This window comes from Oncorhynchus mykiss, chromosome 3, assembly GCF_057628025.1.
Source record: "Oncorhynchus mykiss isolate SJ-2025 chromosome 3, ASM5762802v1, whole genome shotgun sequence".
NCBI lineage: Eukaryota > Metazoa > Chordata > Actinopteri > Salmoniformes > Salmonidae > Oncorhynchus > Oncorhynchus mykiss.
The window spans coordinates 31,903,262-31,975,350 of record NC_143024.1 but is presented as its reverse complement, the minus strand read 5'-3'; the positions used below and the strand labels follow the sequence as shown (position 1 = coordinate 31,975,350).

Here is a 72,089-nt window from a genome sequence, read left to right as displayed (position 1 = left end):
ATCCCGGAACATATTCCAGTCGTATTCCAACATATTCCTGTATTTTAGCATCGGCTTCATCTGACCACTTTCCTTTATTTTTTTAATAGACAGAGTCACTGGTGCTTCCTGCTTTAATTTTTGCATGTAAGCAGGAATCAGGAGGATAGAGTTATTGTCAGTTTTGCCAAATGGAGGGCGAGGGAGGGCTTTGTACACGTCTCTGTGTGTGAAGTAAAGGTGGTCTACAGTTTTTTTCCTCTTGTTGCACATTTAACACGCTGATAGAAATTAGTCTTATCCGTAGAGCTCCGAGACAGGATTGTGTTGAGGCACAGATCTGGGGAAGGGTACCAAAAAAAAACATCTGTAGCATTGAAGGTTCCCAAGTAAACAGTGGCTTCCATCATTCTTGAATGGAAGAGGTTTGTAACCACCAAGAGACTCTTCCTAAAGCTGGCCACCTGACCAAACTGAGCAATTGGGGGAGAAGGGCCTTGTTCAGGCAGGTGACCAAGAACCAGATGGTTACTCTGACAGAGCTCCAGAGTTCCTCTGTGGAGATGGGAGAACCTTCCAGAAGGACAACCATCTCTGCAGCACTCCACCAATCAGGCCTTTATGGTAGAGTGGCCAGATGGAAGCCACTCCTTAGTAAAAATGGACATGACAGCACGCTTGGAGTTTGCCAAAAGGCACCTAACGGACGATCAGACCATGAGAAACATGATTCTCTGGTCTGATGAAACCAAGATGGAACTCAATGGCCTGAATTCCAAATGTCACGTCTGGAGGAAACTTGGCACCATCCCTGGGACACTAGTCAGGATCCCAGGAAAGTTTAACGCAAAGTACAGAGAGAGATCCATGATAAAAATCTGCTCCAGAACGCTCAGGACCTCAGACTGGGGAGAAAGTTAATCTTCCAACCGGACACTGACCCTAAGTACACAGCCAAGACAAAGCAGGAGTAGTTTTGGGACAAGTCTCTGAATGTCCTTATGTGGCCCAGCCATAGCCTGGACTTGAACCCGATCTAACATCTATGGAGACACCTGAAAATAGCTGTGCAGCGACGTTCCCCCATCCAACCTGACAGAGCTTGAGAGAATCTGCAGAGAAGAATCGGAGAAACTCCCCAAATACACGTGCCAAACTTGTAGCGTCATACCCAAACCTCGAGGCTCTAATCACTACCAAAGGTACTTCAACAAAGTACCGAGTACAGTGTCTGAATACTTATGTAAATGTGATATTTCAGTTTATTTTTTATAAATTAGCAACAATTTCTAAAAATCTATTTTTGCTTTGTTATTATGGGGTATTGTGTGTAGATTGATGAGGTAAAAACATTTTAATCCATTTTAGAATAAAGCTGTAACATAACAAAATGTGGAAAAAGTCCAGGGGTCTGAATACTTTCAGAATGCCCTGTACGTGTGCCATTCAAAGGGTAAATGGGCAAGAGAAAACATTTCAGTGCCAGTTGCACCGGTTTCTGTGTCAAGAACTGCAACGCTGCTGGGTTTTTCACACAACAGTTTCCCGTGTGTATCAAGAATGGTCCACCACCCAAAGGACATCCAGCCAACTTGACAACTGTGGGAAGCATTAGAGTCAACCTTGGCCAGCATCCCTGTGGAACACTTTTGACACCTTGTCGAGTCCATGCCCTGACGATTTGAGGCTGTTCTGAGGGCAAAAGGGGAGGGTGCAACTCAATATGAAGAAGGTGTCCTTAATGTTTTGTATACTCAGCTTATACAGCAGTTTTTAAAAAGGACAATAGAGTATAGTTGGTTTTGTGTTTTCTTTTTGCCATGGAAAAGAGATTTGTGTTATACTGACAACCCTATTAGCCACACAAAGACCTTGTCGTTCTCATAGTCTGTTAATCAGAGAAGGATAAAGAACCATTTTACTTTGTCAGGGTGATGAGTTAATTTGCTGAAATGGAAACACTGAGACGAGCATATCTCACACAGCCCATTCCCTATGTAACAACTCTGATGCACATGCTAAGGGGATGTGCTATGAATCACACCTAGACATCTACAGTGAATGGAAGTCAATTCCCTTTTAACTTCAGAAGACTGCTGTACTGTGCGTGTGTTACTTTGAGGCTATGAGCTTCAAGCAGTGTAATGCAGTAATGCTGTGTCCATCCCAGTCTACCTGATCTCCCCCAGGAAAGAGGCTTGTTCTGGTGATTACACCCAAGAGTGTCTGGCCTGGGCTGGAGAGTATGCTGTGGTTAGGGTTTGTGTGTATGCGATAGACAGTTACTGTTATAATGACTGCCAGAACGTCTCTTTCAGTCCACCTGCATCACTCCCTCTCTCCTCATCATCCCTCCATACCTCTACAAGGATAAAGCCAGCCAGTTTGAGATGCCGTCTCATCATGGTGAATCGTCCCAGCAGATCTTTACTCCTGGAGCCATAGTTAGGAAACTCCCAGGTCAAGAACGCTAACCTGCAAAGAGGAGGACTGTCAGAACACATGCACACACACACACACACACACCCCCTTCTTCCCTCACCTGCATGCACCCTCAGGTAGGGGATTGGTTCCACCTCCTCCAGGCAGGTGAGGGGCTGTCAGGGTCACCAGGTCCATTGGCTTATTTTCACTGTCCACCACCAGCTCTCCATCTGATAGGACACAACAAGTCAATCACCTGTTGTTTCAGCCTTACAGTGTTTGTGTGTGCGCGTGTATTCACCTATGGTCCAGCCGTATATAGTGTTGACCCCGGTACGTAGGGCCTCTGCTTTCCCCCCCACCAGATTATCCAGGGCCCCCTTCAGCCCAGTCTGTAGAGGGGAGAGGGGGGAGTCCCGGCCCAGGGTGGAGGGAATCAACATGGCCTCTGTAGGCAGGGTGGAGGACAGAGACTCTGGGTGTTCTAACTGGAGGGTAGCAATGATGTGGAGGAGCTTCAGGCGATAGTTCTCCACTCGAGACAGACTGCCTTCTGTGAAACAACAATATAGCAACGCAACATCAAATCAGCAGAATCACCCAAGTCTGTACAGCTGAGAATGCACAGGGCTATGAGCACAGACCACATGAACATCAGTGGATCGGTCCTCTGCTGTCATCTCCTGGGGTGGACCAGTACTAGAGTGTGTGTTTACCTGAGAGTTTGGCAACATGTGTGTGTTGGTTGAGGGCTGTGATGTGCTGGGGCTTGGCCTGCTGTAACACACACAGAGACCACACCACGTCTATCTGCAGGAACGCCTCCAGGCTAGGGAGAACACCCTCCAGGGCAGAGTGGACCTACATACACACAGGAGGAGACAGTTGACAAACACGGACTACATTCTGGGAAGGTACTCTAGCCAAATGCCTCTTCCCCTCATCAACCAAAGTTGATAGAACTGTCATGTGCAGCACTGACATGAATCTACATGACTGAGAACCCAGTCGTTCTACACAATATTTATCCAAGAGTATCCAGGCTGCATCACATCCGGCCGTGATTGGGAGTCCCAGACAATTGGCCCAGCGCCGTCCGGGTCTGGCCGGGGTAGGCAGTCCTTAAATAAGAATTTGTTCTTAACTGACTTACCTGACTAGTTAAATAAAGGTTAAACAAAATTTAAATAAACAGCATAAGGTAAATAAAGAAACAAATTGCTACTCTCATTGTTTACCTTCTTGTAGAACTCCTCCCCCTTGCTGGGCTGGAAGTTGAGCCTGGCCAGTGACATGAGCAGGTTACAAAGCTGCAGTGTGCTGTACTTCTGACTGTTCACGCTGTAGTGCTGAATAGTTTTTTTTTAAATCAAAGGAAGAAAATAAGAGGATGAGTTAAAGCAATATTTGTTACTCAAGAGGGCTAGGGGATGATCCAACCAGTTGAAGATGTGTTTAGAAGTGTCTGAGTGTGTGCGGACCTCAGCGAATGCCTCAAACAATGGGAGATGGAGCCACTTGAGGAAGGCTAGTGATTTGGCGCAGCGAGTGACATCGGCAGAACTAATATCTGGCATTCTGGGTAACAACTCGGCTGCCAATCGCTGGAAGACCTGGGAATGGTGGAAATTCAACTTCCCTGAAAGAAAGAAAGAAAAATAGAGAGAGAGCGAGAGAGAATTTAAAGCCCCCATGCAGTCTTTGTAATTTTATTTTGAAATGATCACAGTATGTCTAATAAATCACTGTGTTCAATTACAGAGAATATTTTTTGTAATTTATTTCCCTAAACCTCCTTTGGCCCCTGAAATGATGTCTGATTGTGTGGACATTTAAGATATTTACATACACAGCCCTGATTGGCTGATAGGATGGTCTAGAGTCCACCACTTACCCAAATGAACAGTCATTGGTCTATTATATTAAGATCATGATGTGGGCCAAATGTTCCATCCCACCTGAACAGGCTGAAATTCCAGAGGCCTCATTCATCAACCGCGCAAACATTTCTTACTCAATTCTGGCATACTTGGAGATTCTAGCATTTGAATGCACCTCAAATGATTGGTATTTATAAAACCGTCACAGGCAAGCAACATATACACGTTTTCATTCATATATATATATATATATATATATATATATATATATATATATATATATATATATATATATGAATGAAAATGTGTGCAATAAATGCAATAAAACTAACAAAATAGCAGTTGGTTAGGAGCCCGTAAAATGGCAGGCATCCCCCTATATATATATATATATATATATATATATATATAAATAAATAAATAAATCATTGAACACTTATATAATGGTTCCGGAGGGGATGGCTGCCATTTTTCGGGCTCCTAACGAACTGTGCTATTTTGTTGGTTTTATTGCATTGTTAGTAACTTATTTTTTACATAAAGTTGCTGCTACCATCTCTTATGACCAAAAAGAGCTTATGGACAGCAGAACAGCAATTACTCTCCTTAAACTGGACAAAGATTTTTCCTTTAATGAGTCCAACAGCTTCCCCGAGACCAGGCCCAAATCCCCATAATTCACGTGAAGACGGAAATACAGGAGGCTTTTTTTGCGCACGCACCTATAATTGAAGGCACAGGCATTTTTTTCAAACAGCTCTTACACAAAAAGGGCATATCATCATTATCACAATTACAGTGTGCTATTTCGACCTCAGGGGGGGGGGGGGGGGGGGGAGATCACATTAACTGCACTGCCCCTATAAATCTGTTGGAATAAAGAAAAATTCCCAGCTGAAATATCAGTTGACCGCAGGTAGTTTGTTGTTAGGTGTATTGTTAACAAAGATGGAGAATAACAATGGTACCAGCATTCAACCCTGTGGCACATCCTTTTACATCTCCAGTTTATGTGTGTGTATATATATATATATATTATTGCTGAGCAATTAACAGACACTTCGGTTATTGTTCGGTTTTTAAACAACTTATTGACCTACAGTGATTAAATTATTTGAATTCCATTTTGTTCAGTTTTTTTCTTTGAGCTCAATGCGCACATTTTCTCTAGAAAAAAAAAAACAGTATACCTTATCTACTTTGAATAACTAAACATTATTGATTTTGGCAGACAGCATAGGCAGCACCTATATGGAGATTAAATGAAATAATAAATTCTAAATAAAACAAATTTAATATACACAACAAGTTAAATATTTTAGTCAAGTGTGTGTACCATATGCGTAGGCGAGGTCCAACAGTAGCGGTGTGGAAAGGTCTGTTGAGGGTTTCTGTAGGAGGTAGTAGGACAGAGCTCTGAGCAGAGGCACTGAACGGCGTCCCTGAGACGCCAGAGACACAGACACCCTGCGGATATCCTCCGCCCCAAACCCTTCAGCTAGCTCTAACGCCTGGGGTGGGAACAGAGAGAGGGGGGAGACAGAGAAAAGAAAAGGAAAATCAAAAGAAAAGGAGTGTTGGGTTGAGACAGATTTGTTGATGGTGGCAATTACAGTTCCACTCCGCTATACATGTACAGTTGAAGTCGGAAGTTTACATACACTTAGGTTGGAGTCATTAAAACTTGTTTTTCAACCAGTCCACACATTTCTCGTTAACAAACTATAGTTTTGGCAAAGTCGGTTAGGACATCTACTTTGTGCATGACACAAGTAGGCCTTGAAATACATCCACAGGTACACCTCCAATTGACTCAAATTATGTCAATTAGCCTATGAGAAGCTTCTAAAGCCATGACATCATTTTCTGGAATTTTCCAAGAGGTTTAAAGGCACTGTCAACTTAGTGTATGTAAACTTCTGACCCGCTGGAATTGTGATACAATGAAATAATCTGTCTATAAACAATTGTTGTAAAAATTGCTTATGTCATGCACAAACTAGATGTCCCAACCGACTTGTTAACAAGAAATTGGAATGGTTAAAAAACAAGTTTTAATGACTCCAACCTAAGTGTATGTAAACTTCCGACTTCAACTGTATGTATGTATGTATGCATGCATGTACACACACACCATAATGACAAAGCGAAAAACGATAGGCATTTTGCAAATGTATCAAAAATAAAAAAACAGATATCTTATGTAAATAATTATTCAGTCCCTTTGCTAAGACTCGAAAATGAGCTCAGGTGCATCCTTGAGATGTTTCTACAACTTGATTCGAGTCCACCTGTGGTAAATTCAATTCATTGGACATGATTTGGAAAGGCACACACCTGTCTATATAAGGTCCCACAGTTGACAGTGCATGTCAGAGCAAAAAACAAGCCATGAGGTCTAAGGAATTGTCCATAGAGCTCCGAGACAGGATTGTGTCGAGGCACAGATCTGGAGAAGGGTACCAAAAAATGTCTGCAGCATTGAAGGTCTCCAAGAACACAGTGGCCTCTATCATTCTTAAATGGAAGAAGTTTGGAACCACCAAGACACTTCCTAGAGATGGCTGCCCGGCCAAACTGAGCAATCGAGGGAATGAGGGCCTTGATCAGGGAGGTGACCAAGAACCCAATGGTCACTCTGACAGAGCCCCAGACGTCCTCTGTGGAGATGGGAGAACCTTCCAGAAGGACAACCATCTGTGCTGCACTCCACCAATCAGGCCTTTATGGTAGACAGAAACCACTCCTCAGTAGAAGGCACATGACAGCCCACTTAGAGTTGCCAAAAGGCACCTAAAGACTCTCAGACCATGAGAAAAAATATTGATGAAACTCTTTCACCTGAATGCCAAGCATCCCGTCTGGTGAAGCATGGTTGTGGCAGCATCACGATGTGGTGATGTTTTTCTGCGGCAGGGATAAGCAGACTAGTCAGGATCTAGGCAAAGATGAACGGAGCAAAGTACAGAGAGATCCTTAATGAAAACCTGCTCCTGAGGACCTCAGACTGGGGCAAAGGTTCACATTCCAACAGGACAACGACCCTAAGCACACAGCCAAGACAACGCAGGAGTGGCTTCGGGATAATTCTCTGAATGTCCTTGAGTGGCCCAGCCAGAAACCGGACATGAACCCAATTGAACATCTCTGGAGACCTGAAAATAGCTGTGCAGCAATGCTCCCCATCCAACTTGACAGAGCTTGACAGGATCTGCAGAGAAGAATCGGAGAAACTCCCCAAATACACGTGCCAAGCTTGTAGCGTCATACCCAAGAAGAATCGAGGCTGTAATCGCTGCCAATGGTGCTTAAACAAAGTGCTAAGTGTCTGAATACCAATGTAAATGTGATATTAAGGGCTTGTAAGTAAGCATTTCACGGTAAGGTCTACCTATACATGTTGTATTCGGCACATATGACAAATAACATTTTATTTGATATTTCAGTTTATTTTTTATTAATTATCAAAAATGTCTAAATCTGTTTTTGCTTTGTTATTGTGTGTAGATTGATGAGGGGGGAAAACAATGTAATACATTTTAGAATAAAGCAGTAAAGTAACAAAATGTGGAAAAAGGGGTCTGAATACTTTGTTCAATTTTATTGTTATATTACATCATGTTTTTTTTACTATAACATAGGTGTCTTGACTGTGATAAGGGCTCGGGAAATAAGAGTGTCTTGTCTGCTAAATTAACAAGCAAGCCTATGCCATTGCACAGCCATATGTTTCTACAAGCAAGCGTCACTGATGAGGTTACTGCCATTCTGAAGATCATGTTCCACGATATAATATTACCAGTTGATATTAAGGTTTCAATAAATTAATCTTAAATGGCACTTGCTTTTTTATTGACTGAATACTGTGTATATGGGGCAATTTAGCAATTAGGATGTGTTATCTGTAATGGTTATGATACATTTGGCGTTGTCGAGCACTGTTGGCATAGGCCTATAGATAAATGCGCACATTTGTTTCCAGTGCGGTTCGTGTGTTCTAAAAATATATATTTTAAAATTCCTTTGAGTACTCACAAAATAAATATAGGGTATTTGAACAGTCAAAAAATGGCAAATGCCCATCCCTAATCATTGCGTGCAAGGAATATGGTGACAAATAGTTTATTAAACTAGTCAAGTTTAGTACTAAGTCAATTTGTCCAAATACTTATGACTTTTTAAATTAGAGGGACTAGATACATAAGGTGCATTTCTAAACAGTAAAATAGATATGTATGAAAATACCCTAAAATAAAAGCTAACATTCTTTCCTGTCGCCTAATCTGAAACATTCTGTCTCAAATCTAAAATGCTGGAGTATAGCGACAATTTAAATGTATTTTTATTCACTGTCCAAATACATTTTTGATAACTTAGTGTGTGTAGTGTGGTGGTAGTAGTATAGGTGCTTGTTACCTTATCCTCCAGTCTGTCCATCAGTGCAGGACTGAGGTGTCCAGCCCTAGCCATCAGGGTACTGACTGTTCTAGAGTCAGCGATCTCAGTCCAGCGGAGCTCCAGCTGTTTTAGCGCTGCACTCACCAGCGACACCTCCATCTGACCCTTACGCCCTGCTCCCCAGTCTGCCAAGAAAGCCAGCTGTTTGTAGGAGAGCCTGCGTACACGCCACAGCACCTCTGTCTGGATGGAGCGTTGTACTGCAGCTGTAGGAGGAACACCCAGAGCAGAGAGGGAGCGCAGCAGAGAGACCAGCGTACCATTCCAGACCGACGCTACCTGGGGGAAGAGATACACCCACACACAGTCAATTTACACACACGCAAAGAAACTCAGAGAGCACCGAAAGGTTTAATGAATATTTAGAGCTGCCTTCTGCCTTAACTGTAACCTGCCCCATGTCTCTTGCTTTCATCACTCCTTACCCATCTTCATCCCCTCTCAACCCTCCACTTATCTACCCTCACCTTTCCTCATCCTACCTATCCCCTGACCCTTCTTACAACACCCTCTCCTACCTGTGCAGTAACCGTGTCCAGTATGTCTAGCAGTCTAGGATCATTCAGCAGCTCAAATTGGTCCATTTTAGCCCCACCTTTCTCTCTCCCAGCCAATCTGACAAGCTGAACCAGAGCCTTAGCTGCCTGATTGGCCTTTCCTCCTTGTGCCGCCCATGCCTGCAGGACATCCTGTGGAGATTGGGCCCTCTCTAAGAGCTCATCCAGCTGGGTGCGTTTGGGCTCGATGGGATACTCCTCATTGACCAAACTCCTGCCCTCACATAGCCCCCTTAACACAGGCTGCCGCCAGGCCTGGGCCCATTGTGGCTCTGCTGGCCCAGCTGCAGGGGTTGGCAGGAGGGCAGCGGCGGCTGAGGCCTGGGGGGGCCTGGGGAGGAGACGGGCACATCGGCCCAGCAGACGGCTGGTCATGGAGAAACAGAGAGCAGCACGAGACCAGAGAGAGCAGCACAAGGCCAGAGAGAAGCGAGACACGTATTCACAACACAGCAGCCACAGTCACCATGCCAACACCTGAGAGCGAGCAATAGAGAGAAAGAGAGAGAGAGTTAATTCAAGAGAGTGAATATCACTCAGTGGTTCTCATTCTTTTTTTTGTTGTTCCTGAACCTACAATCACATGTTGCTATGCCCAACTAACCTCTTCATGTGCAACTTTATGATAAGGACTATATGTTCTTATTCTCCGTAGTCTGCCGGTCATGGACTGCTGTCAACAAGCTTACCCTAGCTATCTTGAGACGCTTTAGCAATTAGTAACAGTAACGTGGGGATTGTGTTGTGTAACATAACATTGTGTCAACAATCGTGTAGCCTGTACTACTAAAAACAAAATATTTGCAGGAAATCAATGAATAGACATGGTTGTGGCAAGTAGTCATAGTGGACTGAGCTGAATTAACGTCACTAGCAACATTTCAGTCTCAAAAGCTGAGCTGCCATCAAGCGTATTCTGACCTTGCCGACTAGGGTTTCTGCCGTTCTAGCGATTACAATTATGAAACTCAAACTGGAAACATTCTCTGCATTCACAACTGCACCTGTGACAGGTCTTAGGTAGACATATAAATACATGTAGTTGCCATTTATATCTTTAAAGGACTGTTCTTACCTTGATAAATAAGATAGAAAGCTAGTGGTAGAAGACGAAGGCGACATTCACATGGAGCTGTCAGCTATAGTCGCAAGAAAATGACCTCAAAGCTACCAGTGTCACATGATTGTCGGACGAAGCTGCGATTGGTCCACTTGTTTCAAGGCACTTTAGATTGTCTTTTTTTTTATTGCAGAACCTGGTCTTGATGTTTATGCGCAGAACCCATAGAATTAGATACACACAGTGGTGTAAAGTTATTTTGCCCTTGAATTGCGTTCCCATGCAAAATTAGACAGATAGTTAACAACCAAGTCTTCAATAAAACTCCCAAGGCGTAACTTTTCTTGAATTAATATATTGAAAACGTTTATGTTGTAAAACTGCAAAATACGGAAAAGAATATACTTTAGTATTCAATTCACAGTTGCATAAATACAAAGCACGTGCCAAAGTACCATGCATCTGGCATGATGCCAAACCATATCGCTAATTGTTACTCATATGGTAATTGTCTAACTCCTTTATTACTCTAATAATGTGCAACCACCTCTGTACAATAACAAAGCATATTACACTAGAAAAAGTAACAAAACTACAGTATTGTATGTTTTACAATTCGTTTACATGACGCACGAGCAAAGTAATACAGCTGACGTCATACATGAAAGGAAATGCCATTTGTGTGAGTAAATGCAACCAACATTTATAAGTAAGCAATTATATCAATAACAAGATTATCATCACTAGCAATATGCTTGAATCTAACTTACAAACAAATATTTTCCGAGGCTGAAGCGTGACAAGAAATAACTGCACTGAAAGACCAGCACCGTAGCGTTGTTTCTAGCTGCTTCTCTGCGTGCAGAACGACTACTCTACTTCCTGTTTCCGTACAGTCTTTCTAAGTACCAGAAAGCTCCACTAGGGAGCAATAAACATCATGGAACACACTGAAAATCCATCTTAACCACTGTAATAAAATCATCTGTTATCTTCTAACAGGACGCCAGCACAAAAGTACTTAAAAGTAAAAATACTTTAAAGTACTACTTAAGTAGATTTTTGGGGTATCTGTACTTTACTATTTATATTTTTGACAACGTTTGCTTTTACTTCACTACATTCATAAAGAAAATAATGTATTTTTTACTCCATACATTTTCCATGACACCCAAAAGAACTCGTTACATTTTTGAATGCTTAGCAGGACAGGCAAATGGTCCAATACATGCATTTATCAAGAAAACATCCCCGGTCATCCCTACTGCCTCTGGTTTGGCGGACACATTAAACACACATGCTTTGTTTGTAAATTATGTCTGACTGTTGGAGATCCGTAAATTTAAAAAACAAAAAATAAAGCCGTCTGGTTTGCTTAATATAAGAAATTTGAAATGATTTATACTTTTACTTTTGATTCTTAAGTATATTTAAAACCAAATACTTTTTTACTTTTACTCTAGTACTATTTTACTGGGTGACATTCACTTTTACTTGAGTCATTTTCTATTGAGGTATCTTTACTTGCACTGAAGTATGACAATACGGTATTTTTTCCACCACTGAATACACAGTTAACAGCCCATTAAGAAGTGTTCGTTAAGTCTCTCAATTGAAATTTAGTAAATGTTTTGAAACACATTTCATAGTCTCAAAACTGTAAAACGTCTCACTATTTTCCATCAAATTGCAAAACCTCTAAAAATAAATGTTATCCTTTCATGTGAGATTTCCTATAAGCCACATTTACAAATATAAAATCTGTTGATGAGTCAGAAATGTAAAACAATTACTATGTTAAAACACCCCTTTGGGAAGATTTATATACAGTGGGGCAAAAAAGTATTTAGTCAGCCACCAATTGTGCAAGTTCTCCCACTTAAAAAGATGAGAGAGGCCTGTAATTGTCATCACAGGTACACGTCAACTATGACAGACAAAATGAGAAAACAAATCCAGAAAATCACATTGTAGGATTTTTAATGAATTTATTTGCAAATTATGGTGGAAAATAAGTATTTGGTCACATACAAACAAGCAAGATTTCTGTCTCTCACAGACCTGTAACTTCTTCTTTAAGAGGCTCCTCTGTCCTCCACTCGTTACCTGTATTAATGGCACCTGTTTGAACTTGTTATCAGTATAAAAGACACCTGGCCACAACCTCAAACAGTCACACTCCAAACTCCACTATGGCCAAGACCAAAGAGCTGTCAAAGGACACCAGAAACAAAATTGTAGACCTGCACCAGGCTGGGAAGACTGAATCTGCAATAGGTAAGCAGCTTGGTTTGAAGAAATCAACTGTGGGAGCAAATATTAGGAAATTGAAGACATACAAGACCACTGATAATCTCCCTCGATCTGGGGCTCCACGCAAGATCTCACACCGTGGGGTCAAAATGATCACAAGGACGGTGAGAAAAAAATCCCAGAACCGCACGGGGGGACCTAGTGAATGACCTGCAGAGAGCTGGGACCAAAGTAACAAAGCCTACCATCAGTAACACACTACGCCGCCAGGGACTCAAATCCTGCAGTGCCAGATGTGTCCCCCTGCTTAAGCCAGTACATGTCCAGGCCCGTCTGAAGTTTGCTAGAGAGCATTTGGATGATCCAGAAGAAGATTGGGAGAATGTCATATGGTCAGATGAAACCAAAATATAACTTTTTGGTAAAAACTCAATTCTGAGTTGCATCCAAAGAACACCATACCTACTGTGAAGCATGGGGGTGGAAACATCATGCTTTGGGGCTGTTTTTCTGCAAAGGGACCAGGACGACTGATCCGTGTAAAGGAAAGAATGAATGGGGCCATGCATCGTGAGATTTTGAGTGAAAACCTCCTTTCATCAGCAAGGGCATTGAGGATGAAACGTGGCTGGGTCTTTCAGCATGACAATGATCCCAAACACACCGCCCGGGCAATGAAGGAGTGGCTTCGTAAGAAGCATTTCAAGGTCCTGGAGTGGCCTAGCCAGTCTCCAGATCTCAACCCCATAGAAAATCTTTGGAGGGAGTTGAAAGTCTGTGTTGCCCAGCAACAGCCCCAAAACATCACTGCTCTAGAGGAGATCTGCATGGAGGAATGGGCCAAAATACCAGCAACAGTGTGTGAAAACCTTGTGAAGACTTACAGAAAACGTTTGACCTCTGTCATTGCCAACAAAGGGTATTTAACAAAGTATTGAGATAAACTTTTGTTATTGACCAAATACTTATTTTCCACCATAATTTGCAAATAAATTCATTAAACATCCTACAATGTGATTTTCAGGATTTTTTTTCCTCATTTTGTCTGTCATAGTTGAAGTGTACCTATGATGAAAATTACAGGCCTCTCTCATCTTTTTAAGTGGGAGAACTTGCACAATTGGTGGCTGACTAAATACTTTTTTGCCCCACTGTATATATTTCTACATTTGACATTTCAGTAATTTAGCAATGCTCTTCTCCAGAGCGACTTACAGTAGTGAGTGCATACATTTTTCATACTTTTTTTGCACTTTTTCAAAGATTGTTTAAGCCAATCATCCATCCCATGACATCCCATGATAATAAAAGCAAGAAACAAACAACAAACAAACAAAGTTTGGACACACCTACCCATTCAAAGGTTATTCTTTATTTTGACTATTTTCTACATTGTAGACATCCAAGCTATGAAATAACACATATGGAATCATGCAGTAACCAAAAGAGTGTTAATGAGGAAGTCACATGGAATGCATTTCAATTGTCATGTGTGCCTGGTTTAAAACTTCTTAGGGCTGCAATCTCGTTAATGGGGTCGATATGACAACAGCCAGTGAAAGTGCAGGGCGCCAAATTCAAAACAACAAATCTCAAAATTAAAATTCCTCAAACATACATATATTTTATACCGTTTTAAAGGTAATCTTGTTGTTAATCCCACCACAGTGTCCAATTTCAAATAGGCTTTACAGCGAAAGCACCACAAACTATTATGTTTGGTCACCACCAACTCACAGAAAAACACAGCCATTTTTCCAGCCAGAGAGGAGTCACAAAAAGCACAAATAGAGATAAAATGAATCACTAACCTTTGATAATCTTCATCAGATGACACTCATAGGACTTCATGTTACACAATACATGTATGTTTTGTTTGATAAATTTCATATTTATATTTAAAAAATCTCAGTATACATTGCCACATCATTTTACAGAAATACTTATTATAAATGTCGATGAAAATACAATTGTTAGATATGGAAATATAGATATACCTCTCCTTAATGCAACCGCTGTGCCAGATTTTTAAAAACTTTACCGAAAAAGCAAACCATGCAATAATCTGAGACCGGAGCTCAGAAAGAAAAAAATAATTATCCGCCATTTGGAGTCAACAGAAATCAGAAATAACATTATAAATATTCCCTTACCTTTGATGATCTTCATCAGAATGCACTCCCAGGAATCGCAGTTCCACAATAAATGCTTGATTTGTTCGATAATGTTGATTATTTATGTCCAAGTAGCTACTTTTGTTAGGGGGTTTAGTACACAAATCCAAACGCTCGTGCAGGTCCAGCCGAACGTCGGACGAAAACTTTAAAAAGTTATATTACAGGTCTTAGAAACATTTCAAACTAAGTATAGAATCAATCTTAAGGATGTTGTTATCATAAATCTTAAATAACGTTCCAACCGGAGAATTCCATTGTCTGTAGAAAAGCCATGGAACGCAGGTCGCTATCATGTGAAATGCGCGTGACCAGGACCTGGCTCTTTGCCAGACCACTGACTCAAAGAGCTCTCATCCTGCTCCACATCACAGTAGAAGCCTCATTTCTAAAGACGGTTGACATCTAGTGGAAGCCTTAGGAAGTGCAAAATAACCAATATCCCACTGTGTATTCAATAGGGGCTGGGTTGAAAATCGACCAACCTCAGATTTCCCACTTCCTGTTTGGATTTCTTCTCAGGTTTTTGCCTGCCATATGAGTTCTGTTATACTCACAGACATCATTCAAACAGTTGTAGAAACTTCAGAGTGGTTTCTATCCAATACTAATAATAATATGCATATATTATATGCATATACCCCAAGCATACTTCCAAAGTTGTGGCAAAATGGCTTAAGGACAACAAAGTGGCCATCACAAAGCCCTGACCTCAATCCCATAGAAATTTGTGGGCATAATTTAGAAAGCGTGCGAGCAAGGAGGCCTACATACCTGACTCAGTTACACCAACTCTGGCAGGAGGAATGGGCCAAAATTCACCCAACGTATTGTTTGAAGCTTGTGGAAGGCTACCCGAAGCTTTTGCCCCAAGTTAAACAATTTAAAGCAATGCTTCCAAATACTAATTGAGTGTATGTAAACTTCTGACCCACTGGGAATGTGATGAAAAAAATCAAAGCTGAAATAAATCATTCTCGCTATTATTATTCTGACATTTCTCATTCATAAATTAAAGTGATGATCCTAATTGACCTAAGACAGGGAAATTTACTAGGATTAAATGTCAGGAATTGTGAAATACTGAGTTTAAATGTATAGTATTTGGCTAAGGTGTATGTAAACTTCCGACTTCAACTGTGTATATATATATAGGACAAAACACACATCACGACAAGAGAGACAACGCAACACTACATAAAGAGAGACCTAAGACAACAGCATAGCATGGCAGCAACACAACATGACAACAATATGGTAGCAACACAACATGGCAGCAGCACAACATGGTAGCAGGACAAAACATGGTACAAACATTATTGAGCACAGACAACAGCACAAAGGGCAAGAAGGTAGAGACAACAATAAATCACGCAAAGCAGCCACAACTGTCAGTAAGAGTCTCCATGATTAAGTCTTTGAATGAAGAGATGTAGATAAAACTGCCCAGTTTGAGTGTTTGTTGCAGCTCGTTCCAGTCACTATCTGCAGTGAATAGAAAAGACGAGTGGCCAAGGAATGTGTGTGCTTTGGGGACCTTTGACAGAATGTGACTGGCAGAACAGGTGTTGTATGTGGAGGATGAGGGCTCCAGTAAATATTGCAGATAAGGGGGAGTGAGGCCTAAGAGTTTTATAAGTAAGCATCAACAAGTGTGTCTTGCGACGGGTATACAGAGATGACCAGTTTACAGAGGATTATAGAGTGCAGTGATGTGTCCTATAAGGAGCATTGGTGGCAAATCTGATGGCCGAATGGTAAAGGACATCTAGACGCTGAGAGAAGGACAGTGTACCGTCTAGCCATACTCCCAAGTACTTGTATGAGGTGACTACCTCAAGCTCTAAACCCTCAGAGGTAGTAATCAGACCTGTGGGGAGAGGGGCATTCTTCTTACCAAACCTTATGATGTTTGTTTTGGAGGTGTTCCGAACAAGGTTAAGGGCAGAGAAAGCTTGTTGGATACTAAGAAAGCTTTGTTGTAGAGCGTTTAACACAAATCTGGGGATTGGCCAGCTGAGTATAAGACTGTATCATCTGCATACAAAGGGGTGAGAGAGCTTCCTACAGCCTGAACTATGTTGTTGGTGTAAATTGAGAAGAGCGTGGGGATTAGGATCGAGCCTTGGGGTACTCCCTTGATGACAGGCAGTGGCTGAGACAGCACATGTTCTGACTTCTCTTCTTTGAGAGAGGTAGTTAGCAAACCAGGCCAAAGACCCCTCAGAGACACCAATGCTCCTTAGCCGGCCCACAAGAATGGAATGGTCTACCGTATCAAATGCTTTGACCAAGTCAATAAAAATAGCAGCACAACATTGCTTAGAATCAAGGGCAATGGTGACATCATTGAAGACCTTTAAGGTTGCAGTGACACATCCATAACCTGAGTGGAAACCAGATTGCATACCGGAGAGAATACTATAGACATCAAGAAAGCCAGGCTGTTGATTATTGACAAGTTTTTCCAACACTTTTGATAAACAGGGCAAAATAGAAATAAGCATTTAACAGTTAGGATCAGCTTGATCTCCCCCTTTAAATAAAGGAGTAACCGTGGCTGCCTTCCAAGCAATGGGAACCTCCCCAGAGAGGAGAGACGGGTTAAAAAGTTCAGAGATAGGCTTGGCGATGATAGGGACAGCAACCTTAAAGAAGAATGAGTCTTAACTATCTGTTTTTTTAATTATTTTTTATTTTACCCCTTTTTCTCCCCAATTTCGTGGTATCCAATTGTTGTAGTAGCTACTATCTTGTCTCATTGCTACAACTCCCGTACGGGCTCGGGAGAGACGAAGGCTGAATGTCATGCGTCCTCCGATACACAACCCAACCAGCCGTACTGCTTCTTAACACAGCGCGCATCCAACCCGGAAGCCAGCCGCACCAATGTGTCGGAGGCTACATCGTGCACCTGGCAACCTTGACTAGCGCGCACTGCGCCCGGCCCGCCACAGGAGTCGCTGGTGCGCGATGAGACAAGGAGATCCCTACCGACCAATCCCTCCCTCGCGGCCGGTTACGACAGAACCCAGGGACTCTGATGGCACAGCTGGCGCTGCAGTACAGCGCCCTTAACCACTGCGCCACCCAGGAGGCCGAGTCTTAACTATCTGACCCAGATGGTTCAACCATGATCTTGCAGAGTTACTCCTTCTCAAAAAACATGTTGAAAAATGTGAGAGCTCACATGCAGCTGTGTCTCTCTCTCTCTCCCTCTCTTTTTAAGTGCGTAGCGCATAAAAATATCTGTCCTCGGTTGCAACACTCACTACCGAGTTCCAAACTGCCTCTGGAAGCAAATCAACACAATAACTGTTCGTTGTGTGGTTCATGAAATGGGTTTCCATGGCCGAGCAGCCTCACACAAGCCTAAAATCACCATGGGCAATGCCAAACGTCTGCTGGAGATGGCGCTGGAGAAGGCTGACGTTTTACATGTCCCAAACCGATTGTGTTTTTTTGTTTGTTTATTTGCGTTGTTTGTAACTTATTTTTTTACTTATTTTGTACATAATGTTGTCACTATCTTATGTGTCTTATGACCGAAAATAACTTCTGGATATCTGGACAGAGATTACTCACCACGGACTTTCATTCCATAACGAGTCTGATGAGCCCCACGTGAATGATATACTGCTTTCTCGGGGACAGGCCTGAGAAAGCCAGGACAACAACCTTTCCTTCAATTTGATGAAAACAAAGGAGATTAACTCCAGGAAAAAGAGGACCAAGCACGCCCCCATTCTCATCGACGGAGCTGCAGTGGAGCAGGTTGAGAGCTTCAAGTTCCTTGGTGTCCACATCACCAACAAACTAACATGGTTCAAGCACACCAAGAAAGTTGTGAAGAGGGCACGACCAAACCTATTCCCCCTCAGGAGACTGAAAAGATTTAGCATGGGTCCTCAGATCCTCAAAAAGGTTCTACAGCTGCACCATCGAGAGCATCCTGATTGGTTGCATGACTGCCTGGTATGGCAACTGCTCGGCCTCCGACCGCAAGGCATTACAGAGGGTAGTGCGAACAGCCCGGTACATCACTGGGGCCAAGCTTCCTGCAATCCAGGACCTCTATACCAGGCGGTGTCAGAGGAAGAAGACTCCAAAGACTCCAGCCACCCTAGTCATAGACCACATATGTCAGAGTCAAGGCCCGCGGGCCACATCCGGCCCGCAAGAAGGTTTTTTACGGCCCCTGGGATGATCTTGATTTATTATTAGAACCGGCCCGCAGCAAGCCGGCAGCCCGCAGATCTTTTACACGCACCAATACTACATTTCCCACAATGCAAAGGTGACGCACCGAGCAGTAGGCTGCTTCATTTCAATATTTATTGGCACAGCAGTCGTCAGCATCACAGTAAAATTAACTTTCAGATACCCATCAAAAATGGCAAAACGGAAGGTGGATACTGAGAACCGGGGGTTTCAAACAAGGTGGGAGTCGGAGTATATGTTCACGAAGGTAGCTGGAAAACCTGTGTGTCTTCTGTGTGGAGAAAGTGTGGCGGTACTGAAAGAGTATAATCTGAGACGACATTATGAAACGAAACACGCGGACAAAAACAAGAATATGGACATGGAACAAAGGCTACAAAAGGCAGAGGAATTAAAACGAGGCCTCAAATCTCGACAGGCTCTGTTCAAAAAAGCCAAATCACAAGGCCAGGCTGCTGTCAAGGCCAGTTTTATTTTGGCAGAAGAGATCGCTAAATCAGCCCGGCCATTTACGGAGGGGGATTTCATCAAAAACTGCATGATTAAAGTTTGTGACGAAGTTTGCCCAGAAAAAAGGCAACTCTTTTTAAATGTGAGTCTGAGCAGAAACACCATTGCCGAGAGAGTAGACCAGTTGTCCATCAATCTAAAAGAGCAGCTTGTGAAAAAGGGAAAAGATTTTATTGCATATTCCTTGGCTGTGGATGAGAGCACCGACATTTCTGACATTGCCCAGTTGTCAATTTTCATCCGCGGAGTGGACTCCAACCTAAGCGTGACAGAGGAGTTTTTGGCTTTACGTCCTATGCATGGCACAACTACGGGGCATGATTTGTATGAAGAGGTGTCAAGATGTGTAAATGAGATGGAGCTGCCTTGGGAAAAACTCGTGGGTTTGACAACCGACGGAGCACCTGCGATGTGTGGACACAGGAGCGGACTGGTGGCGAAGATACGGGAAAAGATGCAAGAGGAAAACGCGACAGGTGAGCTGACAGCTTATCATTGTATCATACACCAGGAAGCGTTGTGCGGTAAAGCCTTGAAAATGGAGCATGTAATGAGCATCATCACGCGCACAGTTAACTTTATCAGAGCCAAAGGTTTGAATCACCGCCAGTTCAAGGCATTTCTGACGGAGTTAGAAACGGAGCATGGTGATTTGCCTTATCACACAGAGGTGCGATGGCTAAGCCAGGGAAAGGTGCTTCAAAGATGTTTCGAGCTTCGTGAGGAGATTTGTCTGTTCTTGGACAGCAAAGGGAAAGACACAACACAACTCCGAGACGAAATGTTTCTGTGTGAAATGGCTTTTCTGTGTGACATTACGAGTCATCTGAATGCAATAAACTTGCAGCTGCAGGGTCGGGATCGTGTCATCTCTGATATGTACAGTACAGTGAAGGCATTTAAAACCAAACTGACTCTGTGGGAGACGCAGATGCGGAAAGAAAATTTGAGCCACTTTCCCAGCTGCCAGACCATGAAAGAGAAGCTCTCTACCAGTGCGTTCCCGAGCACACAGTTGGCTGATAAAATAGGTATGCTTGCCGCTGACTTTCGACGCCGATTTGCTGACTTTGAAGCACAAAAAAGCAGGTTGGAACTGCTCGGTAACCCATTTGCTGTTGACGTGGAAAGCTCACCACCAAACCTCCAAATGGAGTTGATTGACCTCCAATGCAATGATGCACTGAGGGCAAAATATGCGGCAGTGGGTGCTGCGGAGTTCGCCCGTTTCCTCCCCGGCACAATGCCCCAGCTGCGCATCCAGGCTGCTCAAACGTTGTCTATGTTTGGCAGCACATACCTGTGTGAACAACTGTTTTCTTTGATGAACCTGAACAAAACATCACACAGAAGTCGACTTACTGCTGAACACCTCCACTCAATTCTGAAGATTTCTTCAGCTCAGAGCCTTACCCCGAACATTGATAGAAAATATAGTCTACTGATGGTGCCTTGAATACCGGTTTCTTTCATTTAATGTTCATGTTATGGGGATATTTATATAAAGGAAATTTGTCTTTTGTGTCTGTTGAAAATTAAAGATTACTGACAGAGCCATAAGAAAATATTGCTTTATTTATCTGATCATATTGTAATATATTTGTTAGGTTTTCAGTAGGTTCAATTAGGTTCACTAGACTATATGCGTCATTTAAAAATGTTTCAATGAACATTCGAACAGTCCGGCCCTCGTCTTGTAGCTGATTTTTTTATTTGGCCCTCCGTCCATTTGACTTTGACACCCCTGTCATAGACTGTTCATAGACTGTTCTCTCTGCAAGGCAAGCGGTACCGGACCGCCAAGTCTAGGTCCAAGAGGCTTCTAAACAGCTTCTAACCCCCAAGCCATAAGACTCCTGAACATCTAACCAAATGGCTGCCCAGACTATTTGCATTACCCCCCCTCTTTTACACCGCTGCTACTCTCTTATCATCTATGCGTAATCACTTTAATAACTCTACCTACATGTACATATTACCTCAACTAACCGGTTCCCTAACACATTGACTCTGTACCGGTACCCCCCTGTATATAGTCTCGCTATTGTTATTTTATTATTATTTATTTATTTATTTATTTTTACCCCTTTTTATCCCCTTTTTATCCAATTGTTTTAGTAGCTACTATCTTGTTTCATCGCTACAACTCCCGTACGGGCTCGGGAGAGACGAAGGTTGAAAGTCATGCCTCCTCCGATACACAACCCAACCAAGCCGCACTGCTTCTTAACACAGCGCGCATCCAACCCGGAAGCCAGCCGCACCAACCTGGCAACCTTGGTTAGCGCGCACTGCGCCCGGCCCGCCACAGGAGTCGCTGGTGAGTAGAGAGCCCTTAACCACTGCGCCACCCAAAGGAGACCTCGCTATTGTTATTTTACGTCTGCTTTTTAATTACTTGTTACTTTTATTTCTTATTCTTATCCGTGTTTTTTTAAACTGCATTGTTGGTTAGGGGCTTGTAAGTAAGCATTTCACTGTAAGGACTAAACCTGTTGTATTTGGCATATGTGACTAATAAAATGTGATTTGATTTGTAGAGCTCTCCGCCATTGGACTCTGGAGCAGTGGAAATGCGTTCTCTGGAATGATGAACCACACTTCACCATCTGGCAGTGACCAATGACATTCTAGACGATTCTGTTCCAACTTTGTGGCAACAGTTTGGGGAAGGCCCTTTCCTGTTTCAGTATGACATTGCCCTCATGCACAAAGTGATTCATACAGAAATGGTTTGTCGAGGTCGGTGTGGAAGAACTTGACTGGCCTGCACAGAGCCCTGACCTCAACCCCATTAAACACCTTTGGGATGAATTGGAACTTTGACTGAGGGCCTAATCGCCCAACATCAGTGCTCTTGTAGCTGAATAGAAGCAGGTCAGCGCAGCAATGTTCCAACATCTAGTGGAAAGCCTTTGCAGAAGAGTGGAGGCTGTTATAGCAGCAAACGGAGGACCAACTCCATATTAATGCCCATAATTGTGTAATGAGATGTTCCACGAGTTGGTGTCCACACACTTTTGGTAATGTAGTGTATATACGCAGGCCAGGATAGGGTTTAGAATGGAATAAATAACTGTAGATAAATATGCCCAGTTTGTTGCTTTCTCTGATAGTAAACATTAGCTGATCACGCGTTTTTCAGATTTACAAAGTCAACACATTCTACAATATTTTCCATCTATGTTGAAAATTGGTTCACATGATGACATCAATATTTCAGGTATGATCCTTCAACGTTGACGTCAGTCTCTGAGTGGTTGGAATACCGTTGTTTTTGCACGTTGCCTCTCTGGAAATGGCAGATAGAATTTTCTATGGCGCACTGATATTAGAAACATGCCTCTAGAACACCTACTTAAAAAATGGAGTAACAGCCGCCACATTTTATTTTGTGTGTAGGCCTAGTGTGTACATGGATATTTGCATAATGTATGCATACAGAGCAGGCTCTATTTCTTTCAACCATCTCCAGGTGTATGTAGACAATTTGCGGTGATGGGGTGCCTCGAGTGTTGACTGGCGTTTAACTATTCTGATGGTAGCGCATTTAGGATATTGTAATCTATCGAGAAATACGAGTTAGCAGCTACCAGAATCACACCTTGAAAGTTTTATAGTTGCTTGCGAAAGGTAAGCTTGAGTTGCTCTGGTTTAATAAAAGGCCTAATGTTATAGCTACTGCTGTTGAAAAAGTCAAAGTTAACTACGTTATGGCCATGCATTCCCACCAGACAGCCGAAGTATCTACTTTAGAGATATCGATATTCATGTCGACATCTCTAACGCGCAGATACTGGGGCACCTTCAGACTAGCTACACACGTTCGCTACACTTCTGTGTGAGTAGTTAGCTATAACTTGTTGCTTACCACATGTAATTACCACCATTTTATTCAGTGCTGTTGTAATTTAAAGTGCAACCTATTTATATGAAAACTGTTTCACTCCCCTCCATTTTGGAGTCAGTCAGTTTGTCTACTTTGAACTTTGTCTTCTAATATATAGATTCGTCTGGGAAAACATGATTGTTGTATTTGACCATGTTTTGTCATATCCAAAATTGTAGAAATGTGTTGTCAAACGTGTGAAATTAATAAAATGTTCATCTGTTGTCAACAGACTTGCCTTTCTGGCTCGGTGGAACAGCGTTTATCAGTCCCCTGCGCACCCCCAAGTCTTATTTGCTGTGGATGGACCCCCATCTGGCGGACAACATGAGTACTGCACAAGCGGACGTGAAAAAAGACTTTAAAAAAATCAAAGATGGCGACTTGATTGTAGCACAAATGTCTTTAGTTCATAACCCTCTTGTTGGTAAGAGTTTCTGCTGTTTACATATGTGAAAGAGTTCAAGACACACACACTAAGCCTGACCTGTCATAGCTCTATGTAAAAGCTGCCTCTAGATAAAGATTTAAGATAAGTTTAGTTTCTACTAGCCTAGCAAATAGAGTTATGGGGGAAGGGAGGGGGGTATATAAAAGCCTGGTTTTTGTCTAACGACACCAATCACAGGCCCAGCACAGCCCACTACTCTACATAACCCCCAGCCTGCTCTCCGGCTCGGTAAAAGGCAACTGTTAGAATCTTTTAGATAGTACCTCCAAAAGTGCTGTGTGTGTATAGCGGATGATTGACTTGTGTTTTAAGTAATTGTGAGTATCAGGGTGCTTCCAGATATGAACTGTCAATGAGACTGCTAGTCTGGTCCTGTAGGTAGAGTCTGTAAAAATGGACTATTTGTGCTTGGAATGATAGAGAAGATTAGGATGACATGCGGTGTGTGGAGAAAGCAGGCACTCCTGTGGATGTTTGGTACCCTCTAGTGGTCATGTTGGGTAAGTGCAACAGGACAGCTGAACTAAACCCAGACCAATTTAGACAGTAAATCACTGATACCCAGACTAAACAACACCAAGGAGGCCGCGAGTTAATACATTTGTGACTCCCATCGGCTCTAACGTGTACCGGATCGAGTCCCCGATACACTCCTCTCCTTGGGTGGAGATCAAATGCAAGGGCATTCTCCAGGCAATTCGATAGATATTTCCCCAGTCATGCCACCGGGCATAGTGGGTTCCCTGGCTGCTCAAACATGAATCCTCTCTTGGACGTTATATGCGAGAGTGGTGTATCTGAGAGAATGCGTTGTTATAATATTGTAGTAGCCTAATTACGAGTGCAACTTAGAAATAACACAAACAGGCTATGAACAACATACCTTACACTGTTCTCGTCTGTTTTTTACGAGGAATGAGTTGGGCTTTAGTTGTCTGTTCCCCTCTTTTCCTATTCGACCAATATGTAACTGGAGGTCAAACCACACTTTCTGGACCAGACCCCTTGGTGTACTGGGATTCAGAGCTTGGAAGTTTTGGAGCTGGGCCATGTCCTTATCAGTGATGGGAGGGTGGCTGTTTGTGATATTTTCCTTGAATTAGCTGTTTGATGTTGGCCATAAATGCATGAATCGTGGTGGTAAATTTAGTGTCCTTCATAAGGCACCAGCTGTGACCGATGGGTGGGTCATTTAGAAACTGGTAGTGCCAGATAACTACTTATGCTGTACTGCTCCCCCTTCACGTTTCCTAAATTTCCATAAAACTGTCGGAGAAACTAATTAAACTTCCTTAGTGACAGTTTAAGTAAACTTTTTTCTTCTCTGTTAGCCAGCCCTCGAAGCAACGCACAGCCTAGTTTGTATTCTTAACTGTTTTTATTCGTTGCGGCTTTTCTCTCAATGCAGTATCCCCCAAATCTGCGTGCCTGGGCAGTATTGCCATCTGATTTTCCCAATCATCCATAGTCATGCCGCCAGAAGATCAAAATAAATGTTCCACTCATCCATTTTAGTTTTTGCAACAAAGTATTGATTTAGCCAGCCGACTGAAAAATATTTAGCATGTTGCTACTGTATGATATCCAGCTCAATTTGCTGTCTGTCTCGTTCGGACACATTCACTTTATATGGGACGGTGGAGACGGTGAGAACTTGTTCTCAACTAGCCTACCTGGTTAAATAAATAAAAAGATAAATTCAATATTGGAAAGGTCGGAGAGACAGACCGGTTTATACAAATCTCTGCTGTTGAGAACTAAATGCTAGTCTAAAAAAAAATGGGAGATAATGTCTAGATGCTTTTTGTAGTGGAGATTAAGTTTATACATTGACGCTCCCCCTATGGACCCCCCCCCCCCCATCTCAACTTACATTTAACCTGCACCCACCCAATGGACATTTATCATGTTACAGTTGTAAATATGTAATTATTAATTGTTGCTATTGTTTCATTCACTTCCCTTTGACTTGCACTGTAAGGACTTAAGATATTCACTGTACCCTGCATTTATATCTGCAACCCTGCTCATGTGACTAATAAACTCTCTGTGGCTCTGCTAGTACTCGCCACTAGAGTGCAGCAACAGACGATAGATAATATGCGGAGATGTTCTGTCAATGGCAATGCATTTTATGGTCTGTTGCTGCTCTCTAGTGGCAAGTCGTGGCAGTGCCACATGAGGTGAGTGCATTTTATTGCACAGGTCCAGTTGGCATGTAAGAATGTGTATTATGTTTCTCTGGTCTAAATCTCATGTAGATCATGATGTAATGGAAAGACTGAAAACCAGCAGACACTCAAGCCTAGAGTAGTTGACTTTGCTTCATATGCTAACAGCCTGTTTAGCTGGTTGGGCCAGACTGCACTAACAGCTGAGTGTGGTAGAGTGAGTGGCATGAGGTGTGGCCTTCTGTCTGTGAATTGGCAAGATCTGTTGTGATATGTAAATGACCTGTTGTCTCAAGGTGTGAGTAGGTAAGGCTCCATAGCTCAGTGGTTAGAGCACTGGTCTTGTAAACCAGGGGTCGTGAGTTCAATTCTCGCTGGGGCCTTGACTAAAGGGTCACATTTTTTAATCCAGGTCAGTACAATCCCGATTTGTGTTAAATTCTGCTCATGTATACATACCTTGTGAAGAATTATGTTGTTGTAGTAGTTTGTCTCATGTCAATAGAACAACCAGCACAGAAATTAAGTTTCTATCAGGTTAACATGTTACCATTTAACATTATCAATGCAAGCTCTCACAAACACCCAGAAAAACATTTAGACTTATTGTTAAATTTTTTATAGCGAGTTACTGAGTTTTATGGCTTCAGTCATGGCTCAATGGTTAGTGCACTGGTCTTGTAAACCAGGGGTTGTGAATTCAGATCATGCTGGTGGGGCCTTCCATGAAGGGTCATATGTTTCGGCCTGGCTGACGTGTGCTCTGGCAGCACTACATTGCCTAACATGCAGCCTTGTCTACACATTGCATTGGGGCAAAACAATGTGCGTATTAACCAAAAATAACATACAACTGTTATTTTGCTTCTCAATGATCATTCAATGCCACAAGATTTGATGGACAGACAGCACATCATTGAAATTCGCCAGAGTAGCCTACTGTTCCACCTGTGGGCAGATGACAAACAGATATTTTATTAATATCTTCAATGCCTGGATTGGGAGCTGGGGTGGGGCGTGTGTGGAGCTTTATCCCCAGGGGGAAGGGCCTCGCTTGAGAGACCAATGCAATCAATGTTGACATATGAGATGAATGTGTGAAATCTGTGGATGTCATTGTATTTGATCATGTCACCACTACAGATTTGTTTTGTTTCTGCATTTTATTTTCATTTATCTTTTTCTGGCAGAGATCAATGTATATGGCAGTAGGAAAGCAGTCCTACTTGAGCATTTGTTTCACTCCCCTTGTCAGTACGTCCAACCGACCTCACAACCGCAGACCACGTGTAACCACGCCAGCACAAGACCTCCACATCTGGCATCTTCACCTGTGGGATCGTCTGAGACCAGCCACCCGGACAGCTGATGGAAATGTGGGTTTGCAGAACCAAATAATTTCTACACAAACTGTCATCATCCTCACCAGGGTCTTAACCTGACTGCAGTTTGGCGTCGTAACTGACTTCAGTGGGCAAATGCTCACCTTTGATAGCCACTGGCACACTGGTATCTGTGACCAACAGATGCATATCTTTATTCCCAGTCATGTGAAATCCATAGATTAGGTCCAAATGAATTTATTTCAATTGATTTTATTCAATTGATTTCCTTATATGAACTGTAAAACTCAGTAACATTTTTGAAATTGTTGCATTTTATATTTTTTTGGTGTGGGTGTCAGTATAAACGCAGCCACTCTGTTTTATTTAGAGATTCAGCATGATTAATGCAAATGTAATGTCCCCTAACCCCCTGTCAGTAGGGTGCAAACTGTGATTAATGAAATGCCAAAGGAAATATGGAGCTGTGAGGAGAGCAGAGCAATGCAGTATGTTGAAATGTTTTCTAATATAAACATTCTCTATGCAATTTGTTATATGTGTATATAGCTTGTCCTGAAAAACAAAGTAGTTTGCACATGAGTGAATTGTAACTAGTGGTCTATGCAAGATAAACATAATACTAGAGAAAATTATAAATGTTCCATACTTTGGTCTCCATAAAATATACAATCAAATCGTTGTGCAAATTCCTGAACCTTGCATTATGTGGAATTATATATATATTTTAAACATTTTATGTCCTCTTACATTGTAATTATGGTCACATCAAGGAGTGTGGAGAAAGCGCCGATAACATCTCGCGAGTTTTGGATGTGGGATTTGACTTTGCAGTGGGTGGAGACAGGATAGCAAGTAGAATCGAAATCGCCTTTTTGACAGCTAACATAAAAAATACTGTTTAACTTAAACTTGATGAATGAATGCGTTGATATTTCGTACTGTTGCACCTACATCGAGGCATATCGTTAAGGAGGTTCGTTCTATCACGTCAATCCTCTGGAACGTTTCTGCGGAGAGTATGCTCTGGAGCTTGTAATGCTGCCTTAGCTGAAACGTTTCAGCTACAGTGAAGAAAATACCTTTTCAGTTTAATCGAAACTCCCCGGTAAGAATAAAAAAAAACGTTTTATCGGTGCATGTCATGGTTTCAATGTGATGTTTGAAAACTTAGTTTCAAGACAAAGTTTCGAATTCAAAAGCAATGCGGTCATTGGCAAATTGTCTTGACGCCAGTGTATCAATGTATTCTGCTCATGGCATAACACATTATTTTAACGCAAGAATGTAACGTTAGCGGTTTGCTTGGACAAATTATTCTATGGCTTCAAATATGAACAGGACCTGTTTCTAAGCAGCCCATGAAGTCTTCATGAATATCAGTCAAGCTTAGTCCTACAAAGGCTATACGTGTTTAATCATAACTATTGTAATCTGAACCCTGACATTGTTATCAATCGCGATTCTTCATTAACACAGTTTTGTCTAGGCCTTAACAAGACTGAAGTAAACACGTTTGTCCTGTCATTATGAGGGTTCTGTGTGTTCAACTCAATTCTGGATGACATAAAAGGGTAACTGCTAACACAGTTTGGTCAGGTAGTATTTTCTGGTCTGGGATTGATTAATCCTGGAATAGATTTAGCTACACCAGGGTAATCACAAACCCAAGTAATTAATCCCTTACATTTTCAAGAATTTCCTAAATCGCATACAGACAAATCCATGTTGACTGAGGATGACGTTTATGAAAATCCCACCAACTAAAGTTGAAAAACAGCATTCTTGAGGTTTTCATATTTCGTTTTTGAATCGACCTTTTTTTAATACATTTTTTACAAGATTTTATTTGATGTCTTATAAACAATACAGCACATACAAACGACTACATCCTACAAACATCACTCCTGTCCAGACCTACTTGAATCCCGTGTTTGATTACACATTAAATTAATAGTTTCACAAATAGGCCTAGCCAACACTATTTTTATTTTATTTATTTATTTCACCTTTATTTAACCAGGTAGGCAAGTTGAGAACAAGTTCTCATTTACAACTGCGACCTGGCCAAGATAAAGCAAAGCACTTCGACACATACAACGACACAGAGTTACACATGGAGTAAAACAAACATAGTCAATAATACAGTATAAACAAGTCTATATACGATGTGAGCAAATGAGGTGAGAAGGGAGGTAAAGGCAAAAAAGGCCATGGTGGCAAAGTAAATACAATATAGCAAGTAAAACACTGGAATGGTAGTTTTGCAATGGAAGCATGTGCAAAGTAGAAAATGAATGAACTATGAATTATTAATTTTTTAAAAGTAGGCTATCATGACTTCTGCAATATGGACCTCTCTCACCTGTTGCTCTTGGTCTCAGGTGAGTGGGTGCTGCTATAGCCTACATATCATGAAAACAGCCAACCTGTCCTAAATATGAATGCCTAATTTTCATGGCCTCGGTACTTCTGTTAGGAAGGTCATCTATAGTGAATGGGAGCTCAGCTGGCAGCCTGTAGTTGAGGTAGATGAAGTGGAAGTCTGGGGGAGTTGATGAGAGAAGTGTGTATCTGAATATTAGGAAAGTAGCCTAATTCGTTGGTGTATTATTGACAATACACAGTTTCTGCTTTTTAGGATATCTGTGTAATGCACACTTCCTTTTAGGCCTATATATGAGATACCTATTCTATTTTTCTATGTCATAGTATTGCATTTCATTTTCTGTCCTTTTAGAAGTCTGTCATGTTGCTGAATTATAATGTGCTATGCTGCAATGTTTCCAGAGGATGTTCTGTCCTCGCTTCTGTCTGACATTTCTCCTGAACCTGCAGAATGGATGCATCAGCCAGCATTTCTCATGGGCCCCCCTGGGGCAACAATGACTGGAAACAAACCAAGTACTGTCAACTTTAAGGAAAATAATCTAGGCTATTAAGGGGTTTATAAGTGATTTTCTTTTAGAATTCAAGGGGTGCATTTTAAATGATTGGAAACCTTACAGGCTACGGTGGCTTTAACTGCATCTTGGTTTTTGTGACAGTGGCAGGATGACAGTGTGTCCCCAGCAGAGCGAAAGCGAGGGAGAGTATGGTACAGCTGCTAATGTTGTGCGTTGGTCTGTAGCTCTAGCTAACATGAGCGCTAGGAGGCTTGATCCAACCTGACATGCCACAATTGGGCCAGGAATAAAATGACAAACGGGGACGCCTCAAATGAGCCTGGAGGACACAGGCAATAAACTAGCTGAGAAGAGCGGTCTATTAAGTGGTTCTTTGTGAGAACGGAGAGGTGAGCAAGTTGTCCTTCAAAAGGATGAGGATGCAGAGCAGGGAGGGAATCTCCAAGGTGATCCTGAAGGGACAAGCCAGCGACAGGCAGTGGGTAGAAATGCCAGAGTAAGATACTAACAGCGCTGTTTACCTATCGTGGAGCGGGAGCCTTATTAAAATGCATTAGAATCTCCAGGCTGCTGCTTCTCCCATCCCCATCATCAGGGTGCTTATCATCTCCAAGGCAAACGGCAATACAAAACACTAGGGAGCTGTGCAAGGCCTGTCAGCCAAGTCCTGATAGAGAGACCTGGCACGCTCAGCCTCAGCTCAGTCGCTACTGCTGTGATGTCATCAGAGAGAGGCTTAACAACATTCTCCTTGGTTACTGCTGCTACTGCTCACCCTTTTGTAACCAAACCCATATAGGAGCAGTTTGGAAACACTACTGTCTCCTGCTCCCATCACTACAAATGTCAGAGGTTTGATCATGTATAGATGAGAGATTAGTGACTATGTAAAAAAAAAAAAGAGTATGGTCATTTCCATCTAAAAGAACCCATGTGAAGTTCAAAGGAGTATGGCAAATCTTTTTTTATTAATTAAGGGACATATACTTTTTTTTTAATTTTTAATTTTTTTACAATTTTCCATCTTAAAATGTAGGAGTAAGCAAAGATGGAAAAGGGGTATTTTTTTGGAAAACCTCTACCAGGAATAGTCTAAAGGTATTAGATATACAGTGCCTTGCGAAAGTATTCAGCCCCCTTGAACTTTGCGACCTTTTGCCACATTTCAGGCTTCAAACATAAAGATATAAAACTGTATTTTTTTGTGAAGAATCAACAACAAGTGGGACACAATCATGAAGTGGAACGACATTTATTGGATATTTCAAACTTTTTTTACAAATCAAAAACTGAAAAATTGGGCATGCAAAATTATTCAGCCCCTTTACTTTCAGTGCAGCAAACTCTCTCCAGAAGTTCAGTGAGGATCTCTGAATGATCCAATGTTGACCTAAATGACTAATGATGATAAATACAATCCACCTGTGTGTAATCAAGTCTCCGTATAAATGCACCTGCACTGTGATAGTCTCAGAGGTTCGTTAAAAGCGCAGAGAGCATCATGAAGAACAAGGAACACATCAGGCAGGTCCGAGATACTGTTGTGAAGAAGTTTAAAGCCGGATTTGGATACAAAAAGATTTCCCAAGCTTTAAACATCCCAAGGAGCACTGTGCAAGCGATAATATTGAAATGGAAGGAGTATCAGACCACTGCAAATCTACCAAGTCCTGGCCGTCCCTCTAAACATTCAGCTCATACAAGGAGAAGACTGATCAGAGATGCAGCCAAGAGGCCCATGATCACTCTGGATGAACTGCAGAGATCTAAAAGCAACACAGCTCATCACCCTGAACACACCATCCCCACTGTCAAACATGGTGGTGGCAGCATCATGGTTTGGGCCTGCTTTTCTTCAGCAGGGACAGGGAAGATTGTTAAAATTGATGGGAAGATGGATGGAGCCAAATACAGGACCATTCTGGAAGAAAACCTGATGGAGTCTGCAAAAGACCTGAGACTGGGACGGAGATTTGTCTTCCAACAAGACAATGATCCAAAACATAAAGCAAAATCTACAATGGAATGGTTCAAAAATAAACATATCCAGGTGTTAGAATGGCCAAGTCAAAGTCCAGACCTGAATCCAATCGAGAATCTGTGGAAAGAACTGAAAACTGCTGTTCACAAATGCTCTCCATCCAACCTCACTGAGCTCGAGCTGTTTTGCAAGGAGGAAGGGGAAAAAATGTCAGTCTCTCGATGTGCAAAACTGATAGAGACATACCCCAAGCGTGTTACAGATGTAATCGCAGCAAAAGGTGGCGCTACAAAGTATTAACTTAAGGGGGCTGAATAATTTTGCATGCCCAATTTTTCAGTTTTTGATTTGTTAAAAAAGTTTGAAATATCCAATAAATGTCATTCCACTTCACAATTGTGTCCCACTTGTTGTTGATTCTTCACAAAAAAATACAGTTTTATATCTTTATGTTTGAAGCCTGAAATGTGGCAAAAGGTCGCAAAGTTCAAGGGGGCCGAATACTTTCGCAAGGCACTGTATATAACACTCATATTGAAGGAAACACCCCTTACCAACAAATATCAACACTTTATATTTAGTTTTGGATACATTTTTCTGCCTTTAAGTTTCAGAAAAATTGCCTTGTTTCTTGAAATTCTGTTATCAAAAACCCACATGTTTAAGATATTTTCTAATTTCTCTCCCTCATTAGGAGGGGAGGATAATGGAAGTTCACAAGTAACAAATAAAGGTAGATCTATTAAGTAGTCAGTGTTTTTTTTTACTGATATCAATTTGGTTTATGAATTATTGTGATTATAACTTGATTGGTAACGGAATAAATAAAGAAACCGCTAACGGAATTTCTGCAGTTGAATTGGCAGTTGAATTGGCTACAACAAAGTAAAGAATACTGAACTATACTCTAGTGGGCACACTAGAGTTAGGTACACTATAGTACTGTACTTTACGGTACTCTACTTGACTACTGTACTTTGCTGTACTCGAATGCTCTCTGCTGTACTGTACTCTACTCTACTGAGCTCTACTGTGGAATTGCCCAGATGCTGAATTGTCTTTACTATTTCAAAGACCTTTTCAGCTTCCCTGAAACAAGGGCTATTTTTTTAAATTGTCTTTCCTTGATTCCTCACGTCCTCTCTCTTTGCCTCCCCGACATGCATTGGAGAAGAAGATTAGACAAAGGAACCTCGGATCTTCTGTACATTTTAAGGAGGCAAAGAGAGAGGATCTGAGGAATCAGGACAATTAAGAAAGAGCCTTGGGATTACTAGGTCACCCAGGGACATCTATAAAGACAGAACTACTCCAGGCTTTGTGCTTTTTGTCTTCTCAGAGAGACAAAAGTAGAAAGCCATTTGTATTGTAAAAGCATAGAGAGAAGTCAGGTGAAACCTCAGGCTAGAAATGTGTTGTCCAGTCTGGCTGGTTTAACAGTTTTTCTACGCACGGCATATTTACTTACTGTATCGCCTGCCTGCTGCCTTCTAAGGGAATATTTACTTTTCTTAATGCCTGTTTCATTATTTATAAGCAGCATTCAGTATAACAAAGATTTTGGGACTATTAGGGGAAAGCAGATGTGGGTGAGTTGGTTGACTGAGAAGCGTGGTGGGTGGGTGGGAGCTCTAGGGAGACTGAATACTGATGAAGTGGAGCTGGAGCGGTAACATTAAGCCAGACAGAAATATCATTTAAATGTGAAGCATTCCCAGTTGTAGCCCGAGTTCATGCATGCATATGATTATGATTGGAACTATGCTGACCTTTCTGCAATTGGATAATTTTACTCTTAATGTAACATTTACTTCCTCACACAGAAAATGTCAAGCAAAAAGCGCTCTGTTTACTCTTCATTCAGAGTGTGTTATTCCCCGCAGCAACAGAAGTTAAGCTATGTAAGGACATCAGTTTTCCAACAACCCAGGCTGTCAATGTCTATTTAGGCCTAATAATTAGTTCAGTAGACATGTAGTTCTATAGTATACATATTATAAAAATGTTTTTAAATGATTTAGTCCAGGGGTTTTCAAACTTTTATTGCCCAGAGACCCCCAGCCAGGCAAACCAGGGACCTTCATCATATGTTAGCAGAAAAAAAATGTAACCATGTCTTATCAGGTGAATGACAATGGCAAGTAGAAGTAATCAACATTTTAAAGTGAAGAGATTTTTGTAGACAGTTATTGTTTTGACATCCACAAAGTTCATTGGGAGAGGAAATATAAACTAACAGTCTATTGGCGGCATAGATGTTTGCTGTTATAAAGCACATTTTCTGCAAATCTACACATTTTTCCATTGAGCTCAGAACATTGAGGTTTTGAAGCTAATTTCCAGAAATTCTACACAGTTTTGCATGGAGCTGAGACAATTTTGCAGTTTTAAAGCTAATTTCCTGCATTTCTATGCATTTTGCAATGGCTAATGCTGTGTTCCTCTGCAAAAAATCAATGGGCATGTGCCCAGAATGCCCAGTTTCTCTTCTCCTTGACTGTATAGCTTTTTTTTTGTTAGTTCTCAAAGATGGTATTATAAAAAACAAAGTATGTGTGTGTGTATGTATGTATGTATGTATGTATGTATGTATGTGTATATATATATGTGTGTGTGTGTGTGTATATATATATATATATATATATATATATATATATATATATATATATATATACACACACACACACTTTATTTTTATATATACACACGCACACATTTTGAAGTCGGAGGTTTACATACACTTAGGTTGGAGTCATTAAAACTAGTTTTTCAACCACGCCACAAATTTCTTGTTATCAAACTATAGTTTTGGCAGGACGGTCAGAAATGTACATACACTAAGTTGACTGTGCCTTTAAACAGCTTGAAAAATTCCAGAAAATTATGTCATGGCTTTAGAAGCTTCTGATAGGCTAATTTACATAATTTGAGTCAATTGGAGGTGTATTTCAAGGCCTACCTTCAAACTCAGTGCCTCTTTGCTTGACATCATGGGAAAATCAAAAGAAGTCAGCCAAGACCTCAGATTTTTTTTTTTGTAGACCTCCACAAGTCTGGTTCATCCTTGGGAGCAATTTCCAAATGTCTGAAGGTACCACATTTATCTGTACAAACAATAGTACACAAGTATAAACACCATGGGACCACGCAGCCGTCATACTGCTCAGGAAGGAGACGCGTTCTGTCTCCTAGAGATGAACGTACTTTGGTATGCTCAAAGTGCAAATCCCAGAACAACAGCAAAGGAACTTGTGAAGATGCTGGAGGAAACAGGCTCCATCAGCGTATCACCCACCACGACTGCATTTTGAAAACCTATATACTGTTGAAGTCGGAAGTTTACATAGACTTAGGTTAGAGTCATTCTGTACGCTTTCTTGAATTTGGTCTGGATTTTGGGACTGTGAAAAGACCCCTGGTGGCATGGCTGGTGGGATAAGTGTGTGTGTCAGAGCGTTGTGTAAGTTGACTATGCAAACATTTTGGGATTTTCAACACAATGTTTCTTATAAAAATAAGTGATGCAGTCAATCTCTCTTTGCCAAGAGAAACTGGCATGCATCGTATTTATATAAGCCCTGAACAGTTATTCTAACATCTTCAAAGTGCGCAACAGAATTAGGTAAGAAGGACTGCACATCGCTGCTTCCTCGACTTGCATGTTCTGTTAATATGAATTACCATAATCTAAATGTGATCTGTCATTCTCAGCATTATGGGTGGACGCCCTGATTTTAAATGCAGCCGGTCAAAATGTCAGGTGCCATATTCTCCTAACGGAAACCCTGCCATGGTGGTATTCTGTTGCAGCTAGTGATATTAATAAAATAATTTTTCACATAAAATCACCCAACCTGTATAAAAGACACCTGTCCACAGAAGCAATCGATCAATCAGATTCCAAACTCTCCACCATGGCCAAGACCAAAGAGCTCTCCAAGGATGTCAGGGACAAGATTGTAGACTTACACAAGGCTGGAATGGGCTATAAGACCATTGCAAAGCAGCTTGGTGAGAAGGTGACAACAGTTGGTGCGATTATTCGCAAATGGAAGAAACACAAAAGAACGATCAATCTCCCTCTGCCTGGGGCTCCATGCAAGATCTCAACTCCGTGGAGTTGCAATGATCATGAGAACGGTGAGGAATCAGCCCAGAACTACACGGGAGGATCTTGTCAATGATCTCAAGGCAGCTGGAACCATAGTCACCAAGAAAACAATTAGTAACACACTACGCCGTGAAGGACTGAAATCCTGCAGTGCCCGCGAGGTCCCCCTGCTCAAGAAAGCACATATACATGTCCATCTGAAGTTTGCCAATGAACATCTGAATGATTCAGAGGACAACTGGGTGAAAGTGTATTGGTCTGATGAGACCAAAATGGAGCTCTTTGGCATCAACTCAACTCGCCGTGTTTGGAGGAGGAGGAATGCTGCCTATGACCCCAAGAACACCATCCCCATCGTCAAACATGGAGGTGGAAACATTATGCTTTGGGGGTGTTTTTCTGCTAAGGGGACAGGACAACTTCACCGCATCAAATGGACGATGGATGGGGCCATGTACCGTCAAATCTTGGGTGAGAACCTCCTTCCCTCAGCCAGGGCATTGAAAATGGGTCGTGGATGGGTATTCCAGCATGACAATGACCCAAAACACACGGCCAAGGCAATAAAGGAGTGGCTCAAGAAGAAGCACATTAAGGTCCTGGAGTGGCCTAACCAGTCTCCAGACCTTAATCCCATAGAAAATCTGTGGAGGGAGCTGAATGTTCAAGTTGCCTAACATCAGCCTCGAAACCTTAAATGACTTGGAGAAGATCTGCAAAGAGGAGTGGGACATAATCCATCCTGAGATGTGTGCAAACCTGGTGGCCAACTACAAGAAACGTCTGACCTCTGATTGCCAACAAGGGTTTTGCCACCAAGTACTAAATCATGTTTTGCAGAGGGGTCAAATACTTATTTCCCTCATTAAAATGCAAATCAAACATTTTTGACATGCGTCTTTCTGGATTTTTTTGTTGTTATTCTGTCTCTCACTGTTCAAATAAACCTACCATTTAAAATTATAGACTGATCATTTTGTCAGTGGGCAAACGTACAAAATCAGCACGGGGTCAAATACTTTTTTCCCTCATTGTAGCCTACTTTGTCTGATTTTCACAAAAAACACTAGATAGAAAATGTATTTCACTACATATAATGGACTTCAAGGCCGTCTCTTAGTAGTGTGTGTACCGCAATATTATCTGGAGCACCAAAATGTAGGCTAATTGAAGTCATTGTGCCTGAATGGTTATGACAGTGAACGGTTGTGCAACAAATCTTATCTAGAATATCTTTCTAGTTCTGTGTTCCTAGTAACAGGATGGCTAAGCATTTATTTTTTTTACTTGTCCTGTCATTTCTGCGTGCTGGTTACGGTGCCAGTCTTTTTTTTAGAAAGTCCAGATTTATTGTCAAACTGTGCGAGACTTTTCATTACGCTATGTAATCATTAATAATCCACTTCTTAAATTGAGTGTTCTGTTTTTCCTGAGTGCTAGCATGTCCCAATAGATCCTACCATCCTTTTCTATACATCTGTATAATTCAGAATTGGAATAAAATATTACACAACAGGATATTTAATATGGAAAGCATCATGGGGTGCCTCTTTAGGGAGAACACTGGGGAGTGGAGCGGTGGAGTTTGGATCCACATTTTCGCTCACAAAAACTTTTGATCTCCAGCCGAAACCTCAGTGGGTCAGTGCAGTGTTAGCTGAAGATGATGCCATGGAATTGCCTGCTAATTTATCACAGAGGCAGGCTGACGTTTGGAAAAACCTTCAGTACTTGGCACAGTGGAATTGCAGTGGGCCCTGCACGCATCCCTGTGGGCCGCCTGTGTGCATTGAGGAGGATTAACGCTCACCACTGGCACCATTGCCCTTGTCCTCATGGATTGGAGGGCAATGCTGCTTTAGGTCTTCATGCTGTGACATTTAAGCAGCAAAAAAATGCATTGAGCACTATTAGCCCATTTCTCATCCTTCGTGAATGAGTAAAATGAAGTGGTATTGTCTGAATATCATACCAACTTAAACGCATGTAGGAATTGGTTAAATGGGTAGGCTAAAAGGGAAAGTCGAGGGGTTTAGGAAAGCCGAGGGGTTTGTGCTATCTGCCTATACAGGTACATTTGAAATCTTAGAAGTAATTTCTGGACCTAAATCCCATGTAGGGGGCTTGGTCAAAGAGGAACCCTGTAGGTAATTTATTTTTCAAATGGCACCCTATTACCGTTGTAGTGCACTTCTTCTGATCAGGTCACATCAAAAGTAGTGCACTGTAAAGGGGATATGGTGCCATTTGGGACAGCCATGTACTCCTGATGACATCCAGGTCATGAAGCCTATAGGCCCAGCTGTCAAGGTCACGAGCAGTGTCTAACTATGGGCTTTAGCCCCCTGTCAGTACAATATGGGTCAGTGGGCAGAGGTGAGTTAACCAAACCTGTCTCCTCTGCCAGTTCCCTTGGCAAATGGCGATCCAAGTCAAATATTTGGGGGAGAGAAGAAAAAAGGAGGCCCCAAAAGAACGATGGGTGTCACTCAGTTTATCTTCAAATGTAGTGCAGTTCACATATGAGTATTCTGTGTACCAGTACATCTGCATTGCTATCATATTGTATCTATAGATGGAAGCCCTTATCTCCATCTATAGATACAATAAGACTTTTCCCACCTGAATTAGTATCATGCTCTTTTGCTTAACTAAATCTCAAATCATAATGAAAAAAAGTTAAAAAGCTCTTGGGTGACTGATCTTTTTCCTATAACTTAGCTACAACTGCAGGGTATTACCACAAATACTGAGCCTACTACTACCACTGACATATTGTAGCCTATGTATTTGGATGTCAAAATAGCCTTAGGACTTTGCCTGCCTCTATTGCAGCATATGAGAGCAGATATGGAAAGAGAATGAGAGCAGCAAGAGAGAGTGAAAGAGAGTGCAGGGAGGGAGAGATGGAGCCATCATGTCTTTGTTCAGTCTGGCTTCTTCCTCCAGGGCCCTTGGGTTGGCTGGCTGCTAGAGGAGAGAGAGTCCGGGGCTTAGGAGAGTGTAAGGCTGGCTGTGTCCAATGGGCCCTGGTCAAAAGTATTGCACTAAATAGGAAATAGGGTGCCATTTGGGACTGAGACCGAGTCAGGCCAGAGATACTGGAGTTCTTTATGAGCTCAGTCTGGAGAGAAGAGAGAGAGAGACAGGAAGACCATGGGGGGATGGCTGCTCTCTGGGGATGCTAGTGGCGAAGGAGGATTCTCCAGGAGTTTTTAGGATAGAGTGATTTTACAGAGGAAAATTTTAAGAAATCAGAGGTGCATGTGTGTCTGTCCAAATGTGTGTTAGAAGTGGCAATGCCCGTTCATTATGTTTCCATGATATCTGCTCTATGAATCTTGTGCTCCATGTCTGCTGCTCAAAGCATTAGAGACATTGAGGTAGGATTAACCTGGAATTATTTTACTCAACATGGGATTGAAGTATAGATGGGCTTGGCTGCAAAATAGACTTGGGTGGTATCCAGATTGTCCTACCTTCAAACCAACCTTGTGCCATCCTGGGATATTCGGTAATACCGGCGCCGCACACAAGGGGCACTATTTTCAAACCCCACTGAGCCTCTGTAATACCAAGGTTAGCAATGCTAACAAGTACATGGAAAATACCATAGTGATTGCTAGTTAAATGAAAACGAGCGCATGCAAACATTTTTACAGTCTCTGATAAACTGTTTGCAGGACAGATATCACAGCTCTTAAATGTTATAAAAGTAACAAATTCTGCTCACAGTTTGCTGCACACACAAAACTAATATTAGACAGCAAGGTAGGCCTAAAAACCATATGTAGATTGTTTTCAAGTTTATGGGTGATTTATCTTGATTTTTGAAACTTTTTCTCTGAATAAGCTTTGTTGCACAAATAAGGTCAATTCACTGGATTTGAAACAGGAATAATCTAATGAATTCAGGGATTATAAATATAAGCCTTTGACCCACTAATGATTTAATTATTTTATCAAAATAGTTTAACCTGCTTTTTTTGCAATAATCACTGATTTGGCTTTCAAAGCTTCATATGAAAATCAATTTTTGTTATAAATTTAACCAGAATCATGTTTTATACTCATTGCACATTTATAAAACATAGACTAGATGGCTAGCACTTAAGTCTGTGTCTAAAATCCTACTAGCGGTACGTGGTACTCCAGCACCAGACAAACTGAGCATTCATTAATTTCCCACAATCATGTTCATTGATACTTCCATTTTCATAGATAACTAGGTACTAAATCAGCAAACCAAATTCACATCTTCAGAGCATTTAGCTCTGCAAAACGCAGCATCACATGATGCAAAATTCATCATACGGGCCAGATCTCTGTATTTTGAAAGTTACATCTTGAAAACTTGGGACTATGTCAACAATGGACTAATGAAACAAATACCAAAATATAGTTTTTGGGTGGGGGTTTTCCTTTAATAGTTATAAGATATTTAGCTGGCAAACATTTAATTGTGAATTCCATACTTTAACTAGATCACCTGGCGCATGCTGCACAACAATGTGACTCACAAAGCTCCGATGTCTTGTTGTTGTGTGCTTGTAAACAAGCGTGACTGGGGACTACCGGTAGGCCTACACTTCATAATGAATAATAATGTGAGAGGTGAAATGAAGAACGTGATCTGCTTTATTTCCTAACCTACTGCACAAGTTGACTGCAGGTATTTACTTAAAAAATATTTGGTATTGAAAAACCATCCCGTGGCTATTACCAAATACTCTGGAATACGGCATATACAGTATACCGAAAAAGCCTACTGCAGACCGTCTGGCTCCAGAGAGAGGAAGGGAGTGTATTTAGTGTCTACAGCCCAAAGTTGAAGGTTAGGGAGATGGTCCGTAGATTCTGATGAATATTATAGATGCCAATGACTACGCTAACTCTCTTGACTCTTCTTTTTGAGTATTGCTAAATTATCATGGTGATATAAAGCATATTTTAAATGAATTGTTTAAGTCTCAAACCTGTATGTTATTTACTCAACTTTTTTATACTGGAATAATTATATTATTTTAATCTCAGCCGCTATTATGGAAAGTGATATTTATAGTATTCCAGGCAGAGGCTAGCCTATTGAAACATTTGTTCTTGTAGCAGTCAACCTTTTAGATGACTACTTTCCCACATAGTCTGGAAGCAGCTGCTTGGGATCTGAATTAGTGTCTGCATCCCAAATGGCACTGTATTCCCAAGATAGGGCTGCAGTGAAAAGTAGTGCACTATGGGTCCTGGAGTGATCAAAAGCAGTGCACTATATAGGGAATAGCATTTGGGACGCAGATAGCCAGTCTCACCACATGACTCACTTGTTCTCTCAATATGCAGGTTAGTGTAGTTTTAAGAGGAACTTTTCTTTTCCCCTTTCTCACAATGTCATTCATCAAGACATAACCAGGAGGGAAATGTGATTTGAGGCTCTAGGAATGCCTGTGCTTATCCACCAAGGTAAACAAAGGATACGTCCCAAATGGCACCCTTTTCCCTAGCCAATACAGTGCACTACTTTTGATCAGAGCCATATGGGTCCTGGCCAAAAGTTGTGAATTTAAAAGGAATACTTTGAGATTTTGGCAATGAGGCCCTTTATCTACTTCCTCAGAGTCCGACGACCTTGTGGATACCATTTGTATGTCTCTGCGTCCAGTATGAAGGAAGTTAGAGGTATTGCGAGCCAATGTTAACTAGCGTTGTTAGCTATTCCCATAGACTTCTAGTCATTGCTTTAACTGTAGTTAGCAATTGAGCTAAAGCTAGTGAGAAACTACCTTCCAACTGCATGCAGAGACATGAAAATGGTATCCACGAGTTCATTTGACTCTAGGGAAGTAGATAAAGGGCTTCATTGCCAAAATCCCGGAGTATCCCTTTATTTGGGACGCAGACAAAGACTTTTTCAAGGGAAGGGACTTTGATCCCTAAAATTTTAATTGTTCTACCGGTATGTAGACCTTCATCAAGCACTGAAAATAATAGGCTTACACTTTGTTTGATATTATTTCTATGTTTACTAAGTCTGAAATATAGTATGTTCAGTTGGAAACATGATATCAGTAATATGCAAAAAATTCTCTCTCTCCCCCCCACCCCCTCTCTCACTCTCGCTCTCTCTCTCTCTCTCCCTCTCCAGGTGTATCGGCGCCTGGCTAGCGGGAGGCGGAGCATGCATGTGAGATCAGAGATCAGATTGGACGTGGAGCTGTGATGCGTGCGGCGAGCTGCAGGATGAACGTGGCGGCCATTCTGAATGGCCTGCTGGTGTCGGTGGTGGCAGCACTGCTCTGGAAGTACGTCAGGCTAAGCGAGCACGCTGCAGTACTGGAGGAGGAGCTGCAGCTGACCCGCCAGTCCCAGGAGCTGTCCCAGGCCCGGATAGACTACCACGCCGCTCTGCTCGCCCTCCAGGAGCATGGCACCCGCATGGTCTGCACCGGCAAGATGCACACTGACCGCATCTGCCGCTTCGACTACCTGTGCTACTGCACCGAGGCCGAAGAGTTTGTCTTCTTCCACAGCAACTCCTCCTTCATGCTGCCCAACCTGGGGCCCCGGCGCTTCCAGCCGGCCCTGCTGGACCTGTCCTCTGTAGAGGATCACAACACCCAGTACTTCAACTTCCTGGAGCTGCCCGCAGCTGCCCTCAAGTTCATGCCCAAGCCTGTGTTTGTCCCTGACGTCACCCTCATCCTCAACCGGTTCAATCCGGATAACCTGATGCACGTGTTCCACGATGACCTGCTGCCCATCTTCTACACCATGCGGCAGTACTCTGACCTGGATGATGAGGCCCGCCTGGTCTTCATGGAGGGCTGGGGTGAGGGTGCACACTTTGACCTCTACCGCCTGCTGAGCAACAAGCAGCCACTTCTCAAAGAGCAGCTGAGGAACTTTGGAAAACTTATGTGCTTCACAAAGTCCTACGTGGGCTTGTCCAAGATGACCACATGGTACCAGTACGGCTTTGTCCAGCCACAGGGCCCCAAAGCCAACATCCTGGTCTCTGGGAACGAGATCCGCCAGTTTGCCTCATCGCTGATGGAGAAGCTCAATATCACCACGAGAGGAGGAGAGGAGAGTGCAGCGGAGGAAAAGGATGAGTACTTCGTAGTGTTCAGTCGCTCCATCAACAGACTCATCCTGAACGAAGCGGAGCTGATCCTGGCGTTAGTGCAGGAGTTCCAGATGAGAGCGGTAACGGTGTCTCTGGAGGATCAGAACTTCCCCAGAATCGTCAAGGTCATCAGCGGGGCCTCCATATTGGTCAGCATGCACGGGGCCCAGCTGGTCTCCTCTCTCTTCCTCCCCCGGGGGGCCGTCGTTGTGGAGCTCTTCCCCTATGCGGTCAACCCAGAGCAGTACACCCCTTACAAAACCCTGGCCTCTCTACCAGGCATGGATCTGCAGTATGTGGCCTGGAGGAACATGGTGGAGGAGAACTCTGTGGCCTACCCAGAGAGGCCCTGGGAGCAGGGAGGTATAGCCCACCTGGATAAGGAAGAGCAGGATCACATCCTGACCAGTAAGGAAGTACCCAGACACCTGTGCTGCCGCAACCCTGAGTGGCTCTATCGTATTTACCAGGACACCATAGTGGACATCCCTTCTTTACTAGAGGCTCTCAGAGCGATCGTGAAAACCAGGCCCAACCTGAAGAAGGCCAAGCCTGCCAGCACGGTCCACCCGGGCCGGGTCAGAGAGCCCCAGTGCCAGACATCGGTCCAGGCCACCAACGAGGCCAAGCTGACTGTGTCCTGGCAAATCCCCTGGAACCTGAAGTACCTGAAGGTCAGGGAAGTGAAGTACGAAGTGTGGATCCAAGAGCAAGGAGAGAACACGTACATGCCTTATATTCTCCCCCACCAGAACTATACCTTCTCTGAAAACATCAAACCCTTTACGACGTACCTGGTGTGGGTGCGCTGCATCTTTAACAAAAACCTCCTGGGGCCTTTTGCCGATGTACTCATGTGCAGGACATAATTTGTGTTGATCTATACAGTTACAAGATTGTGACTGCTTGTTCCAGATGATCAGATATTGGGGTTTTGGATTACTGAAGGTGATACTAGAAAGGTTCTGTATAAGTTCAGCCAGTAGTTTTGAAAGTAGCGCTCACGAGCCAAAAATGGGTCCCAGAAAATTGTGCACAATTGTATACGATGTCATTCATTTTGTATGATATGTTACGTCCTGCACAATAAATGTATATTTCCTACAATTCGTATGATATGTTACGAATTTGTAAGTGCTTAAGATCCCGTTCAATCTCATTAATATGAAAATCTGTGATTGAGGATAGTCTCCAATTTGAGGATAGTTGATATGTGATCTGTATCTAGGATGAGAGACAACCATGTCCTCACACAGAGAGTGAAATGCAATGGAAGTTCAATGGCATTTAGCATGGGACGCAGGAACACGAGTCACGATTTAAGGATCGTCTGTACCAATAGCAGAAAGTGCTATACAACTTATCTTTTTGAGATATAGGAATTTCTTTAATATACTTATTTATGAGCAAAAATATATTTTTATTAGTCTTAAAACACTGAACCTGTACTTATTTGAGTATGTAATGTAGGTTTTCAGCAAAGCTCAGATTTGATTGGTTTGTGATTTGTTATCTGAGAAATCACAACTTTGTGGCTTAGCCTACCCTCCTGCACAAAATTGTAGCTTTGTCATGTTGCCTTTCTAATTGTCAATTTACATAATTGTTTGAATAATGTTGCCAAAACCTTAAAGGGATACTGTAAGATTCTGGCAATTTTCTACTTACCCAGAGTCCGATGAACTTGTGGACACCCTATGTATGCCTCTGCGTGCAGTATGAAGGAAGTTAGAAGTAGTTTCGTGAGCCAATCCTAAATAGCATTAGCACAATGACTGGAAGTCTATGGGTATCTGCTAGCTGGGTATCTGCTTCAGGTCTGGACAATTCCAGTCCTCGGGGGCCTAATTGGTGTGACACTTTTCCCCCATCCCTAGCAAACACACCTGATTTTAAACTAATTCAATTTTTAACTGAAGCTCATGATTAGTTGATTATTGGAGTTAGGTGTGTTAGCTGGGGCAAAAGTGTGACACCAATCAGGACCCAGAGGACTGGACTTGCCCAGGCCTGCTAGCTGCAAATACCCATACACTTCCAGTCATTGCGCTAAATCCAGTTAGCAATTATGCTAGCACAAGTTAACAACTTCCTTCAAACCGCAATCAGAAACATATAAGAAGGGTGTCCATGAGTTCATCTGACCCTGGGGAAGTAGATAAAGGGCCTCATTGCCAAAATCCCGAAGTATCCCTTTAAGAGAAACCAAAATGAATTTGAAAATGTGGTTACCAGGCAGATAAAAACTTTCAAAGAGTGTGTCCAGGAAAATGTTTGCAGTTTTCTAAAGATGCGGACTAAAACATGCATTATTCCTTCAAATGTAGCAGTATTTTAAGAACAGTGTTCCTCTAAATGAAAATAAAGAGAATATGTCATGTATTTATGTGAAAGGTTCTGTTGCTATGCGGTACAGTTGCTAGATATGCGAGGGTTAGTTCTATTTCTTTCAGAAAAACTGGAGCTTCTTTAATCAGTTTCTTTGTCATTGCCCTGTGTGTCAAAAGATACATACAAAAGGTTCATGTCACTTCAGTGTCCCCATTACAGCAATTCTGAGTTCAATTGTCCTATTATTATTTTTTATTCAGTCTACACAGTTGCAGAAAATGATCAGAATTCCTTTCTTACTATTAATCGGTACCATTTCTGATTGTGATCATAGAAAATTTGTGCAGATTATATGCATGCATAAACTTGTGAAATAATTAGCCTGTGATGCTTTGGTAATGACTACTATGCCCTGAATCAAACTGGAGTAATAACCCATTCCATGGCTCATCAATGCTGCTAACCATGCGTGATTCAGTGTCTTTATCCCAAATGGCACCCTCTTCCCTTTATAGTGTACTACTTTTGACCAAGAACTATAAAGGTCACCAGAGCCTAAAAGTAGTGCTCTATAGGGAATAGGGTGCCATTTTGGGACTCAGCCCAAGTCTATATGATGGTGTGCAATGCTGCCTGTTACATTTCATTGCCTTGTGGTGTGCAAAACGAAAGTAATGGCTAGCTTCCCATTATGTGCCAAGCCCTCAGAGTAAGAGTGCTGATGTAAGATCAGCTGCAGCCCTCCTGTCCTGCTAAGCGTATATACATTGCCTTCAGAACGTATTAACACCCTTTGACTTTTTCAACATTTTGCTGTTACAAAGTGGGATTAAAATGGTTGAAAAAAAAACGTACAATTAAACCCATCTACAAATAATCTAATGTCAAAGTGGAAGAAAAATGACACTAATACAGTATATCTTTAAGTATTCAACCCACTTAGTCAATACATGTTTCTCTGGGCAAGTCTCTAACAGCTTTTCACACCTGAATTGTGCAACATTTGCCCCAAATACTTCAAGCTCTGTCATTGTTTATTGATCATTGCTAGACAACTGTATTTGGGTCTTGCCATAGATTTTCAAGCAGATTTAAGTCAAAACTGTAACTCAGCCATTCAGGAACATTCAGTGTCTTCTTGGTAAACAACCAGTGTAGATTTGACCTTGTGTTTTAGGTTATTGTCCTGCTGAACTGTAAATTAATCTCCCAGTATCTAGTGGAAAGCAGACTGAACCAGGTTTTACTCTAAGATTTTGCCTGTGCTTTGCTCCATTTAATTTCTATTTTAACCTGAAAAACTCCCCAGCCTTTAGCAATTACAAGCGTGCCCATAACATTATGCAGCCATTTCTATGCTTGAAAAGAATGGAGAGTGGTACTCAGTAATGTGTTGTATTGGGTTTGCCCCAAATATAACACTTTGTATATAGGACAAAAAGTGATTGCTCTGCCACATATTTTTCAGTATTACTTTACTGCCTTGTTGCAAACAGGATGCATGTTTAGGAATATTACTTTACTGCCTTGTTGCAAACACAATGCATGTTTTGGAATATTTGAATTATGTACAGGCTTCCTTAGTTTCACTCTGTCAATTAGGTTAGTATTGTGGAGTAACTACAAAGTTGTTGATCCATCCTCAGTTTTCACCTTTCACAGCTGCTCAAAGGGATATTCAATGTCTGTTTATTTTAAATAAAACAAATGTACTTATTTAGGCTTGCCATAACAAAGGGGTTGAATAGTTATTGACTCAAGACATTTGAGCTTTTCATTTTTAATTATACTGAACAAAAATATAAACGCAACAATGAACAATTTTACTGACCATTTAAATTCATTAGGCCCTAATCTGTGGATTTCACATGACTGGGCAGGGGCGCAGCCATGGGTGGGCCTGGGAGAGCATAGACCCACCCACTTGGGAGCCAGGCCCACCCACTGGGTTTAATCAGCTTCTTGATATGCTACACCTGTCAGGTGGATGGATTATCTTGGTAAAGGAGAGATAATCCCTTACAGGGATTTAAAGACATTTCTGCTCAAAATTGGATAGAAACAAGCTTTTTGTGCATATGGAACAGTTCTGGGATCTTTTATTTTAGCTCATGGGACCAACACCTTACATGTTGCGTTTATATTTTTGTTCAGTATAATTTAGAATTTTGGGGGAAATCATCATTCCACTTTGACATTATGGTGTATTGTGTGTAGGCCAGTGAAAAAATCTCAATTGAATCCATTTTAAATTCAGGCTGTAACACAACAAAATGTGGAAAAAGTCAAGGGGTGTGAATACTTTCTGAAGGCACTGTATTGTGATCTAAAAGGTTAAACTGTCCTAAATCAGCACTCCTACTCTGAGCACTTGACATGCGGCCCCAGATCTCTCTGTCCCACGGTTGAGTTTTCAGCAGAGGGCACAGGTTTGAAACGGTTTTTGAGGAGGCTGAGAGTGGTGACAGGAATCTGTGAATCAATAGCATTGGATTGGGTTTCTCTCTTCCCCTAAAACAGCACTAGTGACACACAGATCGCCAGTGCCAATTCATAGACTTTGCAATGTGTTGCATTGTTGATTATTGGTATAATAATTTAATGGACATTAATGGTGTCATAATAATCAAGTGGTTTAAATGCAGTGCTGACTTGCTAGTATGTGAATATCCTACCCATTGTGCTGTACCCATTGAGGTATCCTACTGACAAACTAAATACCACATTAACTGGAATTTGTCCCTTTTTGACTGAGATGTTTCGGTTTGAAAGTCCAACTTGAACTGTTTTTAAAAAAGATGTTCTCAAATGCAGTTCTGTCAGTGTTTGTATTCAAGAGATTATTTTGAACTGTTGTTCAATGTGATGTTGTATTTTGTGTTTCTTTTGCTTGTTAGGTTGTGTATACCACCTCCAGTAAAAAAAATATATTTGCTAAGACTGAAGTGTGCCAGAAACTAGTGTACATGTATTATGTTTACTATAATGATAAAACAGTAAGTATTGAGTAACTGAGTTATTGAATAAAGCAACATTATTTTATATACAGTACCAGTACCAGTTGGAGACACCTACTCATTCCAGGTTTTTTTTTAGACCAAGTCCATATTATGGGAAGAACAGCTCGAAAAAGCAAAGAGAAATGACAGTCCATCATTACTTTAAGACACGAAGATCAGTCAATCCAGAAAACTTCAAGAATTTTGAAAGTTTCTCAAAGTGCAGTCGCAAAAACCATCAAGGTCAAAGATGAAACTGGCTCTCATGAGGACCGCCACAGGAAAGGAAGGCCCAGAGTTACCTCTGCTGCAGAAGATAAGTTCATTAGAGTTACCAGCCTCAGAAATTGCAGCCCAAATAAATGCTTCACAGAGTTCAAGTAACAGACACATCTCAACATCAACTTTTCAGAGGAGACTCCATGAATCAGGCCTTCATAGTCGATTTGCTGCAAAGAAACCACTACTAAAGGACAACAACAACAAGAAAAGACTTGTTTGGGCCAAGAAACATGAGCAATGGACATATCAAGTCAAATCAAACTTTATTTGGCACATATGCCGAATACAAGTGTAGACTTCACCGTGAAATTCTTACTTACAAGCCCTTAACCAACAGTGCAGTTCTAGAAGAAGAAAATATTTACCAAGCAGGCTAAAATGAAAAGTAATAATAAAAGTAACACAATAAGAATGACAACAAGGCTATATACAGGGGTGCCTGTACCGAGTCACCGTGCAGGGGTACAGGCTAATTGAGGTAATCTGTACATGTAGGTGAGGGTGAAGTGACTATGCATATGTAACAAACAGCGAGTAGCAGCAGTGTACAAGGGGGGATTAATGTAAATTGTCCGGTGGCGATTTTTATGAATTGTTCAGCAGTCTAATGGCTTGGGGTTAGAAGCTGTTGAGGAGCCTTTTGGCCCTAGACTTGGCGCTCTGGTACCACTTGCCGTTCGGTAGCAGAGAAAACAATCTATAACTTGGGTGACTGGAGTCTGACAATTTTATGGGCTTTCCTCTGACATCGCCTATTATATACAGTTGAAGTCGGAAGTTTACATACACTTAGGTTGGAGTCATTAAAACTTGTTTTTCAACCACTCCACAAATTTCTTGACAACAAACTATAGTTTTGGCAAGTCGGTTAGGACATCTACTTTGTGCATGACACAAGTAATTTTTCCAAAAATTGCTTACAGATAATTGCTTACAGATTATTTCACTTATAATTCACTGTATCACAATTCCAGTGGGTCAGAAGTTAACATACTGTTGACTGTGCCTTTAAGCAGCTTGGGAAATTCCAGAAAAGGATGTCATGGCTTTAGAAGCTTCTGATAGGCTAACTGACATAATTTAAGTCAATTGGAGGTGTACCTGTGGAAATATTTCAAGGCCTACCTTCAAACTCGATGCCTCTTTGCTTGACATCATGGGAAAATCAAAAGAATTTGTTGTGGGGGTGCTTTGCTGCAGGGGGAACTGGTGCACCTCACAAATTAATGGCATCATGACGCAGGACAATTATGTGGATATATTGAAGCAACATCTCAAGACATCAGTCAGGAAGTTAAAGATTAGTCGCAAATGGGTTTCCAAATGGACAATGGCCCAAAGCATACTTCCAAAGCTGTGACAAAATGGCTTAAGGACAACAAAGTCAAGGTATTGGAGTGGCCATCACAAAGCTCTGACCTCAATCCTATAGAAAATTTGTGGGCAGAACTGAAAAAGTCCATGCGAGCAAGGAGGCCTACAAACCTGACTCAGTTACACCAGCTCTGTCAGGAGGAACGGGCCAAAATTCACCCACGTTATTGTGGGAAGCTTGCGAAAGGCTACCCGAAACGTTTGCCCCAAGTTAAACAATTCAAAGGCAATGCTACCAAATACTAATTGAGTGTATGTAAACTTCTGACCCACTGTTAATGTGATGAAAGAAATAAAAGCTGAAATAAATCCCTCTCTACTCTTATTCTCACATTTCACATTCTTAAAATAAAGTGGTGATCCTAACTGACCTAAGACATGGCATTTTTACTAGGATTAAACGTCAGGAATTGTGAAAAACTGAATTTAAACGTATAAGCCTAAGGTTTATGTAAACTTTCAACTTCAACTGTAGGTCCTGGATGGCAGGAAGCTTGACCCCAGTGATGTACTGGGCTGTTCACACTACCCTCTGTAGCTCCTTGTGGTCAGATGTTAAGCAGTTGCCATACCAGGCAGTGATGCAACCGGTCAGGATGCTCTCGATGGTGCAGCTGTAGAACCTTTTGAGCATCTGGGGGCCCATGCCAAATCTTTTCAGTCTTCTGAGGGGGAAAAAGTTTTGTTGTGCCCTCTTCACGACTGTCTTGGTATGTTTGGACCATGATAGTTCATTGATGATGTTGACCGCTCCACTACAGCCCCGTCGATGATAATGGGGGCTTGTTCGGCCCACCTTTTCCTGTAGTCCACAATTAGGTACTTTGTCTTGCTCACATTGAGGGAGAGGTTGTTGTCCTGGCACCACACTGCCACTTCTCTGACCCTATAGGCTGTCTCATTATTGTCGCTGATCAGGCCTACCACTGTTATATTGTCAGCAAACTTAATGATGGTGTTGGAGTCATGTTTGGCCACGCAGTTGAGGGTGAACAGGGAATACAGGAGGGGACTAGGTACACACCCATGATGGGCCCCAGTGTTAAGGATCAGCATGGCATCAGCATGGTGTTGTTGCCTACTCTTACCACCTGGGGGCTGCCCACCAGGAAGTCCAGGTTCCAGTTGCAGACGGAGGTGTTTAGTCCCAGAGTCCTTAGTTTAGTGATGAGCTTTGTGGGCACTATGGTGTTGAACGATGAGTTGTAGTTGATAAACAGCATTCCCGCATAGGTGTTCCTTTTGTCCAGGTGAGAAAAGGGGGTGTGGAGTGCAATTGAGATTGGATCATCTGTGGATCTGTTGGGGCGGTATGTGAATTGGATTGGGTCTAGGGTGTCCGGGAGGATACTGTTGATGTGAGCCATGACCAGCCTTTCCAAGCACTCATCCTTTAGGCAGGTTACCTTCGCTTCCTTGGGTACAGGGACTATGGTGGTTTGCTTGAAATGTGGGTATTACCGACTCGGTTTAGGGAGAGGTTGAAAATGTCAGTGAAGACACTTGACAGTTGGTCCGCGCATGCTTTGAGTACACGTCCTGGTAATCCATCTGGCCACGCGGCTTTGTGAATGTTGACCTTTTTAAAGGTTTTGTTCACATCGGCTACTGAGAACGTTATCACACAGTCATCCAGAACAGCTGGTTCTCTCGTGCATGCTTCAGTGTTGCTTGCCTTGAAGCGAGCATAAAAGGCATTTAGCTCACCTGGTAGGCTCGCGTCACTGGGCAGCTCGTGTCTGGGTTTCCCTTTCTAGTCTGTAATAGTTTTCAAGCCCTGCCACATCTGACAAGAATCAGAGCCAGTGTAGTAGGATTCAATCTTAATCCTGTATTGACGCTTTGCTTGTTTGATGGTTTGTCTGAGGGCATAGCTGGATTTCTTATGTGTCGGCATTAGTCTCCCGCTCCTTGAAAGTGGTAGCTCTAGCCTTTAGCTCGATGTGGATGTTGCCTGTAATCCATGGCTTCTGGTTGGGATATGTACATACAGTCACTGTGGGGACGACATCATCGATGCACTTATTGATGAAGCTGAGGTGGTGTATTCCTCAATGCCATTGGATGAATCCCGGAACATGTTCCAGTCTGTGCTAGCAAAACAGTCCTGTAGTGTTGCATCCACGTCATCTGACCACTTCCGTATTGAGCGAGTCACTAGTGCTTCCTGCTTTAGTTTTGCTTGTAAGCAGGAATCAGGAGGATAGAATTGTGATCAGATTTGCCAAATGGGGAGTGGGGGAGAGCTTTGTATGCATCTCTGTGTGTGGAGTAAAGGTAGTCTAGGATTTTTTCCCCCCTGGTTGCACATGTGCGACGTAGAAGTCCATCACTGGCCGCGGGCAGCATTTGGTACTTTAACGCACGCACATATTCATCACTCCTCCCTGCTCCGTTATAAGATAAGATAACAATGTGGGTCGACACACAAATTAACTTCTGTCTTAGTACATACATTTCACACTTGTCAGTGTTCATATTTAATATAAGCAATATTTATTATACTTATATATGTTGTGGATGAGCGCATTGTTTGTTCTGTTTCTCTCTATCTCTGTAGCTTCCGGGTATGCTGGATAAGGTCCCGAGCTAAGGGAATTGGAATGACTTTGTAGTGCCTGTCCCGAATGGTTCATTCATGTAAATGGGCATATTGAAAGACACTGTCACTGTCAGTAGTGATGTATTGTTGTAAATGTTATTTTGGGATATTGTTTCATAAAAAACGTGTTGCAATGTATATCCTTTAGTATGTTTAGTTAATGGAAAATGTAGGTTTGACTAGGTAATCGCTTAATTAATTTGTGTTAATTGTTCTGAGGGGAGGGGCTAGCCCTACAAAAGGAGCCTCTCTTTCAGTTCATGGAGAGGCATTTTGGATTGAGCTGTGGATGGGGTAGCATTGTTTTTAGCTGTCCCATAAGGTATATGTTTGATGGCAGTACTGTTGTTTTTGTTCCGGAATCAATTTGTAAATAAACACGCTGAAGCACAGAATAACTTTTGTGGCTCCGCCATTTTTTTATTTTGATAGAGCTTAGGTTTTCCAGTATATCCTTCTGGCCTACTCTACGTGACATATGGTGGCAGGGATGGGATGGCGCACAGCAAATCAGTGAATTCCAACAAGAGAGGTAAAGGAAAGCGTACAGGATTATGTTCTCAGCAGCAGCACCAACTGTCAGAAAAGGTACCTGAAATTGAACCAGGGTGGAATACCATGGAATCGTCTGGTGAAGAAGAGGTCAAGTATGAGAAACTAGGAGCCCGACCAGGGGGCCAAACACAACCAGAACCGTTTGAGTTACCGGTTGAACCAGCAGATACAGCCATAAAAGACCAGCTGACTGAAGGAACAGTTGGGGGACCAGAACCACACCCAACAGTGGTAGCCCTTTTCCAGCAACTGTTCACCTGCCTTGAGAGGAGGGACGAAGACCTCAAGCAGGATTTACGGGGTCTACGCCAATCTATCCTCACAGCTCCTCACTCGTCAGTGAGAGCCCAAGATTGGGTCTGCCAACACCAGGACGACAAAGGCTCAACGCAGCAGGGACTTCAACTCCACAGCAGGATCCCCAAGCAGTAATGAGGCCAGCCCCAGCACCAGGAGACCAGTCCATCAGTGTTAACGTCCATCTTCCAGCATTCCTGAGGAAGGAGCCAAAGATGCCCTCATGCCAGGACATTGAAAACCTACCTGCTGAGGTTTGAGCGCATGGTCAAGATTTGGCAGTGGCCGAAGGTAGAGTGGGCCTGCAGGCTTGTCCCATTGCTCACGGGCAAGGCCTTAGAGGCTTACACAGCAATGGATGAGGGGCTGTCCAACATCTACAAGGGCTTGAAGGAAGCGCTGCTGGTGAAGTTCGACATCTCCCCAGAGACCTACCGTCAACGCTTCAGAGCTGCATCGACGCCATCGGGTGAGTCGCCGACAGAGACGTACCACCGCCTTAAGGGTCTCTACCGACGATGGGATCGACCGGAGAAGACACAGGACGAAATCGGTGAGGTCATCATCCTCGAGCAACTTCTACAAGTTCTACCACACGGCATTCGAATCTTCAATGTGAGAAGCGACCTTTTGAGATTATTTTTTTTTGGGGGGGGTGTGCCTGTACTCTCTGTACGGGCTCGGGAGAGACGAAGGTTGAAAGGCACATCCAACCCGGAAGCCAGCCGCACCAATGCGCCGGAGGAAACACCGTGCACCGTACACTGCGCCCAGCCCGCCACAGGAGTCTCTGGTGCGCGATGAGACAAGGACACCCCTACCGACCAAGCCCTCCCTAACCCGTGCGTCGCCCGGACCTCCCGGTCGCGGCCGGTTACGACAGAGCCTGGGCGCGAACCCAGGGACTCTGATGGCACAGCTGCCGCTGCAGTACAGCGCCCTTAACCACTGCGCCAACCGGGAGGCCCGCTAGGCTCCCATTTCATTTGGCCTTCCATGTATACTGATGTACAAACCTACTGCAAATCATGCCCCACGTGCCAGAAAACCAGTGCTGTCTGTAGGTCTGACCGGGCTCATCTATGTTCACTGCCAGTTATCTCTACCCCATTCAAGATAATTGCAATGAACATTGTTGGACCCTTGGAGAAGAGTAGCGCAGGTTACAAGTATATATTGGTGATCTGTGACTATGCCACCCGGTTCCCAGAAGCCTTCCCACTCCGTTCCATAACCACTCGAAAAATAATCAGTGCTCTTGTTCAGCTCTTCTCTCGTGTAGGAATCCCAGATGAAATCCTGATGGACCAAGGGACAAACTTCATTCACCTCGCGACTGATGGTTCAACTCCACCAACAGCTGGGCATTAAAGGTTTGAGAACCACTCCCTACCATCCCCAAACGGATGGGCTCGTAGAGAGATTCAATCAAACGCTCAAGAACGTGCTGAGGAATTTTGTGGCTGACACTGGTAAAGACTGGGATAAGTGGTTACCCTTTCTGCTTTTTGCTTACAGGGAGGTGCCTCAGGCATCAACAGGTTTCTCGCCATTCGAACTCCTCTATGGATGGCCAGTGCAGGGACCACTGGACCTGCTGAAGAAGTGCTGGGAAGGTTCACCAATAGCTACATCAGGACAGGGGATTGTCCAGTACGTCCTCCAGATGCAAGACAGGCTGGAGCGGTACCGAGAGGAAGCTAGGGCAAACCTTCAGCAAGCCCAGAAGAAAGGGTATGACCAGCACACTCGCCACAGAGAGTTTGTGCCAGTACAGAAAATCCTGCTCCTCCTTTCCTTGTCTGCCAGCAAGCTCCTTGCGCAATGGCAAGGACCGTACCTAATCGAGAGGAAGATGGGCCCGGTGACCTACGAGGTGCTGCACCCGGACAAGGGTAAGAAGAAGCAAACCTATCATGTGAACCTCCTCAAGGCCTGGGAGGAGAAAGAGGAATTCTCCAAGGGAAAGTAATTTCTGGTAGAAGAAGAGGATGAGTCGGATGGGGTCACAGAGGCATGGAAAGGACGAGCAGAGGTCATGCTGGCTCACCTAGAAGAAAACAAGCAAGATGAGCTGAAGCAGCTGTTTGGCAAGTATCTGTCCCTCTTCGGTCAGAGACCAGGAAGAACCAAAGTCCTAGAACACGTCATTCGTTTGAAGTCTGGCCAGAACCCTATCCGCCAGCATCCTTACCGTGTGCCTGAGAGGCTCGTGGGAGCCCTCAAGGAAGAGGTCCACACCCTGACAGAAATGGATGTTGTCGAGCCATCTTCAAGTGAATGGAGCAGCCCTATTGTCATTGTCCCAAAGAAGGATGGGTCTTTGTGCGTCTGCATGGACTTCCGTAAGGTAAATGCCATCTCCCAGTTTGATGCCTACCCCATGCCCCGCATTGATGACTTACTGGAGAGAATAGGTAGAGGTCATTACATCACCAAATCAAATCAAAATCAAATTGATTTATATAGCCCTTCGTACATCAGCTGATATCTCAAAGTGCTGTACAGAAACCCAGCGTAAAACCCCAAACAGCAAGCAATGCAGGTGTAGAAGCACGGTGGCTAGGAAAAACTCCCTAGAAAGGCCAAAACCTAGGAAGAAACCTAGAGAGGAACCAGGCTATGTGGGGTGGCCAGTCCTCTTCTGGCTGTGCCGGGTGGAGATTATAACAGAACATGGCCAAGATGTTCAAATGTTCATAAATGACCAGCATGGTCCAATAATAATAAGGCAGAACGGTTGAAACTGGAGCAGCAGCACGGCCAGGTGGACTGGGGACAGCAAGGAGTCATCATGTCAGGTAGTCCTGAGGCATGGTCCTAGGGCTCAGGTTCTCCGAGAGAGAGAAAGAAAGAGAGAAAGGGAGAATTAGAGAGAGCACACTTAAATTCACACAGGACACCGAATAGGACAGGAGAAGTACTCCAGATGTAACAAACTGACCCTAGCCCCCCGACACATAAACTACTGCAGCATAAATACTGGAGGCTGAGACTGGAGGGGTCAGGAGACACTGTGGCCCCATCCGAGGACACCCCCAGACAGGACCAAACAGGAAGGATATAACCCCACCCGCTTTGCCAAAGCACAGCCCCCACACCACTAGAGGGATATCTTCAACCACCAACTTACCATCCTGAGACAAGGCTGAGTATAGCCCACAAAGATCTCCGCCACGGCACAACCCAAGGGGGGGGGGGGGCGCCAACCCAAACAGGATGATCACATCAGTGACTCAACACACTCAGGTGACGCACCCCTCCCAGGGACGGTATGAGAGAGCTCCAGTAAGCAAGTGACTCAGCCCCTGTAATAGGGTTAGAGGCAGAGAATCCCAGTGGAAAGAGGGGAACCGGCCAGGCAGAGACAGCAAGGGCAGTTCGTTGCTCCAGAACCTTTCCGTTCACCTTCCCACTCCTGGGCCAGACTACACTCAATCATATGACCCACTGAAGAGATGAGTCTTCAGTAAAGACTTAAAGGTTGAGACCGAGTTTACGTCTCTGACATGGGTAGGCATCACCACATTGGATCTCTGCAAAGGGTACTGGCAGGTGCCCCTGGATGAACAATCCAAGGCTTACACTGCATTCTGGATGCCAATGGGCCTGTTCCAGTTCAAGGTCATGCTGTTTGACCTTCATGAGGCCCCTGCGACTTTCCAGAAGCTGATGGACAAGGTCCTCCAGGACTGTGACGATTACTGTGCTGCTTACTTGGACGACGTGGTGATCTACAGCCACTCCTGGGAGGAGCACATACAGCATCTTAGCAGAGTCCTATGGAAGATCCATGATGCAGGCCTCACGCTTAACCTCCTGAAGTGTGAGTGGGCGAAACAGGAGACAAAGTACCTGGGTTACCAGCTGGGTAAGGGTGAAGTTCGGCCTCAGGTGGACAAAGTGGAGTCCATCAGGAACAGCCCTCAACCCAGAACCAAGACACAGGTGAAGTCCTTCCTAGGTCTGGCAGGGTGGTACCGGAGATGAATTCCGCAGTTTTCGACCACCCTGCCAGACCTAGGAAGGACTTCACCTGTGTCTTGGTTCTGGGTTGAGGGCTGTGACCAACCTCACTTCAATGGTGGCCAGCAACCCTGTGAAGTGGACTGAGGAGTGTGACAGCGATGGTCGAAAACTGCGGAATTAATCTCCGGTACCACCCTGCCAGACCTAGGAAGACTTCACCTGTGTCTTGGTTCTGTGTCTTGGTTCTGGGTTGAGGGCTGTGACCAGCGATGGTCGAAAACTGCGGAATTAATCTCCGGTACCACCCTGCTAGACCTAGGAAGGACTTCACCTGTGTCTTGGTTCTGGGTTGAGGGCTGTGACCAACCTCACTTCAATGGTGGCCAGCAACCCTGTGAAGTGGACTGAGGAGTGTGAGGAAGCCATCAGGAAACTGAAAAAACGACTGTGCTCATTCCCTGTTCTCCAGACCCCTGATTTTCAGAAGAGATTTCTCGTGCAGGTGGACGCTTCGGCTGTGGGAATTGGCGCTGTACTGGCCCAAGGAGAGCCAGGAGAAGAGCTTCCCGTGCTGTACCTGAGTTGGAAGCTGTTGCCCAGGGAAACCAGGTATTCTACAATCGAGAAGGAGTGCCTGGCTATAAAGTGGGCCCTAGATAGCCTCCGTTACTACCTTCTTGGGAGGGAATTGGACCTGCACACAGACCACAGAGCACTGACCTGGATCCAGACCATGAAGGACTGCAATTCTTGTGTGACCAGGTGCTATCTGGAGCTCCAGCCCTTCAGGTTCTGTGTCAGTCACAAGGCAGGAAAAGAGAAAGTCACGGCAGACTACTTATCAAGGCTCTCGAACCTGGTCGCTTCAGGAGAGGAGGAAGGTAATGTGACAAGTCCGTCACTGGCCGCGGGCAGCATTTGGTACTGTAACGCACGCACACATTCATAATTTTTCCCTGCTCAGTTATAAGATTATAAGATAAGGTAACAATGTGGGTCGACACACAAATGAACTTCTGTCTTAGTACATACATTTCACACTTGTCAGTGTTCATATTTAATATAAGCAATATTTATTATACTTATATATGTTGTGGATGAGCGCATTGTTTGTTCTGTTCCTTTCTATCTCTGTAGCTTCTGGGTATGCTGGATAAGGACCCGAGCTAAGGGAATTGGGCTGACTTTGTAGTGCCTGTCCCGAATGGTTCATTCATGTAAATGGGCATATTGAAAGACACTGTCAGTAGTGATGTATTGTTGTAAATGTTATATTGGGATATTGTTTTCATAAAAACGTTTTGCAATGTATGTCATTTAGTATGTTTAGTTAATGGAAAATGTAGGTTTGACTAGGTAATCGCTTAATTAATTAGTGTTAAAATCTGAAATATATTTTGATTTGTTTAACACTTTTTTGGTTACTACATGATTCCATATGTGTTATTTCATAGCTTTGATGTCTTCACTATTATTCTACAATGTAGAAAACAGTCAAATAAAGAAAAACCCATGAATGAGTAGGTGTGTCCAAACTTTTGACTGGTACTGTATATTGCCCTTTTTCATAGCTCTGACAAAAATCTCATGAGAATAAGCATTCTAAGAAATGACATTCATATTACACATGTCATCAATATCATGTTTGAATGAGAAGGAAATTGCACAGACGAAAAAGAAGAGCAACCTAGAACTTCTATAACTGATACTCCGAGACGGAGTCAAACTCAAAGCAGTATTTACCTGCTTATTTTTAGGTTCTAAATAAGGGCATTACCTTTTTTTGGGGGCTCTAAAGATAGTTTAGGCCATACATACAGGTTATTTAATTACACATGTCCTCCAGAACAAACTGTACTGCATCAATGTAATTATAACAAACATCTGAGACAGAAAGTGAATGCATGCACTCTTGGTCTCATCATCATACGTTGTCCTATAAAAAGTAGACTACCTGCATTTCCCTTGGAAGACAAGTCGCCTCCCGGCATCCCTAATTCTCTTCCCTCCCATCCCTCCCTCTTGTCCACTGGGCTTTTTTCTGCCAGCTTAGCTTGGGAGATGAGATGCGCTCTGACAAGCCCAGATGGGCAGCGCCGGCATACGGATGTAAGTGACAGTGCCTGCCCCCAGAGTGGAGAAGTGTCAGGGGGAGCCGGGTGGCAGAGCACAGCAGAGTGAGTGTGCGTCCCAAATGACACCCCTTTCTATTTAAAGTGAATTACTTTTGACTATAGGGCTCTGCTCAATAGTAGTGCACTATGTAGTGTGCCATTTGGGAGTGAATGGCTGTAATGGAGGAAGAATGAGAATAACTCTCACAGTGGCTCTGAAGAAGCAGAACAGAAGGAGCCAGGGGCTGAGGCTTAAGTGGACCCCATCCTCCAATCCATTCTTTAACCTTCAGTCTCTGGCTCCAGAGGTTTTTCACCTTACTTAGTGTAAAGGCAAGCTGGAGGGACATAACATCTAGTGTGACAACATGATTTGTGGGAAGATGCTCATCATGAAAAGCCTTTCTAGGGAGTTTTTCCTAGCCACCGTGCTTCTTCACCTGCATTGCTTGCTGTTTGGGGTTTTAGGCTGGGTTTCTGTACAGCACTTTGAGATATCAGCTGATGTACGAAGGGCTATATAAAATAAATTTGATTGATTGATTGATTAGGACTCTTCCCTTCTACTCCCTCTCCATGATGTGAAGCAGCAAGCGTGCCTGATGTGATGGTAGCCGCAGTGGTGATGAACCTTCTGGAAAGCCATTTATCCATGCAGACTTGGTGTCAGTCTAAATATAAGGGCATCAGCCGCATTGTCTCTAATCAGCTGGTCACAAAGGACTAGCCTGGGTGTAGAAATGTATTCTTTTTTTATTTGCTCAAGGTCCCACCAGTGAGCCTCATACAAGCCAAGCCACTCAACGTGCAAAATATGTTCTTTAGGGAAGTCAGAAGTTGGCAGGTAGCAGCTACTGAATTGCTCGTGTAGGCCTGTGTGTCCAACTGCAGAGGGAGTGGATGAGTCTTTCTTATTTGTATTCAGAGTGTGTTGCGTCTTAAATCAGTGGCTCTTTTTCTTCCAAAAGAGAGCAGTGACTCACCAGTAGTTTTTTTTATATTTGCAGAAATGCCCCAACGCTGAAACAAGGGGAGAAGGTTAATCTGCCGGCTTTTGAAGTCAGGGTTATGTCTCATTGACTATACACGAAAGGGGAAAGCTACTCAAGGCTGCTTTGAACTCAAAATAATGCAGCTTTTCCATCTCTCTGTGTTTTATCTTAGAACCTCTTAGTAAAAGGTGACTTTGGGGATTTAGCACCCAACATAATGTAGTGCTGTAGTATACAATACGTTTCCTCTGTGATATCACAATAATATCCTCATAGTAAACTCAATGTTATTTTGACAACATATGCTGCTAACAAAACACACCTGAGAAGTTTCAAAAACACGCACGCTGACATCTTCATTAGCAGAACACCTGAGACCAGCCTGAAGAAGGTGCTGTAAATTATGCTATGGCAATGCACCTTTCATCGTTACAGCAACATACCTGAGAGAGGAGCCATAAAAATTCTCTCATTATTATCACAGACAGCCTCCTACTTGAGAGAGCCTTGGGTACATTTCCTCACAAAGTATTCATATCCCTTGACATATTCCACATTTTGTTGTGTTACAGCCTGAATTCAAAATGGATTAAATTGATTGTTTTTCTCACCCATATACACACAATGCTCCATAATGACAAAGTAAAAACATGTTTTCAAATTTTTGGAAAATGTACTGGAAATTAAATACAGAAATATCTAATTCACATAAGTATTCACACCCCTGAGTCAATACATGTTAGAATCACCGTTGTCAGTGATTACAGCTGTGAGTCTTTCTGGGTAAGTCTCTAAGATCTTTGCACACCTTTATTGTACAATAGTTGCACATTATTATTAAACAATTATTCAAGCTCTGTCAAGTTGGTTATTGATCATTGCTAGACAGCCATTTCCAAGTCTTTCAATAGATTTCAAGACGATTTAAGTCAAAACTGTAACTAGGCCACTCAGGAACATTCATGTTATAAAACTATGTTATTGTCCTGTTAAAAGGTGAGTTTGTCTCCCAGTGTCTGGTGGAAAGCAGACTGAATCAGGTTTTCCTGTAGGATTTTGCCTGTGCTTAGCTCTATTCTATTAATTTTGATCCTAAAAATACTTCCTAGTCCTTGCCAATGACAAGCATACTCGTAACATGATGCAGCCACCACCATGCATGAAAATATGAAAAGAGGTACTCCGTGATTTGTTGTGTTGGATTTGCCCCAACCATAACGCTTTGTATTCAGGACATTACGTTTATTTCTTTGCCACAAACAGGATGCATGTTTTGAAATATTTTTTTATTCTCTACATGCTTCCTTCTTTTCATTCTGTCATTTAGGTTAGTATTGTGGAGTATCTACAATTTTGTTGATCCATCCTCAGTTCTCTCTTATCACAGCCATTAAACTGTAACTGTTTTAAAGTCACCATTGGTCTCATGGTGAAAATCCTGAGCGGTTTCCTTCCTCTCCGGCAACTGAGTTAGGAAGGACGCATGTCTCTTTGTAGTGACTGGGTGTATTGATACACCATCCAACGTGTAATTAATAACTTCACCATGCTCAAAGGGATATTCAGTGTCAGCTTCTTTTTTTTTTTACCAATAGGTGCCCTTCTTTGTGAATCATTGGAAAACCTCCCTGTTTTTTGTGGTTGAATCTGTGTTTGAAATTCAGTGTTCGACTGAGTGACCTTACAATTATCTGTATGTGTGGGGTAAAGAGATGAGGTAGTCATTCAAAAATCATGTTAAACACTATTATTGCTCACAGACTGAGTCCATGCAACTTATTATGTGACTTGTTAAGCACATTTTTATTCGGTCACACTTTACATTGTTGGTATTACTGTTATTATTGTGTTATTAGTGTGTAATTATTTATATAAATACAGTGAAACAAGTATTATATTCTATTTACTCATTGTTACACTGTATTCATACAAGGATGGTGTTAAGGCTTGGGTTAGGCTTAACGCTTAAGGGTTGTGGTTAGGGTTGTAGTTGAGGCTAGTGTTTGGGTTAGGGTTGTGGTTGAGACTAGGGTTAGTGTTGAACTGGGATGTGGACATGAAGCTAGGGTTAGGGTTAGGGTTGAGGATAGGTTTAGGGTTGAACTGGGATGTGGACATGAAGCTAGGGTTAAGGTTAGGGTTGGGGTTGAGTATCGGTTTAGGGTTGGGATGTGGACATGAAGCTAGGGTTTGAGTTGAGGATAGTTTTAGGGTTGAATTGGTATATGGACATGAAGCTAGGATTAGGGTTATGGTGAGGATAGATTCAGGGTTGAACTGGGATGTGGACATGAAGCTAGGGTTAAGGTTAGGGTTGGGGTTGAGTATCGGTTTAGGGTTGGGATGTGGACATGAAGCTAGGGTTTGAGTTGAGGATAGTTTTAGGGTTGAATTGGTATATGGACATGAAGCTAGGATTAGGCTTATGGTGAGGATAGATTCAGGGTTGAACTGGGATGTGGACATGAAGCTAGGGTTAGGGTTAAGTATCAGTTTAGGGTTGAAATGGGATGTGGACATGAAGCTAGGGTTAGGGTTGTGGTTGAGGCTGGGGTTGAACCAGGATGTGGACATGAAGCTAGGGTTAGGGTTGTGGTTGAGGATGGAGTTGAACCAGGATGTGGACATGAAGCCTCAACCCTAACACTATGCACAGCTGTAACACCAACCCTATCCCTAACCCTAGTTTAGCAATACATATCATGACCTAGGCCTAGATTAAATCTGTAGTGCGAAAGATCTGAGTTAAAGCATGACTGACATTTAAAGGCAACATTCCAGTGTTAGCGGAGACTGCATCCATGGTAAAAGCTGTATGTGTCAGCTCAGTCGGAAATGATCGTAAAATGGCAACCACTAAAACATCTAGCATCTAGCCCCTAGCATTATGAGATTTTGTTGCACGGTGCCCCATAATGAGTCATATTACACTGAGCTCAGCTGACATAGTCCCACCACTCTTGGGTGCAGTCGGTGCAATTTAGTAACAGGAAACTAGCTCTGCCAGTGCACTGGTTAATATCATCCAAACACTTCCAAACTGGCAAATTTACCGGAACAGTTCATACTTTCCAGAGGGGAGAGGGAGTGAGCAGAATGAGAGTGTAGGTTGTGAAAATAACATTCTGTTCTCCAGTGTGAATTTCTGTCCTGTTGAATATCCTCTTTTTCCAGTTTCACTGTTCCATCAACTATTCATTTCAACCCCTTTCACCATTCCATGATATATTCCATGATTGATCATTGAGGTTTAGAAGCTGCATGTCTTTACACATATTTTGCTTTCAGCCCTTTCCATGTAGCCTATTTGGAATTGCCTCACATGGTGATTTCAGGTGAAATGGAAGTCTGCTTTTACTTGACAAAGTACCAGACTGGTGTTTGGTGTGAGGTTACATTAGTTAAGATCCTCAGTTTTGCACTGCAACTTTGTAGCTTTGCTAAGTGCTGGTTTGCCTGGAGGAATTTCTCTTGATGGGCCTACCAGTCAGCAGACGCAAGAGAACGAAGTCTTAGCTCTCTGAGAGATGTATAATTACCTCAAAGCTCTCTCACTCTCGCTCTCTCGCTCTTTCTCTCTTTTTCTCTCTCTCTCTCTTTCTGTGTAATCATAATCTCTGTGTTTATAACAGTTGCTCCCCTAGTTATGATTAATTGAAAGTTTGCCATAAAAATAATTACAAGCTCAGGAAACACATTGGAGACTGTTGTGAGGACTAAGTTTGAAACCACAGTGCATTCCATTTGCTTGGAGGCTGTGCCTTTATTTATGTTATGTCTGGTGGTGTGGTTTTCCTCCCCTAAAAGACTAAATGTTAGTTTTGGTAAATAGATCCACTAAAATGCAACTTTTGTGGAAAGGCATATACTGTACATACCCATTGGCAAACAGATCATTGAAAAATAAGACAAAATGAAGGAGATTGAAAATAATAAAAGAGGACAATAAATCATGTTTGCCAGTTGAAGATCAGAGATGAGTTCATTGCTTTTTCAAAGCCATTAAAATGTTGCCTTTATCTGAGGCCAAATTACAAAGTGGCCCAATGGCAGAGGATGAGTCAGATTGAAGAGGGAGGGACAGGTGGCTCGGGGCCATGTCTATCTGCACTGACTAACTTTAACATTTACATGAAAATGAACTGGTAAGCGACAAGTCCTCCAAGCATCAACACTGAGTTAGCCTGCTGAGCTGAAGCCTAGGCATTAGCTCACAGGAGCTAATGCGAGTCCTCAAATTTCAGGCAAGGTTAGTCATCAGGCAACCAAGGTCCTGGACCACTTCTTACACAAGCACCCTGCTAGGGTTTATTTGTGGTACATTAACGTCTGTCAAGAACATTTTCAAAATTTGAAGACGGCAGCAAATGTGTAAATGTCTTTTATTCATGTCTGGGTAGCAGAAATAATAGCATGCATGGAATGGACTACCAATCAAGGGAAGATTTCAGGGGGAACTCATAAAATGAGCTGAGCCTAAAGATTTGCACGGTTGGAATAATCAGTATTTATAGTAGAAGCACTGACAAATATCCTTTCTGTACATTTACATCAAACTGACAAGAAAATATGATAACACTCTTATCGTGATTAATTGAAAAAAGTGCACAACTTTATTTAACTACAAAAGACGTATAGAATTTAGAGACCTAACGGTTATCATTCAGATTCAGGCGTTTCTTCTCATGTTGGAACGATATGGAATCAACGTGAATGTAATGACAGGGAGCAAACTCAATCACTATTCCTCAATATCTGTCATCCATTTTAATCTTTTCACATGGTTTGGGAGTACCACTGTCTGAAGCTTTTAGCATTTTTTGGAGAAAGAGACTTCTTAAATCTGTAGATATTATGAAGTAACTTCATGCACTAAATGTTTATTTTTTAAAAGTTGTCATAAATGTTTTACCAATGATCAGGTTATCTCTTATAAAAAGAGCACAACTGTGAACTGACTGACTGCTAAGCCATTGGACTGTAGATGGATACTACAGTACCATCCATGGGACGGTCCCGAATGGCACAAGCAGGGCACTAAATCCTAATTGCTCCAGGGGCACTGTACAATGGTGACCCTGGCCATGACCCCAATCCCTGCGGTGTCTCAGGGGGAGTTGGGATATGCAAGAAACATATTTCCATTACATACCTCCAACTGGACACAGACGTCAATCCAACGTCTATTCCACTTTGATTCAACATTGATTCAACCAGTGTGTGCCCAGTGGGTTGTGTGTAGCAGGACAAATATAAACACCCTCAAAAATATTGTTATTAGTATTCTCATTGTAAATAATGCCCTTGTTTTGACCAGGGCCCTGGTCAAATGTAGTGCACTATATAGGAAACACTTTAGTTACCCATTCCATTCCATCTCACAGAGAGATAAGACAGTCTTTCTTTATTTTTGTCAGATTTTTCTACAGCTGAGTTGGTTCAGTGGTTGGGTGCTCTATTAAATAGTTTTCTATTTTTAATAGAATGGGTAGCATGGATAAAACACAGTAATAGCCTCCAAAGTAAGATAATTTAGATTGAACACAATCAAAGAATGCAAAGGCATTTCAATTTTTTTAATGTTTACTCAGCCTCATTATGCCTTACAAAATAGTTTTCCGTCTCATTGTGAGATTCTTTTCTGAAACAATCTGTATTCTGTCCCCAATTCATAGACATTGGCTATGTAACGATTACTATTCACCCTGCAGTAACAAAGAAATGGACTAGCAATACACTACCGCTCCACACACAGATGGTCAGTCTGTCATGATGAATAACATTGTAGCTGGGAGGAGATTTTCTCCACGTGTAATGTTTTCATAGCATGCTAGCCCTAACCTGTCTCCTGTTACTTCAATTATGCATGGAGAGTGCTGTGCTGTGCTCCTCCCTTAAGAATGTGTATGCGTGTTTGTCTGACATAGCGGGGTTGACAAGACACCAGACCAGAGGCTCTCTTACTCACAACACATCCACCATGATGATGACTCACCTAGCTATGCATTATAATAACATGACTAAGTCCGCATCCTTAATGGCACTCTATTTCCTGCGTAGGGCCTATAGGAAATAGGTTGCCATTTAGGACACAGCCCTGTTTAACATGTGTACTGCAGATTCTTAGTGTTAAACCATTATCTGATCATAGGGAGATGCTGTATGAAGGATCTAATATTTTTCTTCTTCTTTTCTTTCCTGCCCTACCATCCCTACCATCCCTACCATCCGTACCATCCGTACCATCCCTACCATCCCTACCATCCGTACCATCCCTACCATCCCTACCATCCCTACCATCCGTACCATCCCTACCATCCCTACCATCCCTACCATCCCTACCATCCCTACCATCCGTACCATCCCTACCATCCCTACCATCCCTACCATCCGTACCATCCCTACCATCCCTACCATCCCTACCATCCGTACCATCCGTACCATCCCTACCATCCCTACCATCCGTACCATCCCTACCATCCCTACCATCCCTACCATCCCTACCATCCGTACCATCCCTACCATCCCTACCATCCCTACCATCCCTACCATCCGTACCATCCCTACCATCCCTACCATCCCTACCATCCCTACCATCCCTACCATCCGTACCATCCGTACCATCCCTACCATCCGTACCATCCCTACCATCCGTACCATCCGTACCATCCCTACCATCCGTACCATCCCTACCATTCCTACCATCCCTACCACCCGTACCATCCCTACCATCCGTACCATCCCTACCATCCCTACCATCCCTACCATCCCTACCATCCGTACCATCCCTACCATCCCTACCATCCCTACCATCCCTACCATCCGTACCATCCCTACCATCCCTACCATCCCTACCATCCGTACCATCCGTACCATCCCTACCATCCCTACCATCCGTACCATCCGTACAATCCCTACCATCCGTACCATCCGTACCATCCCTACCATCCCTACCATCCGTACCATCCCTACCATCCCTACCATCCGTACCATCCCTACCATCCCTACCATCCGTACCATCCCTACCATCCCTACCATCCGTACCATCCCTACCATCCCTACCATCCCTACCATCCCTACCATCCATACCATCCCTACCATCCCTACCATCCCTACCATCCCTACCATCCGTACCATCCCTACCATCCGTACCATCCCTACCATCCCTTCCATCCGTACCATCCCTACCATCCCTACCATCCCTACCATCCGTACCATCCCTACCATCCCTACCATCCCTACCATCCCTACCATCCCTACCATCCCTTCCATCCGTACCATCCCTACCATCCGTACCATCCCTACCATCCCTTCCATCCGTACCATCCCTACCATCCCTACCCTGATTGGAGTAAACTAACGGACAACAATACTTCCACTGTTACTTACAGTTATTTTCTCTCACATATATATATTACCTGTAGTTAAATAATTATACATACAGTATATTCCTAATTTCCTCTTTCTTTCACCCACAGCGACCAATCACTGAAATCTAACAGTACAGCTCCCACGATCATCTTATTATCAATTTCTTTCAACCAATCATCAGTCATTTGTGTCAGTGTAGTAGATATCGAATGCCCTTCTCTATAAGCATGCTGAAAGTATGTTGTTAATTTGTTTACAGGGAAATAGCATTTTTTTTGGTCAAACACAATTTTTCCCAACAGTTTGCTAAGAGCTGGCAGCGAGCTTATAGGCCTGCTGTTAGAACCAGTAAAGGCTGCTTTACCACTCTTGGGTAGCGGAATTACTTTGGCTTCCCTCCAGGCCTGAGGACAAAGCCTTTCTTCTTGGCACAGATTAAAACTATGACAGATAGGAGTGGCTATAGAGTCAGCTATCATCATCAGTAGCTTCTAAGTTGCATCTAAGCATCTAAGTTGTCAATGCCAGGAGGTTTGTCATTATTGATCGATAACAATCATTTTTCACTTCCACTAACTTTACAAAATTCAAACTTTCAATGCTTTTTTATCATTATTTGTTTTTTTATGCATGAATACGATGGCTCACTGTTCGTTGTTGGCATTTCCTGCCTAAGTTTGCACACTTTGCCAATGAAATAATCATTAAAATAAATGGCAACATCAAATGGTTTTGTGATGAATAAGCCATCTGATTTGATGAAAGATGGATTTGAATTTGTCTTTCTGCCCATCATTTCATCTAAAGTACTCAAGTTTTTTTCCATCATTATTCATTTAGTCACATCTCAATTTGCAGTAAGTAAGCCAGTCAGATGTGCAGCCAGACTTATTAGCCACTCCTTTTGCCTCATCTCATTCAACCATACAGTTTTTCAATTCCTCATCAATCCATGGAGCCTTAACAGTTCAGTCAGTTTCTTAACAGGTGCATGTCTATCAATAATTGGAAGAAGCAATTTCATAAATTCATCAAGTCTGGATGCTCCTCATTAATCACATCAGACCAACAAATATTTTTAACATCATCTACATAAGAGTCACAGCAAAATCTTATGCACTATTTTAGGCCCAGCTGTTGGATTGTTGGCTTTCCTGGATATAGCCACTATATTGTGATCACTGCATCCAATCGTATGTGAACGGTTGGCAGCTGCTTCTCTAACCCTGAACTTGGCAAAGTGCGAGTTTGGGAAGGCTACTGTTACCTATCTCGGTAAAGAGGTTGGCCATGGACAGGTGCGCCCTGTTGATGCCAAGGTCTTGGCTATAACTGCATTCCCTGCACCTACCACCAGACGAGAGCTACGCCGCTTTTTAGGGATGGTTGGGTAGTTGCTCCATTGACTGATTTGCTCAGTCCGGCTAGACCATTTGTGTGGTCCCCTGATTGTAAGAGCGCTTTTGAATCTGCGAAAGCACTCTTATGTAGTACACCTGTACTTGCTGCTCCAGATTTTGAACAACCATTCAAACTTGAGGTAGATGCTAGTGCCAGAGGTGCTGGTGCTGTTCTACTGCAGCAGGACAAGAGTGGAGTGGATCATCCCGTTTGTTATTTTTCACGTAAATTTAATAAATGTCAAACAAACTATGCGACAATAGAACAAGAAGCTCTTGCTTTGTTGTTGGCTCTGCAATACTTTGAAGTATACATTGGTTCCAGTGCCCTACCAGTGATTGTGTATACTGACCATAACCCCTTAGTTTTTCTCCACCGGATGTACAACCAGAACCAGCGCATTATGCGTTGGGCGCTGATTGTACAAAATTATAATTTGGAGATCCGCCACAAAAAGGGTTCAGATAATGTGTTGGCAGATGCTTTGTCTCGTGTGTAAAAATGATTTTTGTATGTTTTGTAAGGTTGACTTTGTTGAAGTTGTGAGTATTAATTGTAATACTGTGATCGCAATCCCCCCTAGGGTTGCTCTTTTAAGGGTGGGAGTGTTACGGATACAGGTGTCCTGTGTCTGTGTGTGTATCCTGTGTGTTTCTTTTCTCTCCTTCTCCCCTCACAGGTGAAAATCATCACTCCCCAATCAGTCAACAATCAATCCTAAAATCAGAAGACACACCTCCTGTTTCCTACCCTATCACAGTTCCTTTCCCTTGGTTTAAAAACCCCATCATTTGTTTGCTCTGGAGCTCAATCTCTCTGTAAATGACATGTATGTAGATCTCTGTTTCACTCTCTCGTTGTGTCTTAAACCTCTCCTTTTGTTTGAGCACCTCCATAGCACTTTGTCATCACCTGTGAGTATTGTTTTTGGTTGTGGCGTTTGTATTTGATTGCTGGTGGGAAAAGGGGAAACCAAGACAAGTCGCCCATGGGCATACACTACCCGTAGGTGAACTTTGTTAAATACACTAGTTAGAACTGGGCGGACCACCCACTGTATTTTTGGTTAGTTAGTTAGCTGTTGTTAAAGTAGGCTAGTCTAGCTTAGGGGTGTTTTTGTATACTGATTGTTTCTTTCCTTGGGTCCAGCTCAGCCCCTTTTCCTGCTCCCCCCATTACCGTGTGTTTATAAATAAACCTTGAGTTTGACGGTAGATTTCCCCAAGAAAGTAGATCTCTCTGTTTACATCACATACACTATCAAGCATTTCACACACATTATTTAGATACTGACTGTTAGCACTTGGTGGCCTATAGCAACACCCCAAAAGAAAAGGCTTTAGATGTGCCAAGTGAACCTGCAACCACAACACTTCAATAACACCTCCCCCATAAGCTTTTCTGTCTCTTTTATATAGATGTGATATCCTTGTATTGCTACTGCATCCAATTAATTATCTAAGTGAGCCTCAGAAATGGCTAATATACCGTATGAATGTTAGCAAGTTATTGATTTTGTGAACCTTATTTCTAAGGCTACATATATTAATATGGGCTGTTTTCAGCCCTTTCCTGGTTCGCTTATCAGAGAGACATAATTCTGAAAAGAGTAAACTAAGCAAGAGAAAAAATATACATTCAGCAGCAATTGGTGTGTGTGCTGCAGGGTTGAAGCTATGAACCCATAGGCTTGCCTCTCTCATCCCTTCCAGGTTTCTGGTAGGGGCAGTGGACAATGAGCCTGTCATAACAGATCTAAGCAATGCCTCCACGCCCTCTGGCAGCTTTCATGGCTGGGATCAGTTCTTTCCTCTTCTGGCGCACAGCTTCAGGACAGTCCTCGTTGAGGAAGATATACTGTAAGTTCCCCTCAGGTTCTTGGCTCTTTACAGAACAGCTACCTTGTCCTTGAACCTCAGAAACTTGACCACTATTGGCCTGGGCCTATCACCTCATCTTCCTGTGGTCCATCTTCAATTTCTCAGATCATTTCCCTCACTTTGTCCTTAGACTCCGTCCAGGTCTCGTGTGGAGATTCTGCAATTCCGTCCACAACCATGTTATTCCACCTTGATTGTCCCTCGAGATAGTCTGATTTATCTGTCATCGTTATCATGGCTTCACACATAGAACTGACGTCCTGTCTCAATGATTTACAGATTGCTGTCATCTTGCTGTTCTCCTATTTCAACTCATCAAGCTGACCCATGCTGGAGATGAAGCATGGTCTGTGTCCCAAATGGCACCTTATTCCCTATATAGTGTATTCATTTGTTGGTCAAAAGTAGTGCAATATAAAGGAAATAGGGGGCCA

The 72,089-nt window shown here is 42.7% G+C and overlaps 2 protein-coding genes, 1 long non-coding RNA gene and 1 other non-coding gene across 6 annotated transcripts in view; 3 read left to right on the top strand and 1 right to left on the bottom strand.

The window, feature by feature from the left end:
- The window catches only part of fastkd4 (FASTK mitochondrial RNA regulator 4), a 17,417-nt gene extending 6,165 nt beyond the window's left edge, over positions 1–11,252 (bottom strand). The window contains exons 1-11 of one of the 2 annotated variants that reach the window (XR_016493697.1): positions 11,129–11,241; positions 10,374–10,738; positions 9,260–9,775; positions 8,700–9,020; positions 5,620–5,794; positions 3,885–5,005; positions 3,642–3,752; positions 3,120–3,264; positions 2,705–2,956; positions 2,522–2,633; positions 2,340–2,454 (exon numbers count right to left, since the gene is read on the bottom strand). Coding sequence is in view for 1 of the 2 variants with exons in the window: in XM_090228336.1 (XP_090084462.1) it covers positions 2,340–2,454; positions 2,522–2,633; positions 2,705–2,956; positions 3,120–3,264; positions 3,642–3,752; positions 3,885–4,042; positions 5,620–5,794; positions 8,700–9,020; positions 9,260–9,673 (1,803 nt within the window). In the remaining variant the exon portion in view is untranslated. Of the gene's footprint in view, positions 1–2,339; positions 2,455–2,521; positions 2,634–2,704; positions 2,957–3,119; positions 3,265–3,641; positions 3,753–3,884; positions 5,006–5,619; positions 5,795–8,699; positions 9,021–9,259; positions 9,776–10,373; positions 10,739–11,128 lie in introns of both variants that reach the window. The other variant, XM_090228336.1, reaches the window with a different exon arrangement.
- Positions 11,253–23,015: 11,763 nt separating this feature from the next.
- Positions 23,016–28,047, top strand: LOC110512925 (uncharacterized). 2 transcript variants are annotated; one of them, XR_016493695.1, is made up of 3 exons: positions 23,021–23,149; positions 23,638–23,832; positions 27,283–28,047. It is a non-coding gene; the product is annotated as an uncharacterized LOC110512925 (long non-coding RNA). The 2 variants fall into 2 exon arrangements; XR_005041371.2 differs by lacking the exon at positions 27,283–28,047 and having other exon boundaries at positions 23,016–23,149; positions 23,638–26,064.
- Positions 26,338–26,410, top strand: trnat-ugu (transfer RNA threonine (anticodon UGU)). The gene has a single exon. It is a non-coding gene; the product is annotated as a tRNA-Thr (tRNA).
- Positions 28,048–28,183: 136 nt separating the features above from the next.
- Positions 28,184–45,870, top strand: LOC110512912 (protein O-linked-mannose beta-1,4-N-acetylglucosaminyltransferase 2). The gene is made up of 2 exons (XM_021593013.3): positions 28,184–28,478; positions 42,508–45,870. Exon 2 carries the CDS (start codon positions 42,582–42,584, stop codon positions 44,355–44,357), a length of 1,776 nt encoding a protein of 591 aa, XP_021448688.2. The 5' UTR covers positions 28,184–28,478; positions 42,508–42,581; the 3' UTR covers positions 44,358–45,870.
- The last annotated feature ends 26,219 nt before the right edge of the window (positions 45,871–72,089 follow it).

What these genes read in the sequence shown, in the direction of transcription:
- LOC110512912 (XM_021593013.3), top strand. Translation starts at nt 42,582, where the DNA reads ATGCGTGCGGCGAGCTGCAGGATGAACGTGGCGGCCATTCTGAATGGC.